Source organism: Pantherophis guttatus, chromosome 1 (assembly GCF_059756535.1).
Source record: "Pantherophis guttatus breed Tessera chromosome 1, ASM5975653v1, whole genome shotgun sequence".
Classification (NCBI taxonomy): domain Eukaryota; kingdom Metazoa; phylum Chordata; class Lepidosauria; order Squamata; family Colubridae; genus Pantherophis; species Pantherophis guttatus.
Genome location: NC_142063.1, coordinates 322,687,249 through 322,747,103, shown reverse-complemented (window position 1 = coordinate 322,747,103; position 59,855 = coordinate 322,687,249). Strand labels below are relative to the sequence as shown.

At 41.4% G+C, this 59,855-nt stretch overlaps 1 protein-coding gene across 1 annotated transcript; it reads right to left on the bottom strand.

The window, feature by feature from the left end:
• Nucleotides 1–3,738: 3,738 nt before the first annotated feature.
• KIF3C (kinesin family member 3C) lies at nucleotides 3,739–47,508 on the bottom strand. Its single transcript, XM_034421188.3, has 8 exons — nucleotides 45,279–47,508; nucleotides 19,488–19,589; nucleotides 19,103–19,225; nucleotides 15,409–15,527; nucleotides 12,967–13,086; nucleotides 11,442–11,580; nucleotides 8,722–8,897; nucleotides 3,739–7,450 (listed from the first exon to the last, which is right to left on the bottom strand). Exons 1-8 carry the CDS (start codon nucleotides 46,689–46,691, stop codon nucleotides 7,357–7,359), a joined length of 2,286 nt encoding a protein of 761 aa, XP_034277079.1. The 5' UTR covers nucleotides 46,692–47,508; the 3' UTR covers nucleotides 3,739–7,356.
• Nucleotides 47,509–59,855: the final 12,347 nt, after the last annotated feature.

The following is a 59,855-nucleotide window of genomic DNA, read 5'->3' as shown; positions in this document are numbered from 1 at the left end:
TTTCCAAGTGCCTGCCTGGTAGTAACAGGAGCATGAAAGCAGAATCTCACAAAAGTAGCAAAACAAACCAACACTGTAGGTTAAGTGAGAACTTTCATTTGGGTTTAAGATGTGAAAAAGGAGGGATTCTATTTGATTCCATTTTGAACCAGTTCATTCAATAGCTATATTTTTTTTTCTTCAATTGACCTAACTCATTAATTCTACGGGGATTAAATATATTTTCACCAATTATACTTTTTAATCTGCACAGCACCAGATTTGCAACACAGAAAGACCTTTAAATAGGTTTCTGGTAAATGATATTTTCTATTTGATTTGATATATAGAATCTAGGATTAGGGGAATCTAATAATTGTTGAACCCGGTCACTGAATGAATCAATTTTCTGAGTTTGTTTTATATCTTCTGATTTCTAGCCCAGTGCCTTAACCACTACACCAAACTTTCTTGCACTATAAAGCCAGGCAGTTTGGTTTTCACAACACAACTAAAGCAGAAAAGCTTAACCAAGATTAATGCTAGAATAATGTATAAATGAGTCTGTTGCTCTTCCTGAATGGGCTGAGCATATAGTATTGTTTGAACAGGGCCACTTGGTAGAAATCTGGTTTGAAGGCTGGATGTTATTTTTCTATACTCGACTGCTCTTTCTCAGTCAAAGAAACAACCATAACCTTCCATTAAGATCCCCATACATTTCTTTATCAGCTAATCTGTCAACCTCTGTCGTTCTGTTATAGATGAGACTCCATTCCTTTATTAGTTTTCCAAGAAATCTGAGAAATCTACTTCAACTCTTGCCTAGGAGAGCTGAAGAATGGATTGAACTTCTTTAACTTGTGTTTGCACAACACTTTAAACCAGTAGTGGAATTCAATTCTTTTTACTACCGGTTCTGTGGGCATGGCTTGGTGGGCGTGGCAGGGGAAGGATACTGCAAAATTCCCATTCCTTCCCCACTCCTGGGGGAAGGATATTGCAAAATCTCCATTCCCATTCCTTTCTAGGGCCAACCAGAGGTGGTATTTGCCAATTCTCTGAACTACTCAAAATTTCCGCTACCAGTTCTCCAGAACCTGCTGAATAGTACCCCTGCTTTAAACCTTAAAAAAAGCTCTTCTTGGTGAGATTTTGTAACCATTTTGTAACATGTTGTATTTAGCAAAATGAGTTTTGTTCAATAAATGTCACATTGGTTTTATATTGAAAGTTTTTGAACAAATTAAAATTGGCCATTTTGGCTCTGAACAGCCCAATAAGCCTTGAGCCTTATTAACCAATGAGGTGGAAGAGAGTCAAATGGCAGTGCATGAACCTCCATTCAGACTTCTGGATTAAATATAGATTCGAGTTTATTTTGATATATGTGGTTGAGCAGATTCAAAACCAGGACTACTTTTAACTCCAAATGACCACTAGATGGGAGCAAAGAGATAGGAGAAACTCTTTTCTAAGTCTTAATAAAGTTTACCTATTTATTTTATCTTTCACTACCACCTAGGTATTGAATTTTCCACTCTGTTCAAGACTGCATTGACTTGGGAAAGGAATACTTTACTCAACAATGCAAAATGAAGATCACTAGGTGTTGCCCCAACACATGCAAAGAAAGACACATCCTGGAGATTGAGAAGTTCCCTGAGGATGTGCTCCAGCACGGGTCCGAAAGCTTGGAAGAACAAACCTCTGGTCCTGATGACTCAGATTGGATCCTGCAACATTATCCTGGGATACATATATTTTCCTTCATTTGCAAAGAAAGTCAGTCTACTGAGCAAGAAACAGGACAATATCAGGGTTCATTGGTTTGAAACTTGTATTGAATATTAATAGAGATAGTATATGGAATATTTAAAATAATAAAATGAGTTTCCTTATGTACGAGGGAGTGTAAAGGCAGGATTCTAACTAAAGATATCATAAGCAAAAATGAGGTCTTCCATCTCCTTTCAAAATAAATGTAATAATTTCTTAAGTGTTCTAATGTTTTTCAAGTTAATTAACACATTTCAATGATGTCATTGGTGGTCAGTCACAACATATCATTTCAACATGTATAAGTTGTGCTCTGGTACATATTGTGCCGTAATTGAATTTGCCTTGTTCCCCCAGTATGGAATCGTTCTTTTGAAACACATTGTTATCCCTTTTTATTTTATTCAATAAACAACTTGTTATTCTCAGCAAACACTCTCACTTTACTGACTCCTCTGAATCCTATACCCATGGTTATATAAAATAGTGAGGGAACACCACTTCTTGTCGCATCATGTATTGATAGGCTTTGCTCTAAGAACTTGGTGAACCCAGTGCAAACCAAGTGGATTATTCTAAGAGGGAAAATACTAAGGACAACAATACTAAGCAAGGCATGCATCTATTTCTTTTTAATCTTCTACATAGCTTTTCAGTAGGATTTCAGACTCTGTTACAGTGTGCATCCCTCTATAATCAATCTATCTTCTCTTCCATTTTCTCAGTATAAAGACAAGGTAGTCCTCAACTTACAACAGTTCATTTAGTGATTGAGGTTAAAATGGCACTAAAAAACATTTTTCAGGCATACGACCAGGGGTGAAATCCACTTACCTTCACTATTGGTTTGCAAATGTGAGCGTGCGCACACACTTGCTACACTCGTGTGTGCCTCCACACATGCGCAGACCCCTCTGTGCATGCGCAGAGGGTCAAAAACAGACGTGATGATGTCCAGGTGGGTGGGCAGAGCTTCCCGTTGCTGGCGCTCCCGGTTTGCCTGAGCTGGATAGAACCGGCTGCATTTCACCACTGCTTACGACTATTGCAGTATCCCCATGATCACATGATCAAAATTCAGATGCTTGACAACTGACTCATATTTATGATGGGTCCATGTCTTGAGGTGATCACCTTTTGCAATCTTCTGACAAGCTAAGTCAATGGGGAAACCAGATTCACTTAAACATATTACTAAATTAAGAACTACAGTGATTCACTTATCTTAGCAAGAAAGATCGTAAAATGGTGCAAAACTCACTTAACAAATGTCTCATTTGCAACAGAAATTTTGGGCTCAATTGTGGTTGTAAGTCGAGGACTACCTGTATATGAAATAAGTAAGTTTATGTCTTGAGAAGGCAATCCACCATACTTCTCTGTTATGATTGCATATGATACAGCCTAAAATATTTCTGCATCTAATACAAACTGTATATAATTACAAAATTGCTATACACTGTAGACTTGGACTGCATGTTATAAAATGCTTCCTCTCATATTACTGCTTGTTATTTTTTCTCAGTTCACAACTTAAATCTATTCATCAATCTTAGTTTAAATGCTAGACTCAGCTAACATTGGATTGGTGATTTTTATTCTATTGTGTTATGAGAACCAAGAAGTTGTCTTAGCATAATAGTAGAGTTAGATCATCTCATTAAGCTATAATATGGTTTAAACTTTATTTGTTTAGGCAGTGAATGTTTCATGAACACAGCAATTGTATTTTGTTAACTCATTTAGAGTTTAACAAGTTAAGACGAACCAGCCTATGTTTTGTTAATTTAGGATTACCTCCTTTTTTGTTAGAGAATTCTTCAAATTCAAATGCATTATTTCAGTAACACTATTTCAATACTATATATTGTCCCCAATCATAATGTAGAAATCCATTGGAAGATCTTGGACTAAGGCCATTTCCTTCTCCCTCTCTCTACCTTGCTGCAAAAAAGAGAGTGGCAAATAAATGAGAGATTGTTTTCAACAATGCTCATTCCTTTATTGTCATGGCTGGGATTTGGTTGTGGTACTGCTCAGCACTCTTCAGGCCTACACCAAATCAAAGCAACATTACAGTGTATTGAAAAGCTATCCATCCAAAACCAGAGGGAGTTGGGACACCAACCTCTTCTAGTACATCATGTGTAATATAGTATGCATAATATGTCCTGTATAGTCATATGTATAGAGCAACAAGCATGGGCCACCGTACACCAATTTTTGACTGCCAAAGTAAATCACCACAGTAACAGGCACAATATTTTGGTCCCAGTAGAGGCCCCGCCTTGCCAACCAACCAGTCCCTCCCTTTTTTTTAAATTCCCCCTTGGATTTCCCCCCCTCTCCAATCTCCTAAATAGAAATTCCATGATTTTCCCTGGGTGGGACACCCATACATACCCACACAACATACATACTCACCACATACATTCATATGTAAATACAGACTCTCTGACATACAAAGAACAAAGAACATCAGAAATCTACATCTGAGGTTGTTGCAGCAATGCAGCAGAGCTGTAGGAGTGTCCTAGCCCCACTGTAGAAGATGAAGGGCTGCCACAGCTATCAGTAATAGGTTCTTGTCTTAAGTTACAATATTTCTTTGCAATAGTTCTTGTGTTTTGTGCTAGGAAGTTATCTGAGGTTAATGGCAGCACAGCAGCAGGTTGAGAAATAGGAGAGATCTTCAGACACTGAATATACGGCCAGAGTACAGTACATTGTCAAAAGTGTCATCCTTCCCCATATTTGTGTGGAGACAAGTTCACTGCTTCAAACTGCTAGATGTGGTTAACTGTCTAGTAGTGACCCCAGATTTCTAGAGCCAACATGTGATTATGCAGGAAAAACAACTGGCCTCAGTTTACCAGCATCCAATTTTAATCCTGGTTGAATGGGGGGAAAAAATCTGGTCAGATGTCTTTTCCATTGTGAGAGTATCTCTTAACTTTCCTTTGCATTGAAGAAGGGCATGTCTCTTTTATTTTCACAGGTCTCCAGTTCATATATTTTTATAGTCCATGGCAAATAACTTCTAGATGACAAAAAGGCCAGTTCTATTAAATTCAAGTGTTATTAATGAGCTTAAGCCCACAAATGAATTGACTTCAAGTGCCTCATTCTTCTTTCTGTATGTGAACATTGTGCTGTAAACTTAAAAGATACATTTGGATGTGCTTGATCCTGATTCCAAGGTATTTAGAATTTAAGAGACTCTAGAAATCAAAGGCAAGGAGGCATTGAGTAAGTGGATTCAAGCTTTTTTTCCCTTTTGGTGAAGAAGGCATGTTTGGCTCCTTTAAAAGTTGGGGAGAAAAGAAACACATACTGATTCTTATGGTCTGAGAACCAGGTTAGCTTCTAACTAGAATCTTAACTATCATCCCTGAACATTTTTGTTGCCTTGATCTTTAACAATATTCCTGTACTAGCTCCCTTGATGCATCAGCTACACGCAGCATAAAAAAGCATGCCAAGCAAACATAATAGGAAGACCAATAGCTACTAAAAACAACCAGTTCAAAAGTTGAAGCAGAACTTTAGGGTCAACAAAGTAAAAGGCAAATTGACATACTACATGTATGCCAATTATGGTAAAATTATATAACACTGAGATGTATTAGTTCTCACATTACCATCTCTATAAAGTATTTTCTATATCATGTTAATAATAACTTGCCAGAAAATGTCCTCTTGCCATTGATACTAAAGGTACCAAACTGATTACCTATTGCTTGAACTAATTTTTACATGGATAATACAATCGGGGAGCCCAAATTAATTATTTTGCAACAGCAATTGTCCTCAATTCTGTACTTGCTTCATTTGAGATAATAGATTATGTAACAATGGTAAGAATTAGTGCTATTATGATTCTCTCAATGGTTGAAAGATAATAAATGATTTGAACATTTTAATCCCAGAGGAAGCAAATTCCTAAATAAACCACTGAATCCTAGAACAAAAATATTCCTGCAAGTAGAAAGCAAGGTATATACAAAGGAGACTAAAAGGTATGATTTGGGAAAATCACTGTCAGAAACCCCAAGTGTTACATGCCTCAGTATATAAACTGTCATATTTGACCTCTGTCGACACTCTTGGATTTGCCCAGCTCTGTGCTGTAGCTCTTTTGATGCCAGGTGTTTTCTTATCCTTCCTTCAAGCATTTCAGTACTCAGAACTCAGAGCACAGTGAGGTAAGGCTCTTTCTATAGCACAAATTACTGCCAGAATTGGACAGAACATTCAGGACCATTCATCAATCCCAATACTTCCTTCTCTTTCCATTCCTATTAAAGCCAGTCAAATTAGGCTTTCTAAACGTCTTGTTTCCTGCAGTTCATGATGGCTTATATGACTGGATTTGAGTAACTTTGGCTTTATCCAAAATGTCAATACCAGGAAGCATGGTAGCTAAGGTTACCAACAGCCATTCTTCTAAGTATAAGCCAAAGTGCAAAAGATAACTTAGGCAGAGAGAGATACTGGTTATAACGACTGTTTCCCCCCCCAATATTTCTTCTTGGTCTGTTTAGATCCAGAAAATTCTTGTCACTACTAGGCTGGCTGCTCTATTAAACCTGCAATTGCCACTGAAAGGACTTTGTGAATTGGAACATACTTCTGGATAAGATTATACTATTTCCTGTGCTCTTGTCAAAATAACTGGGAATTCAGCTCCCCTTCCCCACTTTACATACAGTTTGTTTTCAAGTATAAAAATGTTCTTCCCAATTAACGTACAGGTGACTCCTTGTCTCGGTAAGTTGATCAAGTTGTTTTTTTTAATTATTAGCGGCTTAAAGCTGTCTTGTCTTTTTCTCAACCAGGTGCAGAGAATGTTTCCCAAAGTCACAAAGATGCTGTAGTTAGCCCTCTCATAGTTCTGCTTGCATGATCGATGCCCAGGCTATTTCTCTGCAACATCTCTACGTGGAGAGTAGATGAAGAGGATTTGAAGAGAAGATGAAATGAGACCTGTGCCCTTATTGCAAAAGCAAAAGGAAATCCATAGATTTTGGTGAGATCAAGATCCTGCCCCTGAGACTTGCCTACTTTGCTCATCATCCTCACTGCATAGTATACTCATCAAAGTTGACTATGATTTCCACAGTCCAGAAGAAACAGACAGAACCGCCACTGGAGCTAAGTACAGATTGTTCTCATTGCCCTCTAATTATTTTTTTCTTCTGCGTCTAAAACATACATGGAATGAAGAAAAAGCAAGCATTGTCTTCTAGAAACTTTGTGCGCTGAGCAAATTCCCCAACTCTAACGGAAAGCCAGTAGCACTGCACCTTCCACCAACTGGAGTTGCTGCTCAGCTTGAAACCTGCATCATCACAAAGACACACCATAAATAAATATGTTAAATAAATAGAGTGATTGGGTGACAGATCCAGAGAACGCTGGGGATGTGGGCCCCGAGGAGCCATCATCTCATACAGACACACACACACAAAGTAGCTAAAGACAAAGATGAGCTAGTGCAGGGGACACCTCTCCCTGGACTATGTGTTCTCAGAGGCAATCAGTGGCAGAAAGAGCGCAGTCCTCATATCTGAAGGAAGGGGAAGGGCTCGAGGGATATTATTTGTGAGCCAGTGCTGTGGAAGGGTTCTGTGAGCTGGAGGACAGGGAGACTTGTGTTGCTGAAGACGGCAAGGTGCGAGGAGTCTGGCACCTAAAGTGGGATAAGAAAGAAAAAAAAAATAGGAGCAAGAATCCACATTTTTCTTTTTTTCCACCCCTCTTCATTAAAAGCATTTTTTCTCCTGCCTAAGAAACCAAAAATTTTCACCTGAGAAAAAGAACAGCAGTTGATATATCCTTCCTTTACATCCTAATAACTCAGTGAAATAGATTAGGCTAAAAAAATGACTAGCTCGAATTTTCTGGGAAGTTTCATGGCTGGGTGGAGATTTCAAACTGATTTCTTCCCAGTCCTTATTCAGTACTCTAGGGCTACTCTACACTGGTTCTGATAGACTACCAACCAGGGGTGAAATCCAGCAGGTTCTGACAGATTCTGGAGAACTGGTAGCAGAAATTTTGAGCAGTTCAGAGAACCGGTAGTGGAAATTTTGAGCAGTTCAGAGAACCGGCAAATACCACCTCTGGCTGGCCCCAGAGTGGGTTGGGAATGAAGATTTTGCAGTATCCTTCCCCTGGAGTGGGGTGGGAATGGAGATTTTGCAATATCCTTACCCTGCCACGCCCACCAAGCCACACCCACAAAACCGGTAGGGAAAAAAATTGGATTTCACCCCTGCTACCAAACTATTTTTATGGTTGTTATAGACATAAACATAGATCAGGGGTATCAAACTCAATTTCATTGAGGGCTACATCAGGGTTGTGTTTGACCTTGGGGGGCTGGGGTGGGCATGGGCAGGGTGGGCATGGACAGCTCAATGACATTCATGTTAGGGGCGGCTGTGATGGCCCGAGTGCTCTGCCAGCAAAAATGGGCTCCCGAGCTCCATTTTCAGCTGTGATGGCCTGCCAACATTTTCAGATGCAGCGCTCTGCCAGGGAAAACAGAGCTCAGGAGGGCTGTACACAGCCCTCCCGAGCTCCTTTCGCTGGCAAAGGCACTGTGAGCCAGTCCTTCGCTGTTTCCAGGGCAGCCCTGCAGGCCAGATCTAAGCACCCGGCAGACCGGTTCCGGCCTCTGGATCTTTAGTTTGACACCCCTGACATAAATGTTATAGACATAGATGTAATATGACTCAGAGAAAAGTCACACACTAATTCTGAACATTGTGTTGGTGATTACTAGGCTTTTATTTGACCAACATTCCTCAATCTTAGTCATACTCTCCATGGCTCATTCTTGCTTATTTGTCTTTGTAATGCCACAAAACATAAAATTCAGTTAATAACTAAGCCAAGCACTGGAGCCAAGGATACTGGTAAGAGCCCCCTACATCTGCTTTCCATTCACTAACTCACCAAGATCGTGACTTCCGTACTCGGGATGCTGCAGGTCGCTCCAGGAGGCTATCTAGGCGCATCAACCTCTCCAAATGCAATGCTCGTGGGTCCTGTTCACTTTGGTCTTGTGTGATCTCAAACTCAAATACAGCTGGGGGAGAGACATCTAGTTCCAGAAACATGATGTTCTCAGCCTTTGGTGGTGAAGTTGGAGAAGAAAGGAAGGCAGAAAGATGTTGATAATATCAAGAGATCAGTTTATTACAGAGCTGAAACTGAGTTCTGGTTCAACATATTGTTAGCCTTTAAAGTAGATCAGACTTGGAAACCAAAGATATGAATGCTAATACTATTATTATTAGATTAAAGTTACAGAATTTTACAAGTCTGAATGTGCCTCCACTGTCTCTCTTTATCTTCAAGAAAACTAGGGAGGCTCAAATCTGAGATGCTTTCTCAAGTTGTATTTCTGCCACAGATTCAAATATCTTTTATCTGACTATTGTTTTGGTGGCGGCTCTTCCTCCTGTTCCTTAAGGTTACTCTTACAGCTACTACACATATATTGTATCCTTACAATTTATATTGATATTGCTTCCTGGTTGCTTATTTGTACCCTATGACTATCATTAAGTGTTGTACCTTATAATTCTTGACGAATGTATCTTTTCTTTTATGAACACTAAGAGCATATGCACCGAGACAAATTCCTTGTGTGTCCAATCACACTTGGCCAATAAAAAATTCTATTCTATTCTATTCTATTCTATTCTATTCTATTCTATTCTAGTAGTTGAAATAAATACACAGTCCCTATGCAAAGCTAAATTAGGATAATTCTATAAGCAAATCCTGAATGGTTTTTTTCATGGTCTGAGTTCTACGCCTTACAAACTGATAGTTTTTCATATGAAGCTGCCCGTATTTTTTGCATTTTGCTTAGAACCCCTCAACTGTCAAGGTTTCAGTAAAACCAATCCTCTGATTTTTTTTCCCCTAGAGGATATTCATTCTAACTCTTCTTTAATATTGTAATCTTCAGAACCTGCACAAAAGTGGTGGTTTATGAGAAATACTTTTTTAATTCTCTTTTTATGTAGGTTGCGATTTCACTAATGTAGGAAAGATTAACCAAAATGTGCATGAGACTGGAACAAATCTCCAAAGAAGAAAGTGAAGGATGCACAACACAGATGTAGAAAATTATGCCTTGTGTGAAAAAAATGGATAGAAAAAAGGTTTTCTCATCAGACTTAATACCTCATAATACTATAAACCAGGATCATCCAATAAAAGATTAGGATATTTAAGACTGATAAAAGGACATATTTATAAGCACATAGATGGAATTTATTATCCCAAATATAGAAATAGCTTCTAACTTGAAAGCTTTTTTGAAGAGGATTAGGTAAATTAGTAGCAACTACAAATGGCTGCTAGTCATGACTTCTATATATTAACCCTATTAATGGAGACAGCATGTTTCTCAATATTAATTGCTGAGTAACATGAGTAGATGGAATCCAATTTATTCTCATATCCTACTTATGGCCTTTCCCCAAGTATTTGGCCAGCCACTGTGAAAACAGAAGTTCTAACTGGCCAGCTATTTAGTCTTATCTTTCATATTCTAAACACAATTAGTCATCTTTTTTCTTGTTGTGACCTGACTGCTATTTGATTAGTTTTTCAATCTTGCCTTTTAATTAATTTACTTCTGTAATACGGATTTCAATATCTTGTTAAAAGCTTGTTGCAATGGGCTTTTTTTTGGCCAAGACTGGGATACAAATATTAGTTAAATGAGTTAGATTAAGACACACATTTATATAATATGCTAAGTTTGTTTGCATTTGTCTTCATTAGGTTGCTTAAGGCTTAGCATGTTATACAATCCTAGTCTTTTTTACCAGTTTATGGTTCTGTGTATTGTTAGAAAATGGGCTTGTTTAGTGTCAAGAATGCTATACAAAAAGTCTTTACTGGAATATAGCTTGCCTTGTAGCCAAACAGTTTGGCCTTATTTATTGTATTTATATATTTATAAAATTTATGGGCCACTCATCTTGCCATAGGATAACTCTGGGTGGTTTACAGTCATAAAAATATGTCAATATGTGTACAATTGAAGCATAAATTATTAAAATCAACATAAAAACCTAAGGACACATGGCGAAGGCCGGGCAGAGTTGGGGGAAAGTGGGATCTGTTGTTACTTGATCAACCACCACCACTGGGGCTCCAAGCCAACTGGAAGAACTACATCTTTAGGCCCTTACAAAAGGATAGGAGGTTAGAGGTCAACCTCACACTGGGGAGCAAGATGTTCCAGACATCAGGAGCAACAGCAAAGAAGGGCCTCCTCCTGGACCCTGTGAGCCAGAATAATTGGGCTGTTGAGACCTGCAACATGCCTCCTCTGGCAGCACGGGTGGGATGGGACAATCCCAGTGGAGTGAGATGGTCCCTCAAGTAGCCTAGACCCCATGCTACAAAGGTTTTAAAGGTGATCAGCAACACCTTGAATTGCACCCAGAAGCAGACTGGTAATCAATGCAGCTTGTGGACCAGTGGTATTACAGGGGCCATTCTAGGGGCCCCCCAAACTGCCCCTCTACGCCAGCTCTAGCTTCTGGATGCTCTTCAAGGGTAGCCCCATGTAGAGCACATTACGAGTGATTTATTCTCCTCACCAATACCAACCCCCCCACCTACTCCATTAAGAAACCTTTTCTCACCCGATACCGAGGATGGGACCCCATTGACATGGCTAGGCGAGCATATTGGCTGATTGGCCTTTTGTATCCCACTGCAGAAGTTGGGCGCTTTTTCATCTGAGTCCCCGTGGTGGAGTTGCTGTTGCTGCTGCTGCTACTACTGTTGGTGTAAAAGAAATAAAAAACATACAAGGAGTTTCTCCAGAGTAGCCATGATGAATATAGGGCATGTAGCAACACATAGATGGTTCCTAAGTCTAAATAGTTCCTATGCCTAAATAGGATTCCTTTCTACTTTTTCCTCTCTACAATCTGGCATTTAACTAATAGAGCTCATTTTCCATTTTTTTGCTATTGAGTCTGCCTCACAAGTCTCATCTTTGCAACAATTTCACAATATAATGCCAGTGGGGAGGACAAGGGAGTGATGAGGGCAGTGTTTAGGGTCATGTAACGGCATACCACGGTTTGTTTATTTATTGGAAAGATTTAATATAGTTGCCCATCTTATGTAATATAACCCTGGGCAGCTCACAGCAACAGTAAAATAATTACAATTAAAAAGAATAAAAGAATAAAATAAAATAAAAGAATAAAAACAATAAAACCAAACAAAAACAGAACATAACCAGTACCCCAAACATAAGAGTACACACATATACATATCACAACTGCAAAGCTTCCTCAGGGTCCAGCCTTGTATCTTGCATATAGAGCCACAGTGGTGCAGTGGTTAGAGTGCAGTACTGCAGGCTACTTCTGCTGCTTGCTGGCTACCTGCAATTTGGCAGTTCAAATCTCAACAGGTTCAAGGTTGACTCAGCCTTCCATCCCTCTGAGGTCAGTAAAATGAGGACCCAAATTGTTGGGGGCAATATGCTGACTCTGTAAACCGCTTAGAGAGGGCTGGAAAGCACTGGGAAGCGGTATATAAGTCTAAGTGCTTATAAGTCTAAATACATGACCTCTAAAAATTGGGTAGCACAAGGACCGAGACTGAACTTAATTACTGAATTAATATTAAACACATTAAATATTGAGCATGATTAATCCACAAGTTTTTAATCATCTTCCTTCCATTACAGTTTGACAGCAAGTTTTTTTGAGGAGTTTGGTGAGCCTCATGTAGGAGATGACCCAGCTGAGCCCGAGGGAAGGGTCAAACGTGTCATCAGTCATGAGTTCCCTCATGCCCACAAGAGTTCTAGGACCAGCCCACCTTGAATTCCTTCTACTCTTATCTCTTGCTACTTTCCCTTGACGGCTAGTAGTTCAGATTCTTGTAGCGAGCTCAAGCTTACAATAAACCTTTATACTCATTTGAACTGTCTGGATCTCCTCGTTTTCCTGGGCCTTGACACCCGATATGGCTCTGGGACTTCAGAATGTATGGCTGATTTACCGCCAATTTAAAAGGGGTGGATGGAATGGAAGGACCCATGCCTGGCCCCCAGTTGTTTTTTCTTCATCACTATCTACATGAAGCTCCTCCAGCCCGGCTTTCCCAGGGACACTGGGCATCAAAGGTCAGAGATTGCAGACTCACCTCCCTGGAGTCAGCACCAAGGGCTGGAATTTCCACTGGTCCTCCTCACAGTCAAAGTAGAGGCGGTTCATGATCTTGTTCTTCTCTTCAGGGGGGATGAAATTTTCAATGATTAGGTACCTGCACCAAATAGAAATGGAAAGAATCAAAGAAACAATAACAAAACACTTCTCTTTAATGTTTTAACTGGCAGTTATATCAATCAAATATTGGGAAGGCAAAATCAAAGTAGAAGAATGGTACTGTAGCTTTTTTCACATTTATACTATTGTGAACTTGGGAATTTGAGTTTGGGAACTTGGGAATTTGGGAACAATTTGTCCAGCCCAGCTGAAATGGTTTGACCCCTTGATTATTTCTCAATGGCAATCTGCTCTTTGATAGTCTCAGAAGTATGTTCTAAAGCTGCATCATCTCATCTCCACCTAAGGAAATGCTACCATGAATAGAGATGCCATGGAGGATTGGAAAGAGAGAATCCTGGGGCAAAAGAGCCTTGGTAGTACAGTGGTCTAAGGCACCCTGTTATTAAGCTGGTTATTAAGACCAGATGCCTGCAATTACTGCAGGTTCGAATCTCGCCAAGGCTCAAGGTTGACTCAGCCTTCCATCCTTTCTAAGGTAGGTAAATTGAGGACCCAGTTTGTGGGGGCAATAAGCTGACTTTGTATAAATATACAAAAGTATGAAGGCTATTGCTTAGCGCATTGTAAGCCGCCCTGAGTCTCCGGAGAAGGGCGGCATATAAATCAAAATTAAAAAAAAAAATCCACTGTAGAAGAGTACTTTGCAGAGGATGGTATGTCTTATGTTAACTAGGAGGCATTAGGTGGATATAATGAGAATCATCACCTCACCAAAATGAGAGGCATTGGAGTCAATGAAGCTGAACTATTATGATCTCCCTCTCCTCAGGGATGCGGTATTTTTATATTCTGCACAGCATCAGCAACCTTGTTTGGTACCATGCCAATTTGTAGAGTGACACAGTAAGAGGCAGTGAGAAATGATGGGAATGAACAATAGAGATAGTGAATGAAAGCAGGGGTTTCCATAGATAGATTATAGGGGTTGGGGCTATGCTGCCAGGAAAAAAAAGTTACTCTCAAGATATTCTTGTGGCAAATGTTTCTTTTGAGACATCTTCACATAGTGGTTGGGTTGTCACGCTAGGTCAGAAAAGAGTTAAAGAGAAACTTGCCCTATAACTTTACTCATCATTTGAAGTAACTTGTTAAACTAGAGTTGGGGGCTTATGGTGCCATTCAAGCTGCCAATAGAAGACTTTAACAGCTGGTTTTAGCAAATCGAAAACGTCACTAAACCTTGAGTGCTAGATAAAATAACAATGGAGTGGGACTGGGTGGTTCGCGTTGTACACTTTCGCATTAACCTTTCCTTTGATATAGAATATCATAAAAACACAGGCAGTAACAGGTAGCTTTACTGTGCCAAAGAGAAAAAAGAATAATGAAAACCCAAGCCTTAATTGGTTTCTCGAAATGGGAAAGGCAAGCTGGCAGAGAGGAGCAATAAAATAAAAAGACTAAAGAAATTACCTTTTCCTTCAGAAACCATCCCACAGTTAAGAATGTTAATTGTAGAGTGGGTCTTATGGTGAGAACATGTCCCTACAGGAATTCCTTCAAGTCCCCCCCCCATTCCTTTTTAGAGAGATGTCATCTAACAGAGATGGGTGTTGTTTTTTTAAAAAATCCCTGTGGTTGTGGTATACCAAAATCAATTAGGATATATATATAGAAAAAAAATAAGCAGCATCATATGAGGTTAATTCTTTTATCCCTAATTTAAGTATTTGTTCTCAGCACTGAAATTGATTTGTTTACTGCTAATTTTATTTTGTTAATCAACTCAAAAAAAAAAAGAGAAAGAACAGGATTATTTGCCACTTTGGGGACATTGCCATCAGAAGTATCTAAAAGATGTTCCAAGGACAGGGGTGGGGGACTATGGCCCTTTTATGACTTGTGGACTCCAGTTGAAGTCCACAAGTCATAAAGGGTCCATAGTTCCCCATCTCTGTCCTAGGGCATTCACTTTGTAGGGATCAGGTGACATAGGAAAACCAACAGGTCAGAGGTCTTCAAACTTGGCAGCTATGCTGGCTAGAGAATTCTGGGAGTTGAAGTCCACAAGTCTTAAAGTTGCCAAGTTTGGGAACCCCTGCAATAGGATTTCACTTCTTTTTTAAAAAGCTGTTGGTGATTCTGTCCTGATTTCTCCACTTGAGCAACTTGTCAATTTGGCACATCTGGTTTGTCTCTCCTTTCATAAGTCCCTTTCTACCTACCAGCCCTGGCAATGAGCCAGATGTGCAAGATGGTCAATCATTCCTTGGGATTCTCATAGACTGGGCTGCCTCGGCCTCTACCTCAACACATCCTACCGAGGTACCTACTTGAGTACCTACAAGGTACCTACTTGAGTTTCAGTTCTCGTGTCTGCTCATTCTGTGCCTCCTCCAGGTCTTGCCGCACTCGGATGTATTCATCGTGTTGGTCCTGGATCTCTGCCTTTACAGCTTGAAGCTTGGCATAAAGCTGCCGGATCCAAACAAAAAAATGCTGTTTATTTATCAGAATAGCTTTGATATCACACCTCACCTTTCCAGCTGGCATGAACTACAGCTCATGGACCATATTTCTTAGCCTGAAAGATATTCTCTGCTTTGAGGTCTGCCAGACAGCCAAGTCTTAATATCACTAAAATGTAAGTGCAGCCAAATTTTAAAGTCTTCTCTCTTTTTTTTTGCTTTGAGGGATAGAGGTTTTAAGGAGTTAAATGATTTGGGGGGTTCTAAATAAGATAAATAGGTGAGATATTTTGGGCAATTGCTTTAATAAGATTTCAAACATTTTGGCCTCAATCATTCCAGAAAAAAATATGGAAGATGTAAATAATTTGTTAGAAATAACTATATGCAAACACCACCCAGAGTCACTTGTTAGAATGGGCAGCTATAGAAATCAAATAAATGAACAAATGAAAGAGAGAGAGAGAGAGAGAGAGAGAGAGAGAGAGAGAAAGAGAGAGAGAGAGAGAATATTATGTGCTTGTAGAAATCAAATCAAATCAATCAATAAATCAATAAAATTATGTGCTTTCCATGGCCTAAAAATTGTCTACCCCTTAAATGGGCAATTCAAGAGTCAAACTACAAATGATATTGTTTAGCTCCAATAATATGATAACCTTATCTGCATATACATTTTCTAGGTTCACACAGACATTGGGTTCTCTCTCACAGCCAAGCTAAAAGCTTTGTACCTGCTCTTGAGCTGACAGAAAACAATATTAGCGTAACATTTTCCAGCCTCCCCCTGGGGATACCTATTCTGCAACAGGCACAATGCTGGCAAATGTTCCTCTCCTTAAGTGGTGCAGGACATATTAAAAGCAGGAGTTGGTGGGGTCCTCTGGCTTTGTTTTCCTCTCTCCCACCAAACAGCACTAATTGGTAACAAAACCAATTGCTATTCTAGAAAAGCACTCAGCTTGTGTCCAAAAGAAGCCCAATAATCAATTGACACCAGCTGATAGTCAGACTTTCTTCCAGCATAGTCATTTCGCTTTTTGATTATACACTGACTCAGTGCCTGCTATCAACGTTTGTAGAGACACACCGTTCAATTGACTTAGCGCATCACATGTTGTTTGTCTCAAAATGTCTTACTGAGAATAGGCTCTGACTGGAAAAGAGCCCAAGCTCTAGCTTGCTTCTATGTGGTGAGAATGTCCAAGGTGCCTTCAAATAGGCTCATATTATCTTCTTACTGGTTTAATAACAAAGAGCTTTTAGAGAGGGGTTCTTCTTAAAAGAGCTTGCTTTATTTATATAAATATATCTTATTAATTATTCATCTTAAAGGATCAGATATATTTAGCCAGAGCATCTTGTTTAGCACAATTTCATATTCGCAGTATTAGAGGTTGGAGAGCTGCTACAAGCACACAAAATGATAGATTAGACCAGGGGTGTCAAACTCAAGGACCGCGGGCTGGCTTCGGTTCATGGGGTACTTAAATCTGGCCCGCAGGGCTGCCCTGGAAACAGCAATGGTCCAGCCCGCAGTGCCTCTGCCAGCAAAAACGGAGCTTGGGAGGGCTACATGTGTCCCTCCCGAGCTCTGTTTTTATTGACAGAGCACTTGGGCCCCCACAGGTGCCGCCAACATGAGTGATATCAAGCTGGTCACGCCCACCCTGGCCACATCCCCAGCCCCCGAGGTCAAACACAACCCTGATGTGGCCCTCAATGAAATCGGTTTGGATATTTTAGAGTTTAACATGTTGCAGAAACCCAATCATTTATTTTGCATGTTGTGTGAATCATGCTACCACATTAAAACATGTTATGAAAACACAACAACTGTGTTTTGTTATGTTGGATTTGGGGTTAAGCATATTGTAGGAACCCAGGAGGCCAAGGTAGTTACCACAGACCATACTCTCTGGGATGGCTGGATACTACAATTCAACAATATCTTGAAAGCCACACCCATATAATAGAGATTACTTTAAACAAATGGTCTGACCTAGGATCAAAAATATTCTTTTTTCTTAAGGTCATATATCGGAAGTCTCCCTCGTGCTTGACTAATTTATTAATTAAATCTTAGCACTTGTTCTGTTGGAGACAGCTAAAATTGGACCAAGTCCAGTGGAGAACCTGGGGGATAAAAGAGAATTCTCAGTGAAATTAGTACCACCGCTCAGACCTACGCAATGGCCAAAATGTAGCTGTTTCTTCTTTGAAAGAACCCAATGGGTACAAGAAATGTAGTTCCATTTTCAATATTTTAATGATTATTAGTAAGAAATACCATTCCTCATCTGAAAAAAAGGAGTAATAAACCCATTGTGTGGGAAAACACAGCAAAGGTTGCATACAGAGTGTAAATGAAATATTAAGTTTTGCACTTACCTATTATCTATGTATCTATTTATGGAAGTAGTCATTGAAATTTTGTCCTACTGGGATTACAGCAAGAAAAAAACCTGCTATGACTACACATGCAGAAACTGTCAGTTCTAACAGCTTCCATTATACACTGTAGGATAATCTGTGTTTTGGCATGGGAGAGGAGACATCTAAAACTCATCTAATTTACTAGCAAGGAGTGTATGTTTTATTTTCTCCCATCCATGTGAACAATTGCTATTTGTTCTTGTGGAAAAATGCAGAGCATTCATCTCAGTGACAATGCTACTATGTGATGCCTACTCAATCACCCCATCCCATGATACCAATAACAGTCTTCCCAAGGAGAGGGTGCAGTGCAGGGGTGGGTTCTAAATTTTTTTACTACCGGTTCTGTGGGCGTGGCTTATTTTGTGGGTGTGGCTTGGAGGTCATGTGACTAGGCGGGCGTGGCTAGCTGGTCAGAGTCATTTCTGGAAGGTCCTCGCACTTACGACCAGTCGTCGCACTTATGACCCGACTCATTTGTTTGCTTTTAACACTGATCAGCTGTAGGACGGCCCTTTGAAGCCCCGCGGCAAGAGTTTAAATAGTTTTTTTCCCTCTAGTCATCAGCTGGGACTCAGGAGGCAGCAATAGATTGGGGGTGGAACCAAATAAAAGGTAAGAATAACGTGGGTGGGTGGGCAGGTGGGAGGGCGGGGGGGGAACCGATTTGGTGACGTCATATCGTCAGCGCTACCAACTCTGCCGAACCGGACCGAACCGGGAGGAACCCACCACTGGTGCAATGGTCTCTGAATATAGAGTACACTGACCCATAATAGCCCCTCTAAGAGTCAGTCTGCATACTCTTTTCTATATACTGTACATCTTAGGTGTCATAAAGACAATATTTAGCTGGTAAATGATAAAAAGGAAAGATTTCTCTTCAGCCTTAATTGCAACATGAAGCTGCTGAACCCTTGTTCTTCTCAAGGTTCCTGACTAACTTCTGCCAACTGAACATGATCCTGCTGTAATCTATTGCAGGAGACACCTTGTTCCTGATTTGGCACCTGGGAAAGAATAATCTTAAAACATATATTAGCCTGTCTCTAAAGAGAGCTATCAATCTATTCTAATGGACATTCTGTAGAATTTCCCTGACCCTATTGAATCTTCCTGTGTCCTAGATTTCTGCAGGATTCTTACCTTTTTGAGCTTCTTGGTTTTGATTTCTACTTCCTGCTGTAAAGAAGTGAATGTCTCCCGGAGCTCCATGGTTTCCTCATCCCGCAAAAGCACTTCCTGTTGCATTTCCCGCTCATGCCGCTTCTGTGTTATAGAATCAGGCCAAACATCCCTCAATGTCAGAATACAGTCCTGCTACCTCCCACCAGAATATTATCAGATACAGCAACCCCTGGCTCCATAGACAAGCATTCCAGTCCAGCCTCCATGATCTGCTTGGAAGGTTGCTTGTATTTTGAAAGAGGCCAAGGGTCATATCCATTTCATATTGGTTTGAGAAAGAGTGGGACACCCGGAAAGAAAGTTGAGGGGTCTGCGGCTCATCCAAATCCCAGCTGGTCCTTACCTGCTCTGCAATTTCCTGTCTCTTCAGCTCAAGCATCTTTTGCTGCTCATTTGTGTGGTCCATGATGTTCCTTCCGCCAATCAGCAATTTGCTTTCCATTGCCTGAAGTCAAGAAAGGGAAATTATCTTTAGATTATGGCAAAGGATTCCATGCTTTAACCAGTACAGTGCTTACATGTACAGTTGAGCAGCCCTAATAAGTCTGAACAATTGTTCTATTTGAGAATGTTTATTCCCCCTCTCAAGTGATTTAATTCATTTGAAAGGATTAAATATGTAATCAATGCTATAGCCAATATTTAATAGACACGCTATAAAGGTCAAACTGTTACCGCAAATATTGGCAGTTTAATTCTTGGATGACAAAGGCTTAGATTATATTCTATCCTCCTTCAACCTCCTGGTTAGCCCAGTAATAGCACATTGGTATGTCCTGCTTCAATCCTTCCTGCCAAATCTTGAGGTAGTAACTGGAGAAATGAAGCTGTATACAGAATTTGGAACAAATCAATTACTGTAGTTAAATAATTCAGAAACCCATACTTTTCTGGTGGCATGCAAATAGCCAATTAACAAAGGCTGGGTTCTCATGATTTGCTTAACCAAATCGTTTAATAATCTAACAGCTGCATTTGCACACTAAGCTGACTTTTTTTTTTTTAATTGTAGTTTAGCAGAACGTGCATAAGCAGCATTGTTAGTTTGCGGTTTAGTGTATTTATAAAATCAGAACACTGAATGAATTCATAAAGAGGTTGGGCATTTTTTTTCCAAATCAGGCTTTAACCATGTGGTTCGATGTTTGTGCAAATCCAGAAGCTGCATTAATTCAGTAATCAGTTGAAGCAGCTAACTTGGCATTTGGTAGCAGACGTTTCAAGCACCTGAGCCAAAAAAATATAGAAGAAAAAGCTCCTGGTTCAACTTGGCTATACAAAATTGGCAAACTGCAGGTCCAAATCCACAACAGAAAAACAATTCAAAAGAGAAAGAGAAAGCAATTAAAAAGCCAACTGATAGGTTGCTTTTGACACCATCCATCTCTGGGCCTCAGGTGAAGTTTTCCACAGCTGTTATGATCCCTCTCTCCAAAGGGAGTTTTGAAGGAGAAAAATAGCATGAAGGGAGAGGATTACCCCTCCATTTTGTTGCAATATGGTCCCAATCCTGCCTGATTTTGAGGCAGTTATTAAAAAGTGAAATGATGGAAGTTAAATGCAACGTATTTCCTCTTTCTCAATGTGACTAACACAGCATAGGAATCTAAATGTCTGGGATAAGAGGACTGGAAATGGCCTAACCATGAGCAAAAGTGACATAGCTGTCTTACAGCAGGGCTGTCAAATGCACAGCCCGCAGGCCAGATGCGTCACATGCTGGCCACGCCCACGCCCGGTTTAGCAAAGGGGAAAAAAGTCTCGATACGTCATGTGAAGCCGCCGTGATGACACGAGTTTGACACCCCTGTCTTAGAGGCAAGAGATTTTGGATGACATCACACATTGGAAGGCAAATAGATCTGGTTCTTGTGGCTGTGATATAATACATTGCTCAAACAAATAAAGGGAACACAAGCAGAAGACATCCGAGATCTGAATGAATGAAATAGCCTTATTAAATACTTTGTTCGTTACATACAGTAGTTTTGTGTTCCTTTTAGTTGTTTGAGCAGTGTATAAACTACTGTATGTAAAGAACAAAGTATTTAATAAGGCTATTTCATTCATTCAGATCCCGGATGTCTTCTGCTTGTGTTCCCTTTATTTTTTTGAGCAGTATATATTGACCAGCCTTAGTGAAATGGAAGCCAGCTGCTTAAAAATATACATAATGGGATTGGTCTGAAAATTCACTTTTTAGAACATTCTTCCGCCTTTTTAATGCCATCCTGATGATTAAACCTGGTTGAATTTTCCCCATTTTTAAGCTATGTGGATACATTCAATTTCTTTCAAAACTGTTGACGTTGGATAAATAACCCTGAAATAGACTCATAAAGCCAGCCATGGATAACTATAGTTAAACTGTTTGGGTCTAGGATCAAGGCTTTTCAAATCCCAGTTAAAATACAAATTCAAAATTACTCATCTTCCTCTCTATATAAGAAACGGAAGTGATCATATGTAAAAATCTGTTGAGATGGGAAATTCAAAAATGCCTTGAACTTTGCCTTATGATGGAAAGGAAATAACAGAACAAAAAAAAAGCAGTACTTAACCCTTGATATAATGACTCCTGACAAGAAAGCTTATAAAAAGAAATTTAGAAAAGGTAAACCAAGCTTATGTTTCCCATATAAATAAGTAGCATTAATAAAATCACAAGCTATTTAAGGAGATTGTGAATTTGCATCTCTCTGAAATACTGGAGTTTCCTGTCAATTGGGATAGAATGGAGGGTATTTTTCTGAAGATACTTTCAACTGGCATCCATTAAGAATTTGTGGCTTTCCTGTCTCCAAGAGTGAGAAAGTAAGAATTTCACGGCCTACTTTTTAAATATCAATTTCAATTAATCCTGTTCTGCTCACCTAATTTTAGTGCTTTGAAAAAGAGCTAAGATGGAACATTCTCCCACTTACCCTGTGGGAATGCTCAAACTGCCTGTGATAGCCCAATATTTAAGGTGTCCTAAGTGAGCTCTCCGCTCCCCTTTGTTCCCAGGCTGTGGTGCTGACACTTCCCAGATGGTGCTGGGTTATAGCCAGGACTATTTCCTTCCACACAGCTGCTGGCCAACACATGGCAGCTGCACTCACTACTTGCAAGCCCTCCTTCCTGTGTGACTCTGCACTGAGCAGTTCTTTCCCACAAAAACACTGGAATCTTTTACTTGAAAGGAAGGCAAGCAACAATTTGGTTGGGGATTTGAGTTTTGCAGACTGAAAAATTCATATCTCCCTGATTCTTCTATCATGAAAACTGGCCCTGTTTTGCACCAAAGAATTGCAGTTACCAAAGCTTTTGTTATTCTACAAATCCTGTAGGTATACATTTATATATACAGCAGGGTGCTTATTCAGCAGGTTCTGACAGGTTCTGGAGAAGTGGTAGCGGAAATTTTGAGTAGTTTGGTGAACTGGCAAATATCATCTTTGGCTGGCCCCAGAGTGGGGTGGAAATGGAAATTTTGCAATATCCTTCCCACAGGAGTGGGGAGAGAATGGGGATTTTGCAGTATCCTTCCCCTGGAGTGGGGTGGGAATGGAGATTTTACAGTATCCTTCCCCTGCCACGCCCACCAAGCCACGGCCACAGAAACGGTAGTAAAAAAATTTGAATTCCACCACTGATATACAGGCAGAATTCACATAACAATGGTAATTGTGACCAGTATTTCCACTGCTAAGTCATGTGACTGCAACATTTAGCAATGGAAATTTCAGTACTTCTCGTTATCATCATTAAGTGAATCTCTGTGGGTTGTTAAGTGAGGACATCATGGGTCATCATTTGCAACCACCTGCCAGCTTCCCCATTGCCTTTGCTTGTAGAAAGCCAACAAAGAAGATTGCAAATGGAGATTACATGACCATGGGATTCTGTGACATTATAATTGCATGTGGCTGATGAACACCGGAATCATGTTTACATGACCGTGGGGACACTGTGATGGCTGCAACTTTAAGGGCTGGTTGTAAGCGTCCTTCAGTGCTGTTGTAACTTTGAATGGTTACTGAACAAATGGTCGTTTAACACACCCATAAACTTTATGCAAGGCTCTAGTTTGGCCAACCCTGAATTTTAGGCTGAAGTGATGAGGAGAGCTTGTCAATTTTTGATAATTTTGCAAGCAGTGCTATATAGCATTAGGGCAGATGAGAGATAAATGGAGAACTGATGGAAACTATAAAGGCAACAGGAGTTGCTTGTTTTCATATTTTCCCCATTTACAAAGAGAGAAGCATTACTGATTCATTAATTAAGCTTCAGGTTCCTAGTCAGGCATATTCATAGAGAAGGATTTCCCTGGACAGAAATAGAACAATGTGGGACACATGACTCTCGTGTTTGTATTGTATGCAGAATAGGATTCATCAGAGTCTCTATGATTCAGTTCTTGCTAAACCCAACTGCGAAGGTAGACAAATACTTTCTCGACCTATGACCACAATTGAGCCCAACATTTCCATTGCTGAGCAAGACTGTTGTTAAGTGAATTTTGCTTCATTTTACAACATTTTTGCCACAGTTGTTAAGTGAATCACTGCAGTTCTTAAATTAGTAGCACAGTTGTTAAAAGTGAATGTGGTTTCCCCATTGACTTCGCTTGTCAGAAGGCTGCAAAAGGTGATCACAAGATCCCAGGACCCTGCAACCATCAAAACTACAGGCCAATTGCCAAGTGTCTGAATTTTGATTCCATGACCATGGGGATGCCGCAATGGTTGTGTGAAAAATGGTCATGTCACTTTTTTCAGTGCCTTTGTAACTTTGGTCACCAAACAAATGATTGTAAATCGAGGATTGTAGTAGTCTCTTGGAACACTGTACAACGGTGTTCAACCTATGACCACAATTGGGACCAGAATTTTGATCATTAAGTGATGTGGTTGTTAAATGAGTTGTCATGTGACCAGACGTGATTTTATGACCATTTTATGGAGTTTGTTAAATAAATCATGTGGTTGTTAAGTGAATCACATGTTCATTAAGTGAATCTAGCTTCCCCAATTGACTTTGCTTTTCAGAAGTAGGCTGGAAAAGTCACAAATTGTGATCATATGATTGCAAGATGCTGCAGCTGTCATAAATGCAAGGCATTTGCCAAGAGCCCAAATTATAATCACATGACCAGGGTGTCATGTGTAATAGTCGTAACTTCAAGGATAGGCTATAACTCTCTTTTTCCTAGACAACTTTGAACCACGATAAGAAAAGTTGCATGATTTCAGACCAGTTAAACTCCTCAAACAGTCTACATAGGGTGGCATGGAATACAGGCCCAAGATCTATTTGGTTCATGGACAAATCCCACTAGGAAATTCTTCAGACATGCCCTTTAATTTCTCTGGGGCCTGTACTCAAGAAGCAAATTAGATTGCCTGCCTCCTCTCAAACGATCAGTTAGACTTTCCTTTTAAAGTACCAAATATTTTGATTATCCTAAACAATTTGGTTTTCTGAAATCCCAGGATTTCATAAGAGGACAACCTGTAGCCTGGTCTAGAAAATATTCAGAACCTAGACTCAAATCTTGCTATGTACTGCAGGGAGCTGAATTCAAGCCAAGAGATTTGAAGGAGGAGAGGCAGGAAGCAGGGCCAGGGAGGAGGGCCTGTCCTTCCTCAGAAGCTGTCATCAGTGCTTAATGGGGAAGCTGAGTAAAAAGGAGAGGTATTGTTGCACTCTCCACTCTAACTCCTGTATGCTTAGATTCAGAGAATCCTAGAGCTGGAAGATATCTTAAGAGATCACGAAGTCCAATCCCTTGCTCAGTGCAAGTTCCACGATAGCACTTGCAGATAATTATCCAACCTTTTTGAAGACCTCTATGGCAGGAGAGCTCTCCATGTAGCAAATCTTGCAACGGCTGAGGGACTTACTCTAGCCCAGGGGTATCAAACTCAAAGCCCGTGGACCGGATCCAGGCATGGGCTGCTTAGATCTGGCCTACAGGGCTGCCTTGGAAACAGCGGATGGTCCCGGGGTGCCTCAGCCAGCACAATGAAGCTTGGGAGGGCTGTGCGTGGCCTTCCCAGGCTCTGTTTTAGGCTGTGACAGCCTCCTGCAGCCCTCTGCCAGCGAAAAAGGAGCTCGGAAGACCCATCCATTTTGCCCTCCTGCACACACCATGAGCAACCTGACCAAGGAGAGCAAGAACAGCAGCAGCAGCAGCCTCGAGGAGGAAGCGCAGCTGGGCAGCCCCTTGGGGAAGCAGGGCTGGGCTGGGCTGTGGGGTCCCGTGCCCTGGGAGCTCAAGGGCCTGGCTGGGCACTTGCCTGTTGCTGCCTAGAGTTGGGACGGCCTGCGCCGCCATCCAGGGGTCCTCCACGTGGCCTGAGAGGGACGGCAAGCCTCCTCTGGAGGACAAGGGTTTGACCCTCTCCCTGGTCTCACTTTCCTCCTCTGGAGACAATGGATCCCGCCAGCCCCACCTGGACCACCACAGGTTCCCATGACACGAGTGACATTAAACTGGCCACGCCTACTCTGGCCCTGCCCACCCGGCCCCCTGAGGTCAAACACAACCTGATGTGGCCCTCAATGAAATCGAGTTTGACACCCCTGCTCTAGCCTGAACCTCTTGTCATTTTTACCCATTAATACTGGTCCTGTGCTCTGAAATTGTGGAAAATAAGTCCACTCTCTCATTTGTGTGCAACAACTCTTCTGCTATGATACCTTATTTACCACTTATGTGGGTTAAACATGCCCAGATCATTTAACCATCCTTCTTAAGGCTTTGTTTCCACGCTTCTTCATACCCTTCCTCTGAACATGCTCTAATTTTTGAACTAGGGTGACTAAAACTATACTCCAAATGGGTCTGAGCAGGGGATAATGTAATAGAGCAATCAATTCCTCTGATGAAGTCTCCGCTCTCTGTGCTCCCACTAATGCATCCTAAGGTAGCATTTGCCTTTTTGGCAGCCACATCAGACAGTTGGCTGATATTTAACTTACAGTATGACTGACAAGGACTCCCAGATCCTTTCCATCTGTAACTAGTGTCAAGCCAAATATCCTCCAGCCTATATTTGTGCTTTACATTTTTCTATCCTGATGCAGAATGTTATGTTTCTCCATCTTAAATTCCATCCTATTCATTTCAGCCTACTACCTGTCTAGAAGCTTGCCTGTATTTGTCGTCTCTTTGATTTTATTGTATGCCATGCAGCGTTCTTTTGGAATGATGTAGAAATAAAAAATAATAATATTAAAATCTTCTTTCATGTTCCTCCCTGAATTTGCACACACATTTCTAGCAAGGTAATTGAAACAAACTTCCACGTGGAAAAACAACTAAGGAAGCCAGTCTCCATCTACAGGGCATATCATTTATTTATTAGGATGATAAGCTTATACATCAATTTATACGAAAAACTCATCTTTCCAAGAGGTACTTTGTAACACTATCATTCAAGAGTCACTGAGGAGCTATCATTTACTGATGATATGACACTCAAAGATGCAAAATATGCAGGGGTGAAATTCAGCAGGTTCTGACAGGTTCTGGAGAACTGGTAGCAGAAATTTTGAGCAGTTCGGAGAACCGGCAAATACCACCTCTGGCTGACTCCAGAGTGGGGTGGGAATGGAGATTTTGCAATATCCTTCCCCCAGGAGTGGGGAGGGAATGGGGATTTTGCGGTATCCTTCCCCTGCCATGCCCACAAAGCCACGGCCACCAAGCCACACCACAGCCACCAAGCCACGCCCACAGAACCGGTAGTAAAAAAAATTGGATTTCACCACTGCAAATATGTCTACTGATCCCTTACTTGCCACTTAGGTGGACCCAGGAATTCTTGGGTGCCATGAGAGAAGTCTGTGGACATGCTTGGCACCTGATTTTTTAACATTAAAAATGGACACCAGAAGTTTTATTAGAAAATAAAAGTGGTACGCTCCTTCTATCCAGTGCTTTGTTTAGATATGTGTCCTTTTTGAGTACACAAGCAATGGTGACAAGGTGGCTTCTCCAACTTGAAGCAATTCATCCTATATGGATGTCCTTGGAGTAACCTGGTAGTCCCAAACTATCATAACTAAGGGGGGCTGGGATCAGGAATTGATGTTTTTATGTGCAACAGCCCCTCTTCTGTGGAAAGACCTCCAACAATTACGAGTGCAAGCTGGTTGCCAAGTGCCCACATTGCAATGATGTGACTGTGGAGGCATCATGATGGTGAGAACTTTGAGAACCAGTTGTAGGTACCACTCATTCGGTGCCATTGCAATTTCAAATGGTTTGCTGAATGAGTGGTTGTTAACCAAGGACTACCTATGCATATATTTCTATTATTATTTTTTTAGCATTCTCTTACATGCATTTTTCTCATTCACTGCCTCTTTCACATCATCATTCCACTCAGCATCCTTTTTCATACTTCCCTTCAGCATTAATTCAAATTTGATCAAATAAACAAATAAATTAACTCACACATTCTACAACATCAAAATTTTCATTCCTTTCTAAGTAGCTTCTACTCACATTTTCTTATGTCCATTTTCTATTTGTTCTGTCGCAAGATTAGTCTACCTTCTAATTTTTTTTCATGTAGTATTTGTGTTTTCTGTATTTGCAATTGTTGTATTGAATTATACTTTTTATTTCTTTCCATCAAAGTCCATTATATTTGAGCCATGGTGGCACAGTGGTTAGAGTGCAGTACTGCAGGCTACTTCTGCTGACTACCAGCTGACTGCAATTTGGCAGTTCGAATCTCACCAGGCTCAAGGTTGACTCAGCCTTCCATCCTTCCGAGGTGGGTAAAATGAGGACCCAGATTGTTGGGGGCAATATGCTGTGTAAACCGCTTAGAGAGGGCTGTAAAGCACTGTGAAGTGGTATATAAGTCTAAGTGCTATTGCTATTGCTATTTTAGTTAGAATGCATCTCAAAAATGGATGAGAGATTAAAGAGCAGGTACCAGACTTATAAATGGACTACCTGTCTCTAGCTTCCATGTTTCTCTGGTTGTGCTGTAGTGTCTATCACAAGCCATGAATGGGGGCAGCTTTAGACAGCGGCTGAATAGACAGCAGCCTAGGAACACCTTAACCTGGGAGGCACTAAAACTGAACCGTTTCCAAAAAAACCCAATAAAAAAGTGAAAAGCAATAATGATGCACTCTGTAAACCAGCATGCCTGCTTGAGGGTTAAATATAATTAAGGAACAAATGGGTGCACTCTGTAATGATTCTCATCTGTCAGAGTCCATTTCTCTTGAACTAAGTACAGCAGAATAACAAAAATACTGTATGTTTGATTTATATCGTGTATGACTAAGGGATTAAAAAATAAGAGGGGAAGGTTGCAAATATTTGTTAAGTAGCTACACCCAATCCAGTATCCCCCTCTTGTCTCTTTTATATAATACAGAGATCAGTAATGAACAACAATAACAACAAAAAAGCCTTCCAACTCAGGCTTCTTAGAGCTGAACAACTCAAAGATTCCAGAATTGCGGTGATGTGTGAACAAAAGTGATTGTGTTCATTGGAGATGTGAATATATTGCCTCCCCACCTAAATACACAAATTATTAATGTCATCATGTGTTAGTTCAGCAGCAATCATTCAGATGTCAACAAGCCAGAGAGCTTCATCTCTGCAGCAGTAAGATGGGTTTCATTGTTAGGTGGCAATTTAACATTCAACTCACTGGATGGTTACAATTTCTATCCTATTGGATAGTTTCAACGTCTATCTGTTATGATATCCACAACTGGCCATTTACTCTACCTCTTCATGCATCATGTCCAAAACTAATATGATGGGGAAGTGAGGATTGTAAGGTTGTCAAGCAAGAGTGTATGACCTTGAACAACTCACTAATCCTATTTGTTCAAGTTGTGAACTCCCAATTCAAAGAGAAGACCATTTGTTGAAAGTTCAGCTCATCAAAGTAAGTGACAACTCACTTCCTTATGGTATGAGTTCAGAGGCCCTAAGAGCTGCTAACTCCCTGGAATATAGATCTTTTGTATACCTTCTGTGTAGTTCTAGCCCAGGGGGGCATTGCCCCACATATTAATTATATATTACATTATATGTGTTGCTACAAATCACTAATAGCCATCTATAGACATGACTATAAATATGCACTCTCTCCCCCATCATATATACTGGTATATTGTTCTTTCTGAGAATATCATAAACTCCCCCTTCTTCCCAATAGCTTTGTATGTTCTCAATGGACTGCTTAAAAAGCTTTGCTGTCTACATCTTTTCATAGGCTGCCCTCTAATTTTACTACACAAAGCTCTTGGGAGATCCCATCAGTTGTAGCTACTAGATTAAAGGATGAAACTGGAAACTGATATGCTCACCTCACCATAAGCACATCTCAATCAATTTTACCCATACTCTTATGCACATCACTTTAATCAAAATGCCCTACATGTGCAATATAAATTCAAAGAGTATTCAACTGTCTATTTACCATAAGATAGGAATATAATATATTATTTATCCATAAAGATTTAACTATACCTATATATATAGTTCTGTAATACCCTTCACTTTCTTATTAAAATATAAGAAGAAGAACTTGATAGATCAGCCCACAGATGACTTAGCTTACAAGTCACTTAGACTAGATATAAATATTGACAAAACTAAAAAGTCACTATAATTGTTGACTCAAGGTTGACTCAGCCTTCCATCCTTCCAAGGTAGGTAAAATGAGGACCTGGTTTGTGGGGGCAATAAGCTGACTTTGTATAAAATAGAACACCGCTTAGGGTGGGCCAAAAGCCCTACTAAGCAGGTATACACAAAAGTATGAAGGCTATTGCTTAAAAGCATTGTAAGCCGCCCTGAGTCTCCGCAGAAGGGCAGCATATAAATCAAACTAATAAATAAATAAATAAATAAATAAATAAATAAATAAATAAATAAATAAATAAATAAATACCAAGAAGCAAGATTTATTTACATGATATGAATCAGAGGTGGGTTCTGACCAGTTCTGGAGAACCGGTAGCGGAAATTTTGAGTAGTTCAGAGAACCGGTAGTAAAAATTCTGACTGGCCCCGCCCCCATCTATTCTCTGCCTCCCAGCTGATTGGGAGGAAATGGGGATTTTGCAATATCCTTCCCCTGGAGTAGGGTGGGAATGGAGATTTTACAGAATCCTTCCCCTGCCACGCCCATCAAGCCACACCCACAGAACTGGTAATAAAAAAATGTTGAAACCCACCACTGATAAGAATATTATAAAACTGAAAAAAGCAGAGAAGAGAAGCTAAAGTCAAGAAGGACAAATATCTCAGGAAGAAGTTAATAATTTCAGAGAGTTCTTAGAAGAGACAAGAAGCAAGTTTATGGTGACATTTCTAAAGATACGGAAGATTTCACAAAGTGTGCAAACTATTGTGCAACATTCTTAATTTCACATGCCACAAAATAATGCTCAGGATCCCCCACTGGAGATTAGAGCCTTACACAGAAGAGAAGATGCCAGATGTTCAAGTTAGTTTTAAGAAAAGGCCGAGGAACAAGAGAAATTATTATAGATGCATGCTGAATAATTGAGAAAGCCAAATACCCAAAAGAAAACGATGTGTGTTATACTGATCATAGAAAGGCTTTGATTGTGGCAATCATGTCAAGCAGCAGAAAGTCCTTAGGAAAATGCATGTCCTAAAAGATCTCCTTGTCCTCATGAGAAACTTATACCAGGACAGGAAACCACACACTGATCAGACCATGATGAACAGATTGGATTTAGATCAGTGAAGGAGTGAGATAAGGCTATATATATATACTCTCATCTAATTTATTCTTTTTTTTTTTGAACAATTTTTTTTATTTTTTTTAAAACACATAAACATACAAAAATCTTTTCAGAACGAGCCATTGATCCGGTCAAAAGTAGGTACAATTACTAATTCCTCTTTAACAAAAGCTTTTCCAAAATCCCCACTAATTACCATTTTTTAAAAAAAAACCAAAAAGCAAAAAAAAAGAGATTATCTAACATGTCATTTTACACAAATCAATTACCCTCTATTATTTCACCACAAATCTTAATTTCCAAAAAATATTCTTTAACATTGTTGCCATAAATTCTAATTAACAAAAAAAAAAATTCTTAAAACCCATTACATTAATCTTAAAATCCTTAATTCAATATCATTTCATATATGGTATATGGTTGGTTTTAAAATTTGATATTGATTTTAATTGAAATGTTTTAAATTATGGGCCAAATTTTATTTAATTATTTTAAATCTATTTTAACTTTTGTGTATGAATGTTTTATATTTGGCTGTTCACCGCCCTGAGTCCGGAAGGAGAAGGGCGGTATAGAAATCTGAAAAATAAATAAATAAATAAATAAATTTCAATTTCTTTCCCTTTTAATATGGATGGATACTATCTTGAAAATACAAATCATCAAAGTATTTACGCAGTCACCACATGATCATTTCATTGTTAGTATTAATTCATTAATTGTTAGTATTAATCTCCTAATTTATTCAACCTATTGTATATACTGAAGATATATTGATAGAGAAAGACTGGAAGAAGAATGTGATTTTAAAATAGAAGGAAGAAACATCAATAACCTGTACTATGTTGATAGTACCATACTACGCTTCATAGTTAAAAATGCAAATGATCTGTAAGCACTAGTAATAAAAATTAACAAGCATAATAAAAAATTGAGATTAAGGTTAAGCATTAAAATGATCAAATTAATTAGATAAGGGCAACTATCCTCATCATTAATAATAAAGATACTGAAATGGTTGGTAGTTTCTACCTTTTAGGATCAACTATCAACAATAAAAGAATTGTTGATTCCTTTCAATCAATCAATACACTTCAACTACGACATCATAGGATAGCAGTGAAGGCCTTGGAAAAGATATTCAGATGCCATGATTTATTTATATCTATGAAGACCAGAATTGTGCAGCAATGGTTCTCCTGTGACACTCCTTGGATGTGAAAGACTTTAAAGGAGTAGGATAAAAGAATATTGATGCTTTTGAACTTTGATGTTCGCGAAGACACCTGAAAATACCATGGGTAGCCAAGAAAACAAACAAATGGATCATAACTAAAATCAATGCAGAGTTCTTATTTGACACAAGCTCAAATCATATTTTGGACACATTCTGTGAAGATTTAGCTCCCTTGAGAAGGTTCTTTTGCTGGGAAAGATAAAAAGAGAGAGAGAGAGAGAAGGCCAGCAGCAAATAGGTAGACTCAGTTACAGCAGCAACTGAGTATCTTTGGAAGACCTGAAGAACCAGGGTGGGGACAGAGTTGGAGAATGTCATCACTAAGAGCTGACACTAATCTGATGGCTCATAATCAATCAATTAAAAAAACACACAAAGAAAAAAACTCTCTCTTGTTCATTTATAGGAGAAACAGCGCAGGTTAAATCCTGAATGTTTTTAAAGTGAAAAAAATAGATGTATTTATGAATAAGCTGGATAATGTGTGCAACTACGACTAAGAAGATGGTTAAACAGAATTTTAAGATTTATTCTGAAATGTTTAGAATTTTAATTATTAAATCTTTATCTAAATTACATTTCATTTTATTAATAATGCTTTTCATCTGCCTCTGGAGAGTATCTCACCTGGGAGGGATGTTCAGGGGCTTTCTGTAAAGACACAGACATTCCAGAGGCATTGCTAGCTCTCAAAACACAAGGGCCCCACCCACCCTTTGTTGGTTTCACAAATCCTTGGATGACTTGCACCATCCCTTGACTTTGCATGATGAACTGTGGCATGTGCCTGCTGCTCCTGACTGAACGATAAAAATGCAAGGAAGCGATGAACCATCCTGGACCCAGACAGATGATTTCATAAACTCTCAGCCTTCTCATCATTGAAGAACATTATTAAACAAGCTTATCAAATAAGCTTGTCATAATTTGGATGATGGCCATCTAAGTGATGTAAATAATAAGTGAAATAAAACAGAAAGAGGCACACACATCTATGGATAAGCTCATAAATCAGCATCTTTTGAAAATATGTAGCCTATAATTGAAGGCACAAAATTCATATCACACATTGCAGATCCTGCTCAGAATTCACATCAACACTATTGCTTGCCACCTAGACTTTGTCTCAGTCTATTAGGCTAGTATTTTGCCATGTAATATTAACATTACAAGAAATTCTTCCTGGTTCCAGTTCCAAGTTTAGCACTATCACTGGCTGCAATTTTCTTACAAGAAAATCATAAAGGGGTGACATTCACTGCAACTGAGTGTATGTCACAATTTTTTTTGAAAAATAAAATTGGTTTGTTGACTATTTCACAGCTGGTAGGCTTCACATGTGTTATGCTACAAGCTATATTTTAAAAACCACAAAAACTGGATTTACATGTCATGCTGAGCAACGAGCATGACAATGCTGAGAAGTTAAGAAAAGTCTCCTACCATCTGTGAAAAGGATATTTCTATACCCTAATTTCTAATACAATCCAGTCATTATCTTCCACCATGAATTATACATTGCATTGCAACTGGCCTTCTTCATTGGAAATACTTAGTTGGAAATAAGGGCAGGTTATATAGTATATGTTTTTTTTCCCTTATGTGTCCATCCCATTATATTAAACCCACACACCATAGAAACATACATAAACCAAGTACGACAAAAAATAAATTTGATTAAATGTAAATTGCAATAAATATGGTTATCCCTATGCAGTATATGTATTTGATCATTTCCTCCTCTGGTACATGAAAAAAATGTACATCAATAACAACTACTGAAAAGTACTGGAGGATGCATGGTAGGTGAGGGTAAGACAAAAAAGCCAAGATAGTGGTCATGGATGCAGGATTAAAGCCCTGCCTCTTTTATGTATGTTGCATGTGTAATGTGTGTTAAAAAGGGCACAGCTTCAATCACAGTCACAGACATTGTCTAGACTTTCTTTGGCCTCCTCTATGGATGCTCCTGAATGCAACAATACTTTATTAGGCAGCTCTGCACCTTGGCTACAATTCATACAGTTTTTAGAAAATCCTCCAGATGAGGCAGTGGCTAGCCCTATCTTTGCTCATGGATTGAAATATTTACTTTTGATCCTCAGAAAACCCAGGAATCCTCTTTTCCATTTAGCAGGGCACGTCGGCCACACTTCTACTTTTTGCCTCCATCACTCTGACAGAATGTCGAGGAAAATATATAGACAGTGTTAAATTTTAATAATAAAAATACAAATAAAGTGGTTATTTTCCAGAAAATATCACAAACTGTCAATAAAGCCACACCCTGCATTAAAATCACGTTAAAGGGAGATATAAAAACTTCATCAAAGGGAAGCCATCTGTGCACTATTTAGTAACACCTGAAGAATAAAAAAAGGCAATTTCCAAAGGGCAAAAGAAGGGGAAAAATACGGTGATAGAATCTGTCTAAATGACACAAATGGTGGCTATGGATCTCTGCTTACTCCATCACAAGAATTCCCTGCAATGCCTGGCAAATCAGTTGCTTAGCAACAGCTCCTCCCATTATTTCCCTTAGGAGACTCTTGTACTCTCCAATCTAGCCCTATTAGTAGATGCGCGTTGCTACTCAGCCTCCAGATTTTCCTTCCTTGATGGTAATATTTGCAGTCATAGGTTGGGTTCAGGCAAAGTGTTAAGCTATAAGACTGCTTGTTTACTTCTGGTTTAGCATATTGACAGAATCCAGTGCCATCTTGATTTCCAATGTGGCAATTGCGAACCCAGGCCAATGATGGGGCAGTGGCTATTGTGGCTTTTGGAGTTCCTGACCCACAGATATCCAGAGGTGAGATCCTATTTGCAGAATCAAGCTGTAGAGAACAGATAGGACTGCCACTATTGTATAGGCCTCTTTGCTGCATACAGGTAATTCTCAACTTACGAATACAAATGGGACCATAATTTATGTTGCTAAACAAGGCAGTTGTTAAGTGAGCCACTCCTAGTTTTATGACACTTTTTTTTTTGCCCTGGTTATTAAGCAAATCACAGCAGTTATGTGAAGCATGCCATCATTAAGCCAATCTGGTTTCTCCCATTTACTTTGCTTGTCGTAAGCCAGCTGGGAAAGTTGCAAATGACCCTTAGATGCTACAACCGTCATAAAAACATGCTGGTTGCCACGTGCCCAACTTTTGATCACATGACCATGGCGTTGCTGCAATGGTCACAAGTGCCAGGACCAGTTAGTTATAAGTCACATTTTTCAGTGTAGTTGTAACAATGAAAGATCGCTAAACAAATTGGTTGTAAATTGAAGATGCTCTGTCATGGCTTCCTTACCTGAATTGCTTGACATTGTGCCTGGGTTTTCCAGCCTATGATACTGGGAGATGTCAACTTGTCTTCCCCAGGTGTGGAGTCTGAAGTGGCTTGGGAGTTCACAGCTGCCACCATGGCAACCATTGACCTGACCCAAGTCATCAAGAGTAAGATGCATAGCAGTGGGTCACTTGTTGGACCTGTTCTTTCTCTAGGGGCAATGACAATGTGATCTGGAACTGGGAATGTTGCTCTTGCCCTTGAGATACAGATCATAGTTCTGGAGTTCTTCATGCCTATCAATTTGTCTGCCCAGATACCGGTTAGACCTCAGTTCATCTTGGGCCTTAGTCATCTCTTGGGATGAGAATGTGGTGACAGCCTTGATTCAGATTGTACCTTCATGGCCTTTCTCTATACATGAATCTCAGAGGTCTCCTGGTTCTCAAAGGAACTAGGAAATAAAATGGCAAAAGACATTAGAGCGCTGCGGGAAGAAATAGATTGGATCCCTACCAGATCTGGACATGTTACTGAGACAGCCCTTTGACCTATGATGGGACTGAAATGGGGGTAATACATTCATCCTGGTCCTTCTAAATCTCTTGGCTTTCAATGCCATTGATCATTGTATCCTTCTGGATCAGCTCAGGTGGTTGGGAGTGAGAGACACCGTGTTGTGTTAGCTCTCCTCCTTCTTCCACAAACAGTCCCCCTTCCTGTTGATGTGGGGGAGTCCTCAGCTCTTGCTCAGGGTTCAGTTTCCCACCCACCCATCCCCGCTATTCTTATCTAGCATCTACATGAATCTCCTGGGTGATGTTATCTGATGTTGTCATGGGACTGGATATCAACAATATGCTAATGATACCTATTTACATAACTCTTGATCACTGATCTTCTATCTCAATGTCTAGAGGTTATAGGGGTCTAGATAGGGAAAAATAGATGGAGCTCAATCTTGGATATGAGTGGGGATGTGGTCACACTGTCCCAATTCCCAGTTTGTGGACTGGTAACAGGCCGCAGCACGCCAGAAACCGGGCCACACAAACAAATGAAGCCCCATCTGCAGGATGCAGGCAGCACACAAAGCCACATCCCCTCCAGTTCACAGAAAAACCTTTTTCCAGATTTTTGAACTGGTCCCTGGTGCCCAAAAATTGAGGGCCATTGCTCTAAGATTCACAGTCGATTGTCCAACAACATGAAATTTATTGTGGAGAAAAGCAAGGTTTTATATCTATGCAGGAAAAACCAAAGATACATGTATAGATTAGACGAAACATGGCTCAAAAACAGTAACTGTGAGAGGGACCTTGAAGTCCTAGTGGACGATCCCTTAAACATGAGCCAGCAGTGTGTGGCAGCAGCCAAAAAAGCTAATACAATCCTTGGTTGTATAAACAGAGGCATAGTATCAAAATCACGTGAAGAATTAGTACCACTTTATAAATCTTTAGTAAGACCACACCTAGAATACTGCATACAGTTCTGGTTACCACATTATAAAAAAGATGTTGAGACTTTGGAAAAAGTGCAAAGAGCAACTAAAATGATTAAAGGCCTGGAGACAAAAACATGCGAAGAATAGTTGAAGAATTTAGATATGGCTAGTCTAGAGAAAAGAAGGACAAGGGGTGACATGATAGCAGTATTCCAGTATTTGAGGGGCTGTCACAAAGAAGAGGGAGTCAATTTATTTTCCAAAGCACCAGAAGACAAAGACAAGAAAAAATGGAGTCTGTCAAGATCTTTTGGGATCCTGAGCTTATCTTCTGGGCTGTTTGCTATGCTTGAAGAACATCTTCTAAAATGGAGGAGGGAAAACCCCAATTTTGGAGTAAAGACTTCAACAAGCTATAAAAATACTAATCAAATCAGAAGTTATATATCCCTGGTTTAGAGCTTAGAGTATCCATTACAAGATAACACTTCCCTCAAGAACAATTTAATTTAGCATCCTAAACACATAAACTCATATTACAAATTTTGTCTTCAGTTTTTGGCCCTTCCCTGTTGGTTTCAGGCATCTCACCAGATGTTGCCGATACATTTTCAAGCCCATTTGAGTACTAGAAAGGCTAGAAATGTGTTATTTTTTAAATTAACTGTCATCATGTGGAAATACAATTATTGTTTGTGTGTGTGTGTGTGTTTCTTGCTGCTGTGGAATTACAATGTGCACACAGCCTTGCTGAAGTGAAAAAAATAAGACCATTGTTCATTTGATCGCTATCCAACAATAGTCTCCCATTTAGAAATAGATGAAGGATGAGTTTTGTAGTCTAATACTGTCTCTCTGCCCCCTTTTCATCTTTTAGCATTACTAATGCAATGCTGTCGCTTTCACTACCATCCGTTCTGCCAGTAAGAATCACATCTCTGAAACTGCATTGTGTGTGCACACATGCTCCCAAAGGGAGCCCAATCTAGAGCGCTAGTTACTCTGCCTAGCCCTACAGCCTATATTCCCAGTGCTTGTCAAAATTAGGTCAACCTTCCGTTGCAATTACGTTGCTAAAGGCAGCTGCTGATCAAAAACAATTCCATCAAGCATGATAGTAAGATAGCAGCATAAAAAAACCCTCACACGATCTTTGTTTTCGATTTAAGTTTCCTTTGCTAAAATCTTGCAAATTAAAATAGAATGCAATGATATTCCACCACAGGAACTACAAGGGCAAAGCAGAGCTCTAATATAAATTACTTTCTGATCAGATTCACACAACATACTTAGTCATGGTTTGCTTAAACATGGCTTGTTGGAAGATACAAAATATATACAGCTGAACCAGGCAAACGTTATGGCTTAGAGCTCAAGCCAACAGATAATAGCTCAGTGAACCTGTCTCTGGAGCTGAGAAAGGATCTGCTTTTCCTCACTGACAATTCCTCTTTTTCCTGTTGAGCTGCTGGGAACAGCTGGAATTCTGAGCATGGCATAGGAAACTTGCAAAATGGCAGGTGTGGGAGGCATAAAATATTCACAGCCCAAACACAAACTGAGATGCTCTTTCAATCTCAGCTCACCTCTGCCTTCTTTTTCTGGGCAAGAGGATACACTCTCAAAAAAAAAGCTCTTTAATTTTCGGTAATGGAGTTTAGAACATCTTGGGCACCAAGGGAGGTTCTGTGGATATACTGGTAGCCAAGGATATCAAATTCGAAAAGCTAGATATTTGGCCAGGGGTCTTGAGGAACCAATGGCAGTAGCCTTCATATTGACTCTCCTGGGCTAATTGACCAGATTTAGGAGAGACTCATTACTGTCACACATTACTGTCACCTCCAACCAATTATACAGCAAGATCTGACCAGCTAGTTTCTGGATTCATATTAGGGTGGTATCCATGCACAACCACCGATCTTTTCTTTGGCTCTTGATGTGCCATGCCAGGCCCTATGCAGCAAAATGTGGTTCAGTGATCATTTTATCCAACACATCCTTGTGATTACTGACCACTCCCAGGAAGCCAAATGCAAGAGCTTTTTGAAAGCAGCACAATATCAAAGATCTGAGCATGACCACTTTTCCTGCTATTTATATCGCTCCTATTATCTTTGTTGCCTTTGTATGCATAGCAAGGTTCCTGGGCTCTTCTTCCAAGGTGACAGAAGCAGCAAACTAAAGAAGCAGGCTTACATCATTGACTAAGTTCAGGCAATGCGTTAAGATGAAGATACTTTAAACACTGATTATAAAATTACCACCGGGCCAGGTACATATAATATGCTTGGTCACAAATCATGATATACAAACCCACAATGGCTCAGCTCAGATAATGTATTTCTCCAGATCAGACCACTGATCATTCATCACCCCTTGGCCCACCTATTGGAAATGAGATCATGTCCTTTTCGGGGCTGCTAAGCTGGTCAGTCTTTGATCTGATTTTTTTTTACACAATATTCCATAAGGCTGGATTGTGTGCTAAAGAAAAGGAGGGCTTCCCTCTGTTTTCCATCCATCCATTCACAAAGCTGCCTCTCTCTGGTACACAATGGTCTCCTTCTTTTCTAGGCCACCATTGACCCAAGGCTGTATGGGCTGGGGGGACTAGTTATAGGCATTGTGCTTGTTCATTGAGAGGGTAACTCCAACCAACAGAAGGGAACATTCATGCAGATGCCATTACCCCACATCCCTCGCCCTCCCTTTAACTACAAGAGGTCAGTCAGATGCCTCTGCTATCTTCTTGGAAGCCGAGAGGTCCATATCTGGGAGAGCTTTGTTGGGATTCTTCAGGGCATCCTCTGTGCCCATCCAATCCTGGAAAACCAGGAATATCAAACAAGGGAGTATCATTGACATGCTATTTCCTCACTACTGATCTAGGATTAGAAAAAAATGGGATCCGGGTGTTACCCCCTAGAAATAGGACATGGGATTTCAGAGACTAAAGAGGAAGAAGGAAAGCATTGCCTCCTTCATTTCACCGAAGCCTTGATTCCTACTGTAGCAGAGAAAGGAAGAAGCCTGATTCTGAGAAAGCATCGTGCCCGTCATCTGCACACTGAAGGATACTCCTAGGAGTAAGTGATCCATAGCTTATGAATTGCATGAGACTGCAAGCCTTTTAAAAATTTTCCTCAACCTCCAAGATTTTGTCAATGAAATTCAGCAGCAAAGTATCAAAATGCGGAGGTGTAATTTTATTTCAAAAGAAAAAAGGGGAAAGGGAGGTATATTCGGCCCCTGACAGAGTTGATGTATGAATTTATCTTACTAAAAAAGAAAGAAAAGATAAACTTTAAAAAAACGAACAAAGGGCCTGAAATTCTGGCCCCACCCTTTCCAGTAACTTCAGCATATCACTACCACAACCTCTGGGGTCCTCAGTGGACCAAAAATAAAAGGTTTTTTTAAAAAACACACACACAATATAGTTTTGGCTGCAAAACAACCTCCGAGTCTTGACTTAATGTGTCCAATAATTTTCTTCTAATTATAAACCATGGGCCAAGCCCAGACAGCATGGAATTTTTCACTGTAGCTCTCATGATCAATGCACATTCAGCCTTAGTGATTTATCTAGCCAGTGATACTGTCTGCATTTGCAATGAGAGTCCACATCATTTGTAGGGCAGTTCCAAAGTTGTAAGTTTCACCTGGGGAGAATGCAATATCGCTAGTCATGCACAGGTTTATTCCCTGCCCTCAGCCCAAGCTTACAAATAATGGGCTTACAAAAACACCCCCAACCTCCCAAGTTTGAAACTCATCAGCCCCTTGCCCACTTTTGGGGTATGCTCAAATATGATTTGGTCCTTTTTGAAGTTTGGCTTCTTTCTTTGCCTCTTTGCATTGTCCGGTACCAAGAATAATATGCAAACAGGTGTTTTGAGGGGTGCCGATCCCCTTCATGGAGTCCAGTGGTTTCTGCCTATAGGAAGGAAACCTTAATTCTGCAAAGGCCAGTCATAATCAGAGGTGGTATTCAGCAGGTTCTGACCAGTTCTGGAGAACCAGTAGTGAAAATTTTGAGTAGTTTGGAGAACCTCTGACTGACCCCGCCCCATCTATTCTCTGCCTCCCGAGTCCCAGCTGATTGGGAGGGAATGGGGATTTTGCAGTAACCTTCCCCTGGAGTGAGGAGGGAATGGGGCTTTTACAGTATCCTTCCCCTGGAGTGGGGAGAGAATGGGCATTTTACAGTATCCTTCCCCTGGAGTGAGGAGGGAATGGGGCTTTTACAGTATCCTTCCCCTGGAGTGAGGAGGGAATGGGGCTTTTACAGTATCCTTCCCCTGGAGTGGGGAGAGAATGGGGATTTTACAGTATCCTTCCCCTGGAGTGGGGAGAGAATGGGGATTTTACAGTATCCTTCCCCTGGAGTGAGGAGGGAATGGGGCTTTTACAGTATCCTTCCCCTGGAGTGAGGAGGGAATGGGGCTTTTACAGTATCCTTCCCCTGGAGTGAGGAGGGAATGGGGCTTTTACAGTATCCTTCCCCTGGAGTGGGGAGAGAATGGGGATTTTACAGTATCCTTCCCCTGGAGTGAGGAGGGAATGGGGATTTTACAGTATCCTTCCCCTGGAGTGAGGAGGGAATGGGGATTTTACAGTATCCTTCCCCTGGAGTGAGGAGGGAATGGGGCTTTTACAGTATCCTTCCCCTGGAGTGGGGAGAGAATGGAGATTTTACAGTATCCTTCCCCTGCCACGCCCACCAAGCCACGCCCACCAAGCCATGCCATGCCCACCAAGCCATACCCACAGAACCGGTAGTAAAACAAATTGAAACCCACCACTGGTCATAATCCTGGAAATACGAGAGCATAGTGCTCTGTGCATGTTCAGAGGCATATACCATACATGCCAGGACAGACAATACTCTGAAAAGACTTCATGGAACTGAGCCCCAGCTATGCTATGATTTAGCTTAAAATGCTGGAATCCCCTGGATGAACCTCTGGAGAGGAGCAGAAGAAGACCCCAAGGCAACCATTTGGTGGTGATCGTGGGAGTGAGAGAAGCAGGCTGAACCAGATTGAGGTAGCAACAACAGCATTTGGGCAACTGAGACTTGCAAAATCTCCTCAATGAGATAGGAAACCTGTGGGATTCTGGATTTCTCATATGGAGATTTGGGGGGGGGGCAGGAGGGGTGTTGTTAAGTTATCCCAGAGATTCACAGGCTAGGTCCACAAATGATTAACCTCCTAGTCAATTAAAGTCATAATGTCTAAATGTGAAAACATTTGGTTAGGGTTTTTTTTTTATGGTTAAGCTTGCTATGGAAGCCCTGACCACTTAAGACTATTCATCATACGGTATGAACCCAGAAAATAATTCCAGTCATCCAACTGCATTCATACATGGCATATGGCTGGTTTGGCTCTAGCTTAACATGTCACGTGAACTCAACTATTCTGATTTGTAAACCATGGGTTATACTTTTGTATATTGTGCAAGCCGAACCAGCAATGGTTTATTCCGCAAACTATGGCTTAAAGGAACCCACGTGGGAAAATACCTCTCCTTTAAAATGTTCTCCCACATTTATTTATTTAAACATACTCTTCAAGATGTGCACGTTGGAAATAAAGAGGGTGGAATGAAGGTGGCATAGAATGTTTGCTGTTTTTATTACTGTAGTCATTCACTATGTTTTATCTGCTTTTACCCTCAGGATTGCTAAGATAAGCATATACAATTATATAGCTATTTACTTCATACCAAGCCTCCAAAGCTTGCAAACCGTGTGGTATAACTAGGACAAGCCCGCCCCACTCATGCCAACATGAGAGCGAGCCTAGCGCAGATCCTATCCGTCAAAGAATTCCAACTGTGGTTCCAGAAGAAGAGCCTTATCTGCCTGCCTTCTGGAACATTCTACCCACCATCTGCCTCCATCCTCCTATCCGTCCACAAGAGATGAGGTCTTCAAACTTGGCAGCTTTAAGCATAGCTGGCTGGAGAATTCTGGGAGTTGAAGTCCACAAGTCTTAAAGCTGCCAAGTTTGAAGGCCTCTGCACAAGAGCCTGAAAACCTGGCTCTGCCGGTTGGCCTGGGGACCCAATGGGGAAGTAACGCACTGGAGGTGGCTAGTAGGTGGCTAGTAAACCTAGCGCTTCCCCACCTGCCCATTTTTTATTCTCATATCACTTATATTCTCATAGTTTTCTTTTTCATTGCTTATTCCATCGTTCCATCCCTTTGCTACTCTTATGTTTACACTTCTTTTCATTTCTACGTTTTTTATTGTTGTAAGCCACCTACAGTAGCCCCATGGTGAGATAAATTTAACAGATAAATAAATAAAAGTAGATTGTACTCAGGAACCACTAGAGTCACCATTTGAGCTTCCAATAGGAGCAAATATTTTATTTGAGATGTGTAAGGTGAGGGAGGGAACAGTGCTGTGGTCATTGGCTTCTATAGATCATGGGGAATGCAGAGATTTGGATGGTTCCAACTCTGTTGGCCTTTTGCAAAGCAGTGAAGATTTGCTGCTTCCCCAGGCATTGTGGCCAAGATGATAATTACTGAAGTTCTGCTGTGGGTGTATATCAGTGGTGGGTTGCCCCCGGTTCGGACCGGTTCTATAGAACCGGTAGTAAAACTGACAGGAGGCTCCACCCACCAACCCCGATGTCATCAGGAAGTATGCGCAGAAGCGTGCGCGGCCCTGTTGCGAACCGATAATAAAGGTAAGTAGAACCCACCCCTGGTGTATAGGATGGGGATACTGAAATTTTAGTATCTTTTTGGTTGCTGTTTTAATTGATTGTTCAGTTCGATTTGGTTTACCATCTAGAATCTGGTGGGATAGATAGGCAGACACATACATTGGATGGAAGGATGGATGGATAAATGCCAAGTAGTTGTTGAAGAATTCCAAGGTTTGGTTCTTGGAATGTCCAATTAGTTCTAGGAGAGGAGGGAAGCCTAGTAGTTTGACACGAGATTTTATAAAAGCCATCATTTGGGGCAGAGACATTATTTCTGGGAGCCTCAGTGGGACTTTGTGTTTTCATCCTGGAAATGCAGTATAGAATCACTATAAACATTTCAGAAATATTCATACAACCATGTCAGTTAAAGGCAAAGCAGCTACGTTTGCCCAGTGTGCTATATTTGATTTTGTATTAACCTTGATTAGGGATTTTTGTTTTTGTTTTTGCAGCTTAGCATCTTGTGTGCACCTCAACCATTGAATTAGTTTATGCTTCAATATATTGCATGAATCCTTCAAACTGATTACTTGAGTAACCAACTTAAGCATTTTCAATAAACAGAGATGTTCCATGTGCTCCATAGTCTGAATCGTGGGGCACACCCACCCATTTTTCAAGAGAGATGAGACTCAAATCTGGAGGCAAGTTTGGGATCCTCATGCTTGGACCACAGGATGGGCCCTATCTTGCTGCACTTCCCAGGTCACGCTAAAAGGCAACCAAGGGCACAGACAACACTTGCAAATCTGGCCAAACAAGAATCAGAAAAAAAAACGCAGATACAGTTTAGGGGAGGAAATGACCTTTGAGCATCTGTTAGGTATACTTTTCAGTAAAAGCTGGGACAGAAATAGGATGGGGAAAGTCCTCACTTAAACCCCTGAGAAGCTGCAGGCGGTGTGACCTGGAAGACAGGGAAGGTTGCATCCCCTCGTTAACACCCATTTGCAGAGACAAAAGGAAACCCCATCAGAACTGCAGGAACAATTGGCCAACCTCCCAGAGGTACCAGCCAATGCGTATGCAGGAGGTCACCTCCACCCAGTCATAGCAATGGCCTTTTCTGTGCCGCTTTGTTGTGCAATGGAAGAGCTTATTAGCTGAAGCTGCCAGCCCTAAACACCAAAGACCCCCTCCTGAGCTTCATCGCTCCACAGTTCAGCCACTCCTCCTTCCTGGCCAGATGGAGCAGCATCTGACAGCCTATGCAAAGGAATCCGACACATGACAGCGCATAAACCTAAGCAAGAGGCCCAGCAGATACTGCAGCCAACAGAAATCCATTACTGCCACAAGGTCCAGTGTGCGCCAGCAGACAAAATATTAGCATGTGGCCTCTGTCTCCCCAGGAAGTCACACCTCTTTTCACTGAGCATCAACCCATATTTACCACAAATATTGCTGGAATAGTCCTCATAATGAATGGCTGCATGCTGAGTTAAGACTCCAATAAGTCCATCTGATTAGCTAAGTGTTATTAAAAGGGGGGAGTGAATTAATCTTAATAGTGAACCTATCAGATGATATTTAGGACAATGTGGAACCTCCTGCTCCACCTGGAAAATGATGTCCTGCCTCACTGTTTGTTTGTTTTTTTCCTGAATGCACAAATGATTGCTTAGTGCTGTGTACCCGAACCAAACTTCAGAAATGGTGGTATGAATGAGGCTTACCTTGTATTTGGTTGCTAGAAGTTCAGTGGCCTCTTGCTCCCTCCTGAGTTCCTCAATCATCTTTTCTTTCTCCTCCAGTAGCTTTTGCTTCTCCTCATTCACCAGGCTGTGGTCATCTTGGATTGCAGCTTTCTCCTCCTCCAACCTCTCCTTTTGCTCCTTCAAGTAATTTTTCATGTTTTTTTCCAGCCCTCCATCCTCATTGTCCTCTGGTTCTTCACCTTCGGGGGTTCCCTCCCCATCTATGGTTTTCTTTCTCCGGCTACTCCTCCGCCTTTTCTTGCTCAGCATCCCACGTTTCTCCAACTGGGCCTTCAGGCGGATGATCTCCTCCTGAAACTCCCGCAATAGTGTATCTTTAGGATCCTCGTTGATTCGTGGCTTGTTCTTGATATTTTTGGCCCTATTAGCAAATCGGAGGGTTGACAAGCTCTCATCGTAGCTGTGGGAAGCTGGGCCCAGCGTGGCTACCATGATGGTCTTGGCATTGCCACCCAAAGAGTCCTGCAGAAGGCGGGTGAGCTTGGAATCCCGATATGGGATATGGGTACTTTTGCCATCCACCAGGGCTGAAATCACATTCCCCAGAGCGGAGAGGGAGAGGTTGATCTTGGAGGCTTCTTTGGGTCGTTCCCCCTGGGCACCCATCTTGCTTTGCCTTTCACTCCCAGCCAAGTCCACCAGGTTGAGCTTTCCTACCCGGATGTGATCCTCTCCATCTGGGCCAGTCTCACTGCACTCCACCGTGATGACAAAGATGGCGTGCGAGCGGGAGCTGTACTCGTTCATGTTCGTGCTGCCCACCGATCGAGTTTGGTTCCCCAAATTCATGACGTGTTCAATTTCTTTGACGTTTTTTGTCACAAAGGACGAAAGGTCCTTGATGTAAACACCCGTTTCCGGGTTCTCTTTCAGCTCCATTTTCTTACTCTGGTCTTTTGCCAGGAGATCTCGGATCTCTTCTTGATAGATCTCCAAATAGGAAGCCCTGACCAAATATTGCTGGTTCTGCGAACGGGAGATGTGGGTGAAAATGTGCTCAAAGGAGATGGGGATGACGCCTCTCTTCTCAGGGTCAGCCCAGATCCCTTGCATAGTGTAGGTCTTCCCGGTACCCGTCTGACCGTAGGCAAAGATGGTGCCATTGAATCCTTGCAGGACCGAATCGATCAAGGGCCGGACCGTTTCATCATACAGGTCTGCCTGCTTGGAGGTGGCATCATACACAGCATCAAAGGTGAAGGTTTTGGCCAGTTCCCCTGGGGAGGCCTTGGGGTTCCGGATAGTCACCTGGCCCAGCTTCACATCCATGTCCAGGATCCTCTCGTAGCCGGTGGCTTCCTCTTTCCTGTTCATGGGGCGGCAGCGGACCACGACTTTCAGAGTCTCGCTGACCCTGGGCCTATTAGCCATCGCGAAACCGAGAACGGGGGGTCCCTGCTCCCGGGATCTTTCCTTGCCCTTCGGCTGTCAGGGCTGGGCAGCGGCAGCACCGTTTCTAGGCATGAGGTCCTCCTCTCTCCGCTCCGAGTGGCGAGCTGGGTGGCTGCTCCGCTGCGGCAGCGGAGTTGACAGGCTGGCGCGGGCTGCGGTTCTCGGCACCGTCTCTTCTCACAATAGGTAAAGAGTTGAAGGCGTGCTCCCTTCACGGCATCCCGCCTCGGACCACGGACCACCCATGCCGGCTCATCCCGCCGTGAAGGAGGGGTGGGTGGAGGGGGTGGGTGGGTAAGGAAGAAGAGAGAGGTAAGGGAGGGTTTTTTTTTTTTTAGCCTTCCCCGCAGGCGGCGGACGGCGTTAACCCCCGCTCTGCCCAGGCTCGCTTCCTTCCTAATCTCAATAGCTTCGCAGCGAGTCCCTCAGCAGCTCCAGGCGATCCGAAGGGCTCGCGAGTCGCAGCGCTGGATGCTCATTCATTGCAGCTCAGCAGCGGCAACAGCAGCTGCCGCCCCTCTCACACGTAAGAGGACGAGGGAGGAAAACAGAAGGGAGGGGGAAGCAGCGCCCGGAGGGAGATGCTCCTGCTGCTGCTGCTGCTGATCCTGGGGAGGGGGGGGTAAAGGGGGGCTGCCGGCCCTTGGCTTGCTGCCGGCTGCCCTGGAACGGAAAAGCAAACCGCGGGAGGGCGGAAGGGGGCTGGGTGATAACAGAAAGCGTCTCCTCATCCTCAATTTGCTGCCCACCCCCAGAAGGGGAACCACCAGCAGCTCCTCGGCTGCCCCCGCCCACTGTTCGCAAAGCATCCTGGGGAACGTAGTCCTGCCTTTGTTGTCTTCTTCTTCTTCAGCCACAAGGAGAAGGATGCAACTCAGAGCCGGTTGACTTGGGGAAGGTAGGCTGGGGTTGTTGGTGATATGGTGTTTCTTAAAGGGACAGGCGTCTTTATTATTAGTCATATTATTATGTTTTTATTAGTCACATTTCTGTGCCGCCCACTCTCCGAGGACTCTGGGTGGCTTACACCAAAGGCAGTATACTTAAATAGCATATTGCCCCCCAACAATCTGGGTCCTCATTTTACCCCACCTCGGAAGGATGGAAGGCTGAGTCAACCTTGAGCCGGTGAGATTTGATCCGCTGATCTAGCAGTCAGCTGAAGTAGCTGCAGTACAGCACTCTAACCACTGCGCCACCTTGGCACTTTCTTTCGGCCATTTAAAACCTGGGGTTTTAAATTTGTCTTGGGCTAAATTGATTTAATTCGATTTTACTTCTGCTCTTAAATTTTTGTATTCTAGGTGTTTTATCTTGTGCCTGTTCACCGCCCTGAGTCCTTCGGGAGTAGGGCGGTATATAAATCAAATGAAATGAAAATGAAATGAAATGAAATTCGGAGCCAAACAGAAGGAGGGAGCTTCCGGATCAAGAGAAAGGCCAATGTCATATCATCATCATCATCATCAGGATTGTTCAGACGTTTGAATCTTTGAGACCAGCAACAATTTACGACAGTGTTTCTCAACCTTGGTAGCTTGAAGATGGGTGGACTTCAACTCCCAGAATCCCCCAGCCAGCAGCGCTGGCTGGGGGATTCTGGGAGTTGAAGTCCACCCATCTTCAAGCTTCCAAGGTTGAGAAACACTGATTTACGAAAACCTTTCCCAACGGAGTGGCTGCTACGTCTCCCAGACTGCTGGGCATCATGGGGGTATAATGTAGTAAAGAGTGGCCGATTTGAGCAGATTAATCAAAACGAATGTACATTTTATTCCTTGATAGCCTCTTTAAAAAAAAAAACAGGCTCCTGTTAGGTCTCACAGTCATTTTATATGTGGTTGTGATGATTGGGACAAACCCAAGATTAGGCAGGACTAGAAAAGAGTTTTTTTGGGGGGAGGGGGTTTGAGCCCAGAAAAGAAAAGAAAAAAATCCATTTGGAATGTGAAACAGCCTAGCAGAAGGAAAGGCAGCTCTCACACAGATGGCACAGCCCAGCAAGTTCTCCTATGCAACTCTTCTCTAGCCCCAATTCCTTGCCAGATCTGAGCTATGCAAAAAACCTCTGGGAAGAGACAAGTTATTTGCTGTCACCTAGTGGTCATCCAGTAGTGAGTCTCCTAAAATAATACACAGCCTTTTCATTTCCATGGGTTCGTTAGGGCATTAATTAGCGCACCTTGGGAGAGTGACATTTTGGGCTTTTTTTTTTTTTAATTGTCGGCTTGAGGCATCTAGATATCTTGGATCAGCCCTAAAACTGTAAGTAATAATAGAAACAGTGAGATATTAATGATACACAGAAATTTGCTATTTTTTTTTCTAAATCTCCACCTCCCATATAAGCAGCTGGTTGTATCTGGTTGAGTCTGGAAGTATGGATCAGGCTTTGCTAGTATTTAAATCAGTATTTAAGCTCCCAGAATTCCCCAGCCAGCAGAGAAAAGGTAACAGCAAACCCCCAAAATTTTAACCTTAAACTGTCTATTGTTGACCTCACCCCATTCCTAAGAGGTCTGTAATGGGCGTGCATAAGTGCACCAGCGTGCCTAACGTCCCTGTCCTAATATTTCTTTTTACTTACTCTTTTCATGTACTCAAATTATGTTTATACTTTTACCTGTTATCTTATATATGCTTGACAAATAAACTTATGATTATGATTAAATTATTTTGATATTCCTTCCAAGAAAATGCATGAACCATGCCCATATAGTTAGCAGGAGTTGTTCAGTGCTGCTTTATTTTATCTCCTTTTTCTTATTCCTGCAATTTTAATTAACCTATGTACCCATTTTTACAGACTATTTAGCAGAGAAATCTGAATAAAAGATATATTTTGGGAGCAAATTGTATGTTTGCACAAATCTCTAAATGAACAGTTCCCACAGAGTAAAAAGCTAAATACTGTACAAATTAGTTCTACAATGTGTATATTTATTTATTTTATTAAATTTATATGCCGCCCTTCTCCCGTAGGACTCGGGGCGACACACAGAATAAAAACATGTAACAATAAGAAATCCTAAAAACAGCCAATATAAAAGCCCAAACAGAATAAAATCTCGTAGCAGATCAGGGAAATTGCTGAAACAGCCATGTCTTCAGGTTGGTGCGGAAAGTGTATACATACATACATACATACCGGTACATACATATATATTAGATTCAAAATAAGAAAAAGGTGAATATAGTAGATGCAAAAGCTTTGGCAGCCTTTCAGACACTACTTTGTATTCCTTCCTTTGGCAAAAAGGAATAATGTACTTTCTGTATTTTAAAGAATGTATTTTTAGTCTTGGTTTTGATATTTTGATATTTTTTCCCATTCTTCTTTGCAGAACCTTTCTGGCTTAAGAACAACTCCTGAACTCCTTACGTGCACTAGATTTTGAGATCTCCCAGATTCTGAATAATATTCAATCACGTTGACTGTGAAGCTGTTACAAAACATTTATCTGTCCTATAGCCATTTCATGGTTAGTTTGGAAATTAATTTCAAATACACATAGTCCTTGACTTACAACCACAATTGAGCTCAACATTTCTGTTGCTAAGCAAGGCAGTGGTTAAGTGAGTTTTGCTCCATCTTACAACCTTTTTGCCACAGTTGTTAAGCAAATCACTGCAATTGTTTAAGTGACTCTTACGGTCATTAAGCAAATCTGGCTTCACTCACTGATTTTGCTTGTCAGAAGCCAGCTGGGAAGGTTACAAGTGGTGAGATCAAATCAGTGGTGGGTTGTCCCCCAGTTTGGACCGGTTCGCAAGAACCGGTAGTAAAACTGGCGGGAGGCTCCGCCCACTGACCCGGATGTCATCAGAAATGTGTATATTTATTTATTTTATTTATTTATTTTATTCGGTGTATGTGGAGAGGAGCAAGCGAGTGAAGCAAGCACACGCATGAGGCCCCATTGCAAACCGGTAGTAAAGGTAAGTAGAACCTACCCCTGGATCAAATGACCCCAGGACAGTGCAACTGTGATAAATACATGCCAGTTGCCAAGTGCCGGAATATTGATTGTGTGACCATAGGAATGCTGCAACAGTCATAATACAAAAACCAGTCATAAGTGACTTTTTTCAGTGCTGTTGGACTGGTCACTAAACAAATGGTTGTAAGTTGAGGACCATCTGTACCGTAGCAGTTTTGCACAAATATCTAACTTCTTTGCAGCTTCGGTTCCATTTTGCAAACTGAATTACCTGCTCTGCCCACTTACAATGCATTATTAATGATTGCTGATCCAGCCACTATCCAGAAGCAGGTTGACCTTTACAAGAAACCAAGAATAATAAACCTAAGCAAAATCAAAATACCGGCCAGAAAACATTGCAGGTGGGATGCAGAAGATGAGGGAGCTGAATAACCAAATAAAGCCACAGGGTCAATGGCACTGCTTTCTCATTCTACAATGCTCTGGCAATTTTGCTAAGCACTTTTGTATTTTTCCTCCTGCTGATTTAGCACTTCAGGCAGAGGGCCAACTTGGATTCCCTTCCCACTCAGTGCTAAAATTGTAAGGAATCATGCAAATTTTGTAGCACTCGTTTTTTCAATAGTTCCTCATGGTCTGCAGCTGGACTGGTTTGCATCTGGAGAGTATTACATTGAGCAAGGCTGATCCAAATGTTCCCTGCATGTGGGAAACACTGCAAGCTTTTATCTCCTTAGCTGTACCCCTTTCTTTAGCCGCATCTTTTAAAACTTGATGATAATATATATCTTATAGAAGCACCAGCAGTTTTACTGACCAAAGATCCATCTATATCAGGTGTGTCAAACTTGATTTCATTGAGGGCCGAATCAGGGTTGTGTTTGACCTTGGGAGGGCCAGGGGACATGGCCAGGGGGCATGACTAGCTCAATGTCACTCATATTGGGGGTGCCTGTGGTGGCCCAAGTGCTTTGCCAGTGAAAACGGGCTCCCCAGCTCCGTTTTCACCTGCAACAGCCTCCTGAAACCCTCCGCCAGTGAAAACAGCTTGGGAGGGCCACCTGTGGCCCTCCCAAGCTCCATTTTTATTGGCTGAGGCATCGTGGGTCGGTCCTTCACTGTTTCCAGGGCAGCTCTACAGGCCAGATCTAAGCACCCCACGGGCTGGATCCAGCCCATGGGCCTTGAATTTGACAATCCTGATCTATATGAATCTATAGCAGCAGTGAAATCCGGCAGAATCTATCCGGCTCGCACGAACCGGTAGGGCCGGCGGCAGGATGCTCCGCCCACCCACTGGGACATCATTATGTCCCGTTTTTGATGCTCTGCGCATGTGCAGAAGAGGCACGCACGCTCACATTTCCGAACTGGTAACGAAGGTAAGTGCATTTCACCGCTGATCTATAGTCTGTTTTCATAATGACCAAGCAAATACTCTGGTAAATTCATTGACAGAGAATGAAATGGCAGTTCTCTTGCTGTTTGCCTGGCATTCAACAGTATATTGATTCTTTTAAGAATATGAAAATGCCATTAAGTTTTCATATCTAATAGCTACTTCTACCACCTATTTACTTAGCTTCCTTTGAAAAAGTAAGATCCTTTGGAGTTATGTTCATCTTCCTGGATCCATTCATGTAGATTTCTTGACAATAACACCAAAATGGCTACCATTGCCTTCTTCCTGGATTGTTTCCCCTGTATTCCATTCTTGCTTATTTCCTTGTGGTTTCTCAATCAAGCACCAGACAGCTCCAGCCCTGCTTAGCTTTCTGAGATCTCCCAAGGTCAGCTGCAATATAAATCTATTGCTATCACTGAATCTTGTGGCAATGCTACATTAAATGAGTTATATGCTATGGGTTGAAGCCAACTAGCTGTTTATCCTGCCTTTCCTTGAGGATAAAAATAGGCAAGCGGAGATCGTGGAAATAAATCTGGCTCTCCTGAGTTTCCTGTCTAGTTTTCCTAACTGGAGGATTTCTTACCTTTAGGCTTGCCAGCGGGTGAAAGGACACTGACATTTGAAAGTCTTGCTGGCTCATATGAATGCACTGATCCTACCTAAGCAAGGATGAGATCCATTCTAGCGTTGTTGGATGAGACCTCAATTTTGTACCAGAAATATATAATGTACTGTAACATCAATCTTTTATTGGAAAAGAATCAGTGTACTGCCAAATTTTAAAATGGAAATCAGGAACTCATAAGTCTATCAGTTTATGTAGAAATGGATTATTACCTGTAACATTATTATGCAGAAGACCAAGGTCTCAGTTGAAAATGATCAACATAATTTCTACAAAGATGAATCTTAATTCACTTACGTTTGAGTTATGTGGCAGTACCGTGTTTCCCCGAAAATAAGACTCTGCCTTATATTTTTTTGAACCCTGAAATAAGCAGTTGGCCTTATTTTTGGGAAGGTTTTATTATTTTGGGGCCGGTGGAGGAAACCAGAGGAAATGGCAAAGACTGGCTGTGCATGCATTTAAATATTTTTGGGAGGGCTTATTTTCAGGGGGGGGTTATTTTACTGCATGCGCTCAAAAGCCCAATTGGGCTTATTATCAGGGGATGTCTTATTTTAGGGGAAAGAGGGTACCTGCAGGGCCACATATTCCAACCAGCTCAAATCTGTTAAAATACAGGTAGTCCTAAACTTATGACAACAATTGAGTCCAAAATTTATGTTATTAAGTGAGAAATTTGTTAAGTGAGTTTTGCCCCATTTTACGACTTTTCTTGCCGCATCTGTTAAGTGAAATCACTGCAATTTTTAAATTAGTAACACAGTTATTAAGTGAATCTGGTTTCCCCATTGACTTTGCTTGTCAGAAGATTGTAAAAGGGGATCATGTGACCCCGGGACACTGCAACCGTCATAAAGGTGAGTCAGTTGTCAAGCATCCGAATGTAAATCACGTAACGATGGGGATACTGCAACGGTCGTAAATGTGAAAAATGGCCACAAGTCACTTTTTTCAGTGCTGTTGTAACTTTGAATGATCACTAAACGAAGTGTTTGTAAGTTGAGGACTACCTGTATCCAAGGAGAAGCTACTCATAGTCCCACATTTCTGCGAGGTTGGATGTTAGATGCGGTGATAGAAGAGACCAACACAGTTCTTCAGTAACAATAGCTCTTTAATAGTAGACCAGTACAACCCCAGAACCTGCTTGTCTGGCAGTGTCCTCTTTTATAGAGGGCTGCCAGATGGCTTAACCAATGAGATTCAAGTATTTTCCTGCCTATTTGGAGGACCTGAGTGAAGCCTGCAGCTCACTTCCTTACTTCCTTATACGTTATATAACATTGGAGGCAGGGGTGGGTTCTAAAATTTTTTACTACCAGTTCTGTGAGCATGGCTTATTTTATGGGCGTGGCTTGGTGGGGGGGTGTAATGTGATGGTAGGCGTGGCCAACTTTTTTTTTTTTTAGCTTTAAAAGCATTTTTTCTGCAACCTTAAGAAGATGCAGAAAAAAATGCTTTTAGAAGCCTCTGGCAATCAGGCAACTTAGCTGGGATCGGTAGAGGCTTTTAAAGGCATTTTTTTTTCCTACAACGTCTTCGGCCAAAGAGGTTGCAGAAAAAAATGCTTTTAGAAGCCTCTGGCGATCAGGCAACTCAGCTGGGATCGCCAGAGACTTTTAAAGGCATTTTTTTTTCTACAGCTTCTTCAGCCAAAGAGGTTGCAGAAAAAATGCTTTCAGAAGCCTCTGACGATCCCAGCTGAGCCACGCGATCATCAGAGGCTTTTTTTTTAACTTTTAAAAGCATTTTTTCAGCCGTAGAAAAAATGCTTTTAAAAGTAAAAAAAAAAAAGAAGCCTCTAATGAAATGGGCAGGGTAAGCGAGCGGCAACCGGGCCGGGGACCAGTTCGGAGGTGTGGCCAGCCAATGTTATTACCAGTTCTCCGAACTACTACAAATTTTTACTACCGGTTCTTGTGAACTGGTGCGAACCAGGAGCAACCCACCACTGATTGGAGGGAGTGAAGCTGCAAAGCACTGCTTCTTTTGTGTCAATTCTGGTGCCTTGGAACAGCCTCCTGACAAAACTCAGGGTAGCTCCCATTTTGCTGATTGTTAGGAAAATGTTGAAGACCAAACTACTGCGTGTATAATTATTTCCCCCCGTTTTTTTGTCCTTATTGTATTGCTTTCCCTTGTTTAGGTTGCTTTTGATGGTCCCTGTTTGGAGTTTTAATCAGACTGTTGATGTTTTAACTTGCAAGCTGTAAGCTGCCAAGAATCTTTTGAATTGCATGTCCTGGGGCAGAAGTTTCATAAATAAGTAATCAATACAATACAAACCACTTCCTCAGGGAAGGAAGGCTGAAAAGATGGGTTGGCAGATAAAATGAAGTCATCAGAGAAAACATTACTTTGTTCTTATCTGGCATTGAAAACCCAAGTAGGTTGTTTTAGGTAAAATGGATGCCCCTTTACAGGCTGATGATTCGGCCTACATTTGGTGCTCTGGATGATACTGGCAACTGAAGAGTAATTACAACGCCAGATTTCCAGTACTCTTGATGAAAGCAAAATAGCTTCTTACATTTTTCTACATGTCTAAGAATTGTTACCGATTCGGTCTTTCATTAAATATGCAAACAGATTGCTATTTAGGAGAGCTATAAAAATAGCAGTTTTTGTTGCAGGAAGGCAGGAGAATTCAATTGCTTGAAGGGACTCTCTCCTGAATTATAGAGCTTCTTGATTTTAGATATAACAGTTAGGGAATTGGAGTGCCCAAACTTATATATATTTATACAATAATTGAGTTCAACCATCATTCTAGACCTAGCAAGGCTTCCTTAATTTTGGCTCAGTGGGTTGTACAAATCAAGTCTATTAGTGAAGTCCTTAAATTACAAACCTTTGTTTAGTGACTCTTTGAAGTTATAACGGCACTGAAAAAAAGTGACATACAATCGGTCCTTGCATTTAGATTGCTGCAGGATTCCCATGGTCATGTGATCTAAATTCAGGCACTTGGCAACTGGCATATATTTACATTGTTTGTGACATCCTAGACCAGTGATGGCTAACCTTTTTGCTGTCGCGTGCCAAAAGCGGGGGGAGCGCGGGGGGGTTGTGCGTGTGCGTGCCCACACCCATAATTCAATGCACCCCGCTCCCCCTGCACATGCGCGTGTGACCCCACCCTGCTCCCCCCGCTTTTGGCACGCAATGGCATGGTGGGCCCGGAAGGCCCGTTTTTTGCCCTCCCCAGCCTCCAGAGGCTTTCTAGGAGCCTGGGAAGGGCAAAAACTGCCCCCCCCAGAGGCCGGAAACAGCCCAATTCCTGACTTCCAGTGGGCCCAGAAGGGCCAAAAATCAGGTGGCCAGCGCAGGTATGCGTGCTGGAGCTGAGCTAGGGCAACACTCGTGTGCCCACAGATACAGCTCTGTGTGCCACCTGTGGCACACATGCCATAGATTCGCTATCACGGTCCTAGACCTAGTCTCATGTGATCGCCATTAGGAGCCATGGTGGCGCAGTGGCTAGAATGCAGCATTGCAGGGTAACTCGTTGTTCACTGCCAGAAGTTCGATTCTGACCACTTGAAGGTTGAGAGCCTTCCATCCATCCGAGGTCGATAAAATGAGGCATAACTGCCCCCAGATTGTTGGGGGCAGTTATGCTGACTCTGTAAACTGCTTAGAGAGGGCTGTAAAGCACTGTGAAGCTGTATATAAGTCTAAGCACTATTGCTATTGCTCTTTGTGATCTTCCCAGCCAACTTCGAGAAGCAAAGTTTATTGAAGCCAGATTCACTTAATGACTACAGGAGTCACTTAACAACTGCAGTGATTTGCTTAACAACTATGGCAAAAAAAGTCATACAATCAGACACAACTCACTTAACAATTACCTTGCTTGGCAACAGAAATTCTGGTCCCAATTATGGTTGTAAGTCAAGGATTATCTGTATTGTTTACTCACTAAGCTTAGTTAAGTAAATCATGATTCTGTATGAGATATAAACCAAGTCATAGCATCGGTCGAAAGACTATGTGGATCAGGAGGACGGACATGGCAATAATCTCCTAGAAGAGGACGTTTCTGAATCAGCCTGGTCTCCCACCATATCAGCTGCAAAGAATCAGGACCATTTGTTACATTGCAACATAGAAGACTTATTTAAGCCTATACACAAAAATCTAGTCAACTAAAGCTCAGCACTAAATTGGCGCAAGGTAACGATCAAGAGGGAATGGATTTGGACCACTTGTGGGAATGCAACACTTCTAAGCCAATGATGTTTTTAATTCCACCCTCCACGGAGATCAAATGATCCTGGGACACTGCAAGCATCATAAATACACACTACTGGTAGTTGCCAAGCACCCACATTTTGTGACCATGAGGATGCTGCAATAGTCATAAGGGTGAAAACTTTTTTTCAGTGCCATTGTAACTTTGAATGGTCACTAAACAAATGGTTGTAAATTGAGGACTACATGTATGTTGGGTACTAATTGAATCTGTCCACCTAAAGATATCCTTTTTGAAATATATCTGTTTTAAGTTAAATAAAAATAATAGCCTCCACCAAGGTCTCTGGAGATTCTTAGTCATCCAGGTCAAGGTGCTTTTTCAAAAGGCAATTTTGTTTTTCCTTGAAGATGTTTTGCTTCTCATCAAAGAAGCTTCTTCAGTTCTTCAGACTTCCTTTGGGACATCCACCAAGGTATTATTGAGCCTTCATTTGCTGATCTTCCTTCCACTGAAGATAGGCTACATTTCCCCCACTTTTTATATTAAGACAAACATTTTAGCCTTCAATTTCAGGTTGCTTTGACTAAGAAAAGTTTCAAGTCTCTCATCTGACTTTTTAAATGTTTTGATTGCTTATTTAACCTCAATTTACGGTATTATTTGAGTATTATAAAATGTTTCATTGCCAGCGTGCTTAATTTGTGGTAACAGTTAAATGTTTTAATTTTGCTTTGTTTTATAGTTGCTTTGAAAAGAAGTCACTTTGAAAGAAATATAATGTAAAATAGTTACGTACCGATTCTGTAAATTACAAAAAAAGATGTATCAGTGTGTGGCAAATAATGAGAGTGTCCTCAAAAATGTTTCTTCCAATATTTTACTTCAGTTCTTATTTCAGGTCACTTGGGCAGACACAGATCCATTGAAATGAATGGTGCTGGCACTTTTTTTGTTTCATCATCTGGAATCAAGTAAAGTGCCAGTTTTAAAAAGATTACAGGTAATCTTTGATTTATGAGAGTACCTTAGCAACTGTTCAAAGTTATAACAGCCCCCCACCCCAAAGTTTCTTACAACCTGGTTTCAAAGTTCTAATGTTGCTTCCCCTTTAGTCATATGACTGAATTTTGGGAACTCAGCTGCTGGCCTGCATATACAGCCATTTGCAGCACTCCATAGTCAGGTGACCACAATTTGGCTGGAAACTGGCATTTACTTCTGTTGGAAGAAAAATTCAGTCCGGTTCCAAGCCAGGAGAAAGACACTGGAAATAAGATGGAGGCTGGCTGCAGGAAAGAAGGTCTCTGTTTATTAGATAGTCAGAAACTTCTGTGACAGCAGCATGTTTCTGGGGTGGCTGACAAAATGGGATTGAGAGTAGGTGGGTTTTTATACATTCTTTGGGGCTTTGTGACAGAGATGCCTGTTCCTGAGTAAGAATGTGTCCTTTAATATTTTACGGGCTGTTGCTAGATTCCTATGGGGTCATGTAAGGGTCATGGCTGGCTCTATAGGCAAAAGGGGAAATACAAATCCTAGGTGTTTGTCTGAGCTAATCTTGTCAGTTCTGGCATGCCTAATTGTGTTGCTTATTTGGAGTCTCTTTGCTTGGCCCAGTCTTTCTGAATGGATACAAAATATGCAAGACCAGCCTCTTCAAGCTTCTGCTTGAGGCTGTTTTCCTGCGGCAGGAAGACAGGAGCTGTTTCTGTCTCTGTTAATATTCTTTCTCCTCTCTTCTTGAGGGGAAATATTCTATCCTGCCTCTTTTTAATATTAAGAATAAAGAATATTTTAATCTGGCGAGGGAGGAGCCTTCCTACACTTCCAATTTTTGGCAAACACCACTTAACAACTGCAGCATTAGCTTAACAACTTCCACATTCACTTAACGATAGCCACATTCACTTAAGGATCACCATAGGTTGTAAAATCAGGTCCAGTCATGTCGTGACCTGTTTTACAACCATCACAACTATTTAGCACAATTGAGCCAGGCTCAATTAAAGTCATAACTTGAGGACTACTTGTAAATCAAGATCTCATCCACTTCATATGTATTTACCTGTTCATTTGTTGAATTACCAGTTCAAAGCACTGCACAAAGGACTGAGGGAAGTTTTATTAGTGGTATTGTTGGGATCAATATGCTGACTCTGTAAACCGCTTAGAGAGGCTGTAAAGCACCATGAAGAGATATCTAAGTCAGTGGTTGCCTCCGGTTCGGACCAGTTCTATAGAACCGATAGTAAAACTGGTGGGAGGCTCTGCCCATCGACCCCATCAGGAAGCTTCTGCACATGTGCAGAAACACGCACATGTGTGCGTATTCAAGTGAAGCGCATGGGTGCGCACGGCCCCATTGCCAACTGGTAGTAAAGGTAAGTAGAACCCACCCCTGATCTAAGTACTATTGCTATTATAGAGATCAGTCTTCCAGTGCTTTGCACAGTTTAGCTGCTACTGTATCTCCACGAAACATATTGTTTTTCAGAACTCAGTAAAAGTACATTTTGGCTCGATACAGCAAATGTATTTTTGAATCAAATCTACTATCCTTGGAACACCATGTGAGAGGTACATAGGAGAGGTGCAGGCATTGGGTACATATGAGAGGTACATATGAGAGGTGCAGGTTGCTTTCAACCTCCAGGAAGTGTCCTGGAGCTCCCTCTGGTGGTTGATTACACAAGACTATGCATCCCAGCTGGGACCTAATCTGTGTCCATGACCAAACCTCAATTTAAGAGAATAAATGCAAGAAACTCAGTAGAAAGCTGTTCAGCAATCAAGGGCCTGGCCCTAGAGGAAGTTATAAAGTGGGTATCACCATTAAACTTTCTTTTCTTAGTCACTGGCAGAGTGTCTGTTGTAGCTGGATCCACTTTTTGTCTCCCTTCTCCTGAAGCACAGCGATGGAGCTCCTAGATAACTACTTAAACATTTCTGCAGGGATTGGATACTT

Bases quoted from the DNA above. Each gene is read 5' to 3' on its own strand.
- KIF3C (XM_034421188.3), bottom strand. From the start codon at position 46,691: ATGGCTAATAGGCCCAGGGTCAGCGAGACTCTGAAAGTCGTGGTCCGC. The intron at 8,898-11,441 runs GTGAGAAAAGGT...TCACCACCAAAG, and splicing joins GGTCCCATCCTCGGTATCGG to GCTGAGAACATCATGTTTCT. The intron at 7,451-8,721 runs GTGAGTTAGTGA...ATCCCACTTTAG, and splicing joins GTACGGAAGTCACGATCTTG to GTGCCAGACTCCTCGCACCT.